We start from the raw sequence: 68,363 nt of genomic DNA, 5'->3' as shown, positions 1-68,363 counted from the left end.
TTACTGCTGGCCTCTACTCCCCCCTCCTTGGCCACACCTCCAGCCTCCCACCCCTCGTCAGCCCCCACCTCTCATTTTTCTGGCCTCTACTTCATTCAGCTTCCAACCCCTCTGCAACCTCCTACCTCTTTCCAGCCTGAATCCCCCCCCATCAGCTTCCCACCGTTTTTCAGCCTCCCACCCCCGTCCCACGCAGTGCAGGACACACTGACAGAGAGAGAAAAAGGACAGGCAACAGGAAAAAAGGTACTAAGAAACAAAGAAAGGGTCAGACGAAGAAGGGGGTGGTTAGGGTTGGAATCCCAACACAAACCAGCAAGGGGCTAGAGGACAGAGAGAGAGGAAGACAAGAACGGGCCGGGAAGCAGGACAGAGAAGGAGAGAAAGGCAAAAAGGGAGAGCCGGCTGGACAGGGATGTACACTAAGAAAAGACCAGACAGGCAGCAGGATAGAGAAAGAGAAAAACCGGGGACAGGAAGCAGGACAGAGGAACAGTGAGAGGAAACAAGGGCCAGGGAGCAGGACAGCGGTGGCAAAAGAGGCACTGGGGCAGTAGGATAGAAAAAGAAGGAAGGAAAGGTCAGAAGAAGAACGGGAAATAACAGCAAATGGAGAGAAGGACAAGGAGCAGGACAAATTGTCAGAGAAAGACAGGGACAGGGAGCGAGACAAGGTGATAATGAGAGAGAAAAAGGGGACAGGGAGGTAGGATAAAGTGAAAGACAGGCAAAAATAACAGACAGGGGAGCAGAACAGACACGCAGGGGGAAAAGCCTCGGCTGGGCAGCAAAGAAGAAGAAGGGAAAAAAAAGCACTGGGCTGAGGGACAGAGAGGGAGGAATTAAAAAACAGACACAGGGAACAGGACAGAATAACAGAGAGAGGAAAGGGACAGAGAGCAGGACAGCATTGGGGGGCGGTAAACCTCAAACGTAGAGCGGGGATAGGGGGTCCCTGTTGGGCTCCATTCGCAGTCCTGCTCTGAAAATGCGAACGTCTGCAGATAGCTGGCAGGCAGAAAGAGCTAGCCTGGAAAGCTGTTGCTCAGCCTCATCTGCCCATGGCACTGCTCGCACAGAGGCACAGAGACTGGGGCTGCTTGCTTGTCTTGCCCCCTCAAACTTCAAACGTAGTTTTGGGGGTCCGTGCAGGGGGCCTGCGGCAGCCCTGCTCTGAAAATGCGAACGTCTGCAGACAGCTCGCAGGCAGAAAAAGCTAGCCTGGAAAGCTGTTGCTCAGCCTCATCTGCCCATGGCACTGCTCGCACAGAGGCACAGAGACTGGGGCTGCTTGCTTGTCTTGCCCCCTCAAACTTCAAACGTAGCTTTGGGGGTCCGTGCAGGGGGCCTGCGGCAGCCCTGCTCTGAAAATGCGAACGTCTGCAGATAGCTGGCAGGCAGAAAGAGCTAGCCTGGAAAGCTGTTGCTCAGCCTCATCTGCCCATGGCACTGCTCGCACAGAGGCACAGAGACTGGGGCTGCTTGCTTGTCTTGCCCCCTCAAACTTCAAACGTAGCTTTGGGGGTCCGTGCAGGGGGCCTCCGGCAGCCCTGCTCTGAAAATGCGAACGTCTGCAGATAGCTGGCAGGCAGAAAGAGCTAGCCTGGAAAGCTGTTGCTCAGCCTCATCTGCCCATGGCACTGCTCGCACAGAGGCACAGAGACTGGGGCTGCTTGCTTGTCTTGCCCCCTCAAACTTCAAATGTAGCTTTGGGGGTCCGTGCAGGGGGCCTCCGGCAGCCCTGCTCTGAAAATGCGAACGTCTGCAGATAGCTGGCAGGCAGAAAGAGCTAGCCTGGAAAGCTGTTGCTCAGCCTCATCTGCCCATGGCACTGCTCGCACCGAGGCACAGAGACTGGGGCTGCTTGCTTGTCTTGCCCCCTCAAACTTCAAACGTAGCTTTGGGGGTCCGTGCAGGGGGCCTCCGGCAGCCCTGCTCTGAAAATGCGAACGTCTGCAGATAGGTGGCAGGCAGAAAGAGCTAGCCTGGAAAGCTGTTGCTCAGCCTCATCTGCCCATGGCACTGCTCGCACAGAGGCACAGAGACTGGGGCTGCTTGCTTGTCTTGCCCCCTCAAACTTCAAACGTAGCTTTGGGGGTCCGTGCAGGGGGCCTGCGGCAGCCCTGCTCTGAAAATGCGAACGTCTGCAGATAGCTGGCAGGCAGAAAGAGCTAGCCTGGAAAGCTGTTGCTCAGCCTCATCTGCCCATGGCACTGCTCGCACAGAGGCACAGAGACTGGGGCTGCTTGCTTGTCTTGCCCCCTCAAACTTCAAACGTAACTTTGGGGGTCCGTGCAGGGGGCCTGCGGCAGCCCTGCTCTGAAAATGCGAACGTCTGCAGATAGCTGGCAGGCAGAAAGAGCTAGCCTGGAAAGCTGTTGCTCAGCCTCATCTGCCCATGGCACTGCTCGCACAGAGGCACAGAGACTGGGGCTGCTTGCTTGTCTTGCCCCCTCAAACTTCAAACGTAGCTTTGGGGGTCCGTGCAGGGGGCCTGCGGCAGCCCTGCTCTGAAAATGTGAACGTCTGCAGATAGCTGGCAGGCAGAAAGAGCTAGCCTGGAAAGCTGTTGCTCAGCCTCATCTGCCCATGGCACTGCTAGCACAGAGGCACAGAGACTGGGGCTGCTTGCTTGTCTTGCCCCCTCAAACTTCAAACGTAGCTTTGGGGGTCCGTGCAGGGGGCCTCCGGCAGCCCTGCTCTGAAAATGCGAACGTCTGCAGATAGCTCGCAGGCAGAAAGAGCTAGCCTGGAAAGCTGTTGCTCAGCCTCATCTGCCCATGGCACTGCTCGCACCGAGGCACAGAGACTGGGGCTGCTTGCTTGTCTTGCCCCCTCAAACTTCAAACGTAGCTTTGGGGGTCCGTGCAGGGGGCCTCCGGCAGCCCTGCTCTGAAAATGCGAACGTCTGCAGATAGCTGGCAGGCAGAAAGAGCTAGCCTGGAAAGCTGTTGCTCAGCCTCATCTGCCCATGGCACTGCTCGCACCGAGGCACAGAGACTGGGGCTGCTTGCTTGTCTTGCCCCCTCAAACTTCAAACGTAGCTTTGGGGGTCCGTGCAGGGGGCCTCCGGCAGCCCTGCTCTGAAAATGCGAACGTCTGCAGATAGGTGGCAGGCAGAAAGAGCTAGCCTGGAAAGCTGTTGCTCAGCCTCATCTGCCCATGGCACTGCTCGCACCGAGGCACAGAGACTGGGGCTGCTTGCTTGTCTTGCCCCCTCAAACTTCAAACGTAGCTTTGGGGGTCCGTGCAGGGGGCCTGCGGCAGCCCTGCTCTGAAAATGCGAACGTCTGCAGATAGCTGGGAGGCAGAAAGAGCTAGCCTGGAAAGCTGTTGCTCAGCCTCATCTGCCCATGGCACTGCTCGCACAGAGGCACAGAGACTGGGGCTGCTTGCTTGTCTTGCCCCCTCAAACTTCAAACGTAGCTTTGGGGGTCCGTGCAGGGGGCCTCCGGCAGCCCTGCTCTGAAAATGCGAACGTCTGCAAATAGCTGGCAGGCAGAAAGAGCTAGCCTGGAAAGCTGTTGCTCAGCCTCATCTGCCCATGGCACTGCTCGCACAGAGGCACAGAGACTGGGGCTGCTTGCTTGTCTTGCCCCCTCAAACTTCAAACGTAGCTTTGGGGGTCCGTGCAGGGGGCCTGCGGCAGCCCTGCTCTGAAAATGTGAACGTCTGCAGATAGCTGGCAGGCAGAAAGAGCTAGCCTGGAAAGCTGTTGCTCAGCCTCATCTGCCCATGGCACTGCTCGCACAGAGGCACAGAGACTGGGGCTGCTTGCTTGTCTTGCCCCCTCAAACTTCAAACGTAGCTTTGGGGGTCCGTGCAGGGGGCCTCCGGCAGCCCTGCTCTGAAAATGCGAACGTCTGCAGATAGCTGGCAGGCAGAAAGAGCTAGCCTGGAAAGCTGTTGCTCAGCCTCATCTGCCCATGGCACTGCTCGCACCGAGGCACAGAGACTGGGGCTGCTTGCTTGTCTTGCCCCCTCAAACTTCAAACGTAGCTTTGGGGGTCCGTGCAGGGGGCCTGCGGCAGCCCTGCTCTGAAAATGCGAACGTCTGCAGATAGCTGGCAGGCAGAAAGAGCTAGCCTGGAAAGCTGTTGCTCAGCCTCATCTGCCCATGGCACTGCTCGCACCGAGGCACAGAGACTGGGGCTGCTTGCTTGTCTTGCCCCCTCAAACTTCAAACGTAGCTTTGGGGGTCCGTGCAGGGGGCCTCCGGCAGCCCTGCTCTGAAAATGCGAACGTCTGCAGATAGCTCGCAGGCAGAAAGAGCTAGCCTGGAAAGCTGTTGCTCAGCCTCATCTGCCCATGGCACTGCTCGCACAGAGGCACAGAGACTGGGGCTGCTTGCTTGTCTTGCCCCCTCAAACTTCAAACGTAGCTTTGGGGGTCCGTGCAGGGGGCCTGCGGCAGCCCTGCTCTGAAAATGCGAACGTCTGCAGATAGCTGGCAGGCAGAAAGAGCTAGCCTGGAAAGCTGTTGCTCAGCCTCATCTGCCCATGGCACTGCTCGCACAGAGGCACAGAGACTGGGGCTGCTTGCTTGTCTTGCCCCCTCAAACTTCAAACGTAGCTTTGGGGGTCCGTGCAGGGGGTCTCCGGCAGCCCTGCTCTGAAAATGCGAACGTCTGCAAATAGCTGGCAGGCAGAAAGAGCTAGCCTGGAAAGCTGTTGCTCAGCCTCATCTGCCCATGGCACTGCTCGCACAGAGGCACAGAGACTGGGGCTGCTTGCTTGTCTTGCCCCCTCAAACTTCAAACGTAGCTTTGGGGGTCCGTGCAGGGGGCCTGCGGCAGCCCTGCTCTGAAAATGTGAACGTCTGCAGATAGCTGGCAGGCAGAAAGAGCTAGCCTGGAAAGCTGTTGCTCAGCCTCATCTGCCCATGGCACTGCTCGCACAGAGGCACAGAGACTGGGGCTGCTTGCTTGTCTTGCCCCCTCAAACTTCAAACGTAGCTTTGGGGGTCCGTGCAGGGGGCCTCCGGCAGCCCTGCTCTGAAAATGCGAACGTCTGCAGATAGCTCGCAGGCAGAAAGAGCTAGCCTGGAAAGCTGTTGCTCAGCCTCATCTGCCCATGGCACTGCTCGCACCGAGGCACAGAGACTGGGGCTGCTTGCTTGTCTTGCCCCCTCAAACTTCAAACGTAGCTTTGGGGGTCCGTGCAGGGGGCCTGCGGCAGCCCTGCTCTGAAAATGCGAACGTCTGCAGATAGCTGGCAGGCAGAAAGAGCTAGCCTGGAAAGCTGTTGCTCAGCCTCATCTGCCCATGGCACTGCTCGCACCGAGGCACAGAGACTGGGGCTGCTTGCTTGTCTTGCCCCCTCAAACTTCAAACGTAGCTTTGGGGGTCCGTGCAGGGGGCCTCCGGCAGCCCTGCTCTGAAAATGCGAACGTCTGCAGATAGCTGGCAGGCAGAAAGAGCTAGCCTGGAAAGCTGTTGCTCAGCCTCATCTGCCCATGGCACTGCTCGCACCGAGGCACAGAGACTGGGGCTGCTTGCTTGTCTTGCCCCCTCAAACTTCAAACGTAGCTTTGGGGGTCCGTGCAGGGGGCCTCCGGCAGCCCTGCTCTGAAAATGCGAACGTCTGCAGATAGGTGGCAGGCAGAAAGAGCTAGCCTGGAAAGCTGTTGCTCAGCCTCATCTGCCAATGGCACTGCTCGCACAGAGGCACAGAGACTGGGGCTGCTTGCTTGTCTTGCCCCCTCAAACTTCAAACGTAGCTTTGGGGGTCCGTGCAGGGGGCCTGCGGCAGCCCTGCTCTGAAAATGCGAACGTCTGCAGATAGCTGGCAGGCAGAAAGAGCTAGCCTGGAAAGCTGTTGCTCAGCCTCATCTGCCCATGGCACTGCTCGCACAGAGGCACAGAGACTGGGGCTGCTTGCTTGTCTTGCCCCCTCAAACTTCAAACGTAGCTTTGGGGGTCCGTGCAGGGGGCCTCCGGCAGCCCTGCTCTGAAAATGCGAACGTCTGCAGATAGGTGGCAGGCAGAAAGAGCTAGCCTGGAAAGCTGTTGCTCAGCCTCATCTGCCCATGGCACTGCTCGCACAGAGGCACAGAGACTGGGGCTGCTTGCTTGTCTTGCCCCCTCAAACTTCAAACGTAGCTTTGAGGGTCCGTGCAGGGGGCCTGCGGCAGCCCTGCTCTGAAAATGTGAACGTCTGCAGATAGCTGGCAGGCAGAAAGAGCTAGCCTGGAAAGCTGTTGCTCAGCCTCATCTGCCCATGGCACTGCTCGCACCGAGGCACAGAGACTGGGGCTGCTTGCTTGTCTTGCCCCCTCAAACTTCAAACGTAGCTTTGGGGGTCCGTGCAGGGGGCCTGCGGCAGCCCTGCTCTGAAAATGCGAACGTCTGCAGATAGCTGGCAGGCAGAAAGAGCTAGCCTGGAAAGCTGTTGCTCAGCCTCATCTGCCCATGGCACTGCTCGCACCGAGGCACAGAGACTGGGGCTGCTTGCTTGTCTTGCCCCCTCAAACTTCAAACGTAGCTTTGGGGGTCCGTGCAGGGGGCCTGCGGCAGCCCTGCTCTGAAAATGCGAACGTCTGCAGATAGGTGGCAGGCAGAAAGAGCTAGCCTGGAAAGCTGTTGCTCAGCCTCATCTGCCCATGGCACTGCTCGCACAGAGGCACAGAGACTGGGGCTGCTTGCTTGTCTTGCCCCCTCAAACTTCAAACGTAGCTTTGGGGGTCCGTGCAGGGGGCCTGCGGCAGCCCTGCTCTGAAAATGCGAACGTCTGCAGATAGCTGGCAGGCAGAAAGAGCTATCCTGGAAAGCTGTTGCTCAGCCTCATCTGCCCATGGCACTGCTCGCACCGAGGCACAGAGACTGGGGCTGCTTGCTTGTCTTGCCCCCTCAAACTTCAAACGTAGCTTTGGGGGTCCGTGCAGGGGGCCTCCGGCAGCCCTGCTCTGAAAATGCGAACGTCTGCAGATAGGTGGCAGGCAGAAAGAGCTAGCCTGGAAAGCTGTTGCTCAGCCTCATCTGCCCATGGCACTGCTCGCACAGAGGCACAGAGACTGGGGCTGCTTGCTTGTCTTGCCCCCTCAAACTTCAAACGTAGCTTTGGGGTTCCGTGCAGGGGGCCTGCGGCAGCCCTGCTCTGAAAATGCGAACGTCTGCAGATAGCTGGCAGGCAGAAAGAGCTAGCCTGGAAAGCTGTTGCTCAGCCTCATCTGCCCATGGCACTGCTCGCACAGAGGCACAGAGACTGGGGCTGCTTGCTTGTCTTGCCCCCTCAAACTTCAAACGTAGCTTTGGGGGTCCGTGCAGGGGGCCTCCGGCAGCCCTGCTCTGAAAATGCGAACGTCTGCAAATAGCTGGCAGGCAGAAAGAGCTAGCCTGGAAAGCTGTTGCTCAGCCTCATCTGCCCATGGCACTGCTCGCACAGAGGCACAGAGACTGGGGCTGCTTGCTTGTCTTGCCCCCTCAAACTTCAAACGTAGCTTTGGGGGTCCGTGCAGGGGGCCTGCGGCAGCCCTGCTCTGAAAATGCGAACGTCTGCAGATAGCTGGCAGGCAGAAAGAGCTAGCCTGGAAAGCTGTTGCTCAGCCTCATCTGCCCATGGCACTGCTCGCACCGAGGCACAGAGACTGGGGCTGCTTGCTTGTCTTGCCCCCTCAAACTTCAAACGTAGCTTTGGGGGTCCGTGCAGGGGGCCTCCGGCAGCCCTGCTCTGAAAATGCGAACGTCTGCAGATAGCTGGCAGGCAGAAAGAGCTAGCCTGGAAAGCTGTTGCTCAGCCTCATCTGCCCATGGCACTGCTCGCACCGAGGCACAGAGACTGGGGCTGCTTGCTTGTCTTGCCCCCTCAAACTTCAAACGTAGCTTTGGGGTTCCGTGCAGGGGGCCTGCGGCAGCCCTGCTCTGAAAATGCGAACGTCTGCAGATAGGTGGCAGGCAGAAAGAGCTAGCCTGGAAAGCTGTTGCTCAGCCTCATCTGCCCATGGCACTGCTCGCACAGAGGCACAGAGACTGGGGCTGCTTGCTTGTCTTGCCCCCTCAAACTTCAAACGTAGCTTTGGGGGTCCGTGCAGGGGGCCTGCGGCAGCCCTGCTCTGAAAATGCGAACGTCTGCAGATAGCTGGCAGGCAGAAAGAGCTAGCCTGGAAAGCTGTTGCTCAGCCTCATCTGCCCATGGCACTGCTCGCACAGAGGCACAGAGACTGGGGCTGCTTGCTTGTCTTGCCCCCTCAAACTTCAAACGTAGCTTTGGGGGTCCGTGCAGGGGGCCTCCGGCAGCCCTGCTCTGAAAATGCGAACGTCTGCAAATAGCTGGCAGGCAGAAAGAGCTAGCCTGGAAAGCTGTTGCTCAGCCTCATCTGCCCATGGCACTGCTCGCACCGAGGCACAGAGACTGGGGCTGCTTGCTTGTCTTGCCCCCTCAAACTTCAAACGTAGCTTTGGGGGTCCGTGCAGGGGGCCTGCGGCAGCCCTGCTCTGAAAATGCGAACGTCTGCAGATAGCTGGCAGGCAGAAAGAGCTAGCCTGGAAAGCTGTTGCTCAGCCTCATCTGCCCATGGCACTGCTCGCACCGAGGCACAGAGACTGGGGCTGCTTGCTTGTCTTGCCCCCTCAAACTTCAAACGTAGCTTTGGGGGTCCGTGCAGGGGGCCTCCGGCAGCCCTGCTCTGAAAATGCGAACGTCTGCAGATAGCTGGCAGGCAGAAAGAGCTAGCCTGGAAAGCTGTTGCTCAGCCTCATCTGCCCATGGCACTGCTCGCACCGAGGCACAGAGACTGGGGCTGCTTGCTTGTCTTGCCCCCTCAAACTTCAAACGTAGCTTTGGGGGTCCGTGCAGGGGGCCTGCGGCAGCCCTGCTCTGAAAATGCGAACGTCTGCAGATAGCTGGCAGGCAGAAAGAGCTAGCCTGGAAAGCTGTTGCTCAGCCTCATCTGCCCATGGCACTGCTCGCACAGAGGCACAGAGACTGGGGCTGCTTGCTTGTCTTGCCCCCTCAAACTTCAAACGTAGCTTTGGGGGTCCGTGCAGGGGGCCTCCGGCAGCCCTGCTCTGAAAATGCGAACGTCTGCAGATAGCTGGCAGGCAGAAAGAGCTAGCCTGGAAAGCTGTTGCTCAGCCTCATCTGCCCATGGCACTGCTCGCACCGAGGCACAGAGACTGGGGCTGCTTGCTTGTCTTGCCCCCTCAAACTTCAAACGTAGCTTTGGGGGTCCGTGCAGGGGGCCTCGGGCAGCCCTGCTCTGAAAATGCGAACGTCTGCAAATAGCTGGCAGGCAGAAAGAGCTAGCCTGGAAAGCTGTTGCTCAGCCTCATCTGCCCATGGCACTGCTCGCACAGAGGCACAGAGACTGGGGCTGCTTGCTTGTCTTGCCCCCTCAAACTTCAAACGTAGCTTTGGGGGTCCGTGCAGGGGGCCTCCGGCAGCCCTGCTCTGAAAATGCGAACGTCTGCAGATAGCTCGCAGGTAGAAAGAGCTAGCCTGGAAAGCTGTTGCTCAGCCTCATCTGCCCATGGCCCTGCTCGCACAGAGGCACAGAGACTGAGGCTGCTTGCTTGTCTTGCCCCCTCAAACTTCAAACGTAGCTCTGGGTGTCCGTGCACGGGGCCTGCGGCAGCCCTGCTCTGAAAATGCGAACGTCTGCAGATAGCTCGCAGGCAGAAAGAGCTAGCCTGGAAAGCTGTTGCTCAGCCTCATCTGCCCATGGCACTGCTCGCACAGAGGCACAGAGACTGGGGCTGCTTGCTTGTCTTGCCCCCTCAAACTTCAAACGTAGCTTTGGGGGTCCGTGCAGGGGGCCTCCGGCAGCCCTGCTCTGAAAATGCGAACGTCTGCAAATAGCTGGCAGGCAGAAAGAGCTAGCCTGGAAAGCTGTTGCTCAGCCTCATCTGCCCATGGCACTGCTCGCACAGAGGCACAGAGACTGGGGCTGCTTGCTTGTCTTGCCCCCTCAAACTTCAAACGTAGCTTTGGGGGTCCGTGCAGGGGGCCTGCGGCAGCCCTGCTCTGAAAATGCGAACGTCTGCAGATAGCTGGCAGGCAGAAAGAGCTAGCCTGGAAAGCTGTTGCTCAGCCTCATCTGCCCATGGCACTGCTCGCACCGAGGCACAGAGACTGGGGCTGCTTGCTTGTCTTGCCCCCTCAAACTTCAAACGTAGCTTTGGGGGTCCGTGCAGGGGGCCTCCGGCAGCCCTGCTCTGAAAATGCGAACGTCTGCAGATAGCTGGCAGGCAGAAAGAGCTAGCCTGGAAAGCTGTTGCTCAGCCTCATCTGCCCATGGCACTGCTCGCACCGAGGCACAGAGACTGGGGCTGCTTGCTTGTCTTGCCCCCTCAAACTTCAAACGTAGCTTTGGGGTTCCGTGCAGGGGGCCTGCGGCAGCCCTGCTCTGAAAATGCGAACGTCTGCAGATAGGTGGCAGGCAGAAAGAGCTAGCCTGGAAAGCTGTTGCTCAGCCTCATCTGCCCATGGCACTGCTCGCACAGAGGCACAGAGACTGGGGCTGCTTGCTTGTCTTGCCCCCTCAAACTTCAAACGTAGCTTTGGGGGTCCGTGCAGGGGGCCTGCGGCAGCCCTGCTCTGAAAATGCGAACGTCTGCAGATAGCTGGCAGGCAGAAAGAGCTAGCCTGGAAAGCTGTTGCTCAGCCTCATCTGCCCATGGCACTGCTCGCACAGAGGCACAGAGACTGGGGCTGCTTGCTTGTCTTGCCCCCTCAAACTTCAAACGTAGCTTTGGGGGTCCGTGCAGGGGGCCTCCGGCAGCCCTGCTCTGAAAATGCGAACGTCTGCAAATAGCTGGCAGGCAGAAAGAGCTAGCCTGGAAAGCTGTTGCTCAGCCTCATCTGCCCATGGCACTGCTCGCACAGAGGCACAGAGACTGGGGCTGCTTGCTTGTCTTGCCCCCTCAAACTTCAAACGTAGCTTTGGGGGTCCGTGCAGGGGGCCTGCGGCAGCCCTGCTCTGAAAATGTGAACGTCTGCAGATAGCTGGCAGGCAGAAAGAGCTAGCCTGGAAAGCTGTTGCTCAGCCTCATCTGCCCATGGCACTGCTCGCACCGAGGCACAGAGACTGGGGCTGCTTGCTTGTCTTGCCCCCTCAAACTTCAAACGTAGCTTTGGGGGTCCGTGCAGGGGGCCTCCGGCAGCCCTGCTCTGAAAATGCGAACGTCTGCAGATAGCTGGCAGGCAGAAAGAGCTAGCCTGGAAAGCTGTTGCTCAGCCTCATCTGCCCATGGCACTGCTCGCACCGAGGCACAGAGACTGGGGCTGCTTGCTTGTCTTGCCCCCTCAAACTTCAAACGTAGCTTTGGGGTTCCGTGCAGGGGGCCTGCGGCAGCCCTGCTCTGAAAATGCGAACGTCTGCAGATAGGAGGCAGGCAGAAAGAGCTAGCCTGGAAAGCTGTTGCTCAGCCTCATCTGCCCATGGCACTGCTCGCACCGAGGCACAGAGACTGGGGCTGCTTGCTTGTCTTGCCCCCTCAAACTTCAAACGTAGCTTTGGGGGTCCATGCAGGGGGCCTCCGGCAGCCCTGCTCTGAAAATGCGAACGTCTGCAGATAGCTGGCAGGCAGAAAGAGCTATCCTGGAAAGCTGTTGCTCAGCCTCATCTGCCCATGGCACTGCTCGCACCGAGGCACAGAGACTGGGGCTGCTTGCTTGTCTTGCCCCCTCAAACTTCAAACGTAGCTTTGGGGTTCCGTGCAGGAGGCCTCGGGCAGCCCTGCTCTGAAAATGCGAACGTCTGCAAATAGCTGGCAGGCAGAAAGAGCTAGCCTGGAAAGCTGTTGCTCAGCCTCATCTGCCCATGGCACTGCTCGCACAGAGGCACAGAGACTGGGGCTGCTTGCTTGTCTTGCCCCCTCAAACTTCAAACGTAGCTTTGGGGGTCCGTGCAGGGGGCCTCCGGCAGCCCTGCTCTGAAAATGCGAACGTCTGCAGATAGCTCGCAGGTAGAAAGAGCTAGCCTGGAAAGCTGTTGCTCAGCCTCATCTGCCCATGGCCCTGCTCGCACAGAGGCACAGAGACTGAGGCTGCTTGCTTGTCTTGCCCCCTCAAACTTCAAACGTAGCTCTGGGTGTCCGTGCACGGGGCCTCCGGCAGCCCTGCTCTGAAAATGCGAACGTCTGCAGATAGCTGGCAGGCAGAAAGAGCTAGCCTGGAAAGCTGTTGCTCAGCCTCATCTGCCCATGGCACTGCTCGCACCGAGGCACAGAGACTGGGGCTGCTTTCTTGTCTTGCCCCCTCAAACTTCAAACGTAGCTTTGGGGGTCCGTGCAGGGGGCCTGCGGCAGCCCTGCTCTGAAAATGCGAACGTCTGCAGATAGCTGGCAGGCAGAAAGAGCTAGCCTGGAAAGCTGTTGCTCAGCCTCATCTGCCCATGGCACTGCTCGCACAGAGGCACAGAGACTGGGGCTGCTTGCTTGTCTTGCCCCCTCAAACTTCAAACGTAGCTTTGGGGGTCCGTGCAGGGGGCCTCCGGCAGCCCTGCTCTGAAAATGCGAACGTCTGCAGATATCTCACAGGCAGAAAGAGCTAGCCTGGAAAGCTGTTGCTCAGCCTCATCTGCCCATGGCACTGCTCGCACCGAGGCACAGAGACTGGGGCTGCTTGCTTGTCTTGCCCCCTCAAACTTCAAAAGTAGCTTTGGGGGTCCGTGCAGGGGGCCTCCGGCAGCCCTGCTCTGAAAATGCGAACGTCTGCAGATAGGTGGCAGGCAGAAAGAGCTAGCCTGGAAAGCTGTTGCTCAGCCTCATCTGCCCATGGCACTGCTCGCACAGAGGCACAGAGACTGGGGCTGCTTGCTTGTCTTGCCCCCTCAAACTTCAAACGTAACTTTGGGGGTCCGTGCAGGGGGCCTGCGGCAGCCCTGCTCTGAAAATGCGAACGTCTGCAGATAGCTGGCAGGCAGAAAGAGCTAGCCTGGAAAGCTGTTGCTCAGCCTCATCTGCCCATGGTACTGCTCGCACAGAGGCACAGAGACTGGGGCTGCTTGCTTGTCTTGCCCCCTCAAACTTCAAACGTAGCTTTGGGGGTCCGTGCAGGGGGCCTCCGGCAGCCCTGCTCTGAAAATGCGAACGTCTGCAGATAGCTGGCAGGCAGAAAGAGCTAGCCTGGAAAGCTGTTGCTCAGCCTCATCTGCCCATGGCACTGCTCGCACCGAGGCACAGAGACTGGGGCTGCTTGCTTGTCTTGCCCCCTCAAACTTCAAACGTAGCTTTGGGGGTCCGTGCAGGGGGCCTGCGGCAGCCCTGCTCTGAAAATGCGAACGTCTGCAGATAGGTGGCAGGCAGAAAGAGCTAGCCTGGAAAGCTGTTGCTCAGCCTCATCTGCCCATGGCACTGCTCGCACAGAGGCACAGAGACTGGGGCTGCTTGCTTGTCTTGCCCCCTCAAACTTCAAACGTAGCTTTGGGGGTCCATGCAGGGGGCCTCCGGCAGCCCTGCTCTGAAAATGCGAACGTCTGCAGATAGCTGGCAGGCAGAAAGAGCTAGCCTGGAAAGCTGTTGCTCAGCCTCATCTGCCCATGGCACTGCTCGCACCGAGGCACAGAGACTGGGGCTGCTTGCTTGTCTTGCCCCCTCAAACTTCAAACGTAGCTTTGGGGGTCCGTGCAGGGGGCCTCCGGCAGCCCTGCTCTGAAAATGCGAACGTCTGCAGATAGGTGGCAGGCAGAAAGAGCTAGCCTGGAAAGCTGTTGCTCAGCCTCATCTGCCCATGGCACTGCTCGCACAGAGGCACAGAGACTGGGGCTGCTTGCTTGTCTTGCCCCCTCAAACTTCAAACGTAGCTTTGGGGGTCCGTGCAGGGGGCCTGCGGCAGCCCTGCTCTGAAAATACGAACGTCTGCAGATAGCTGGCAGGCAGAAAGAGCTAGCCTGGAAAGCTGTTGCTCAGCCTCATCTGCCCATGGCACTGCTCGCACAGAGGCACAGAGACTGGGGCTGCTTGCTTGTCTTGCCCCCTCAAACTTCAAACGTAGCTTTGGGGGTCCGTGCAGGGGGCCTCCGGCAGCCCTGCTCTGAAAATGCGAACGTCTGCAAATAGCTGGCAGGCAGAAAGAGCTAGCCTGGAAAGCTGTTGCTCAGCCTCATCTGCCCATGGCACTGCTCGCACCGAGGCACAGAGACTGGGGCTGCTTGCTTGTCTTGCCCCCTCAAACTTCAAACGTAGCTTTGGGGCTCCGTGCAGGGGGCCTGCGGCAGCCCTGCTCTGAAAACGCGAACGTCTGCAGATAGCTGGCAGGCAGAAAGAGCTAGCCTGGAAAGCTGTTGCTCAGCCTCATCTGCCCATGGCACTGCTCGCACCGAGGCACAGAGACTGGGGCTGCTTGCTTGTCTTGCCCCCTCAAACTTCAAACGTAGCTTTGGGGGTCCGTGCAGGGGGCCTCCGGCAGCCCTGCTCTGAAAATGCGAACGTCTGCAGATAGCTGGCAGGCAGAAAGAGCTAGCCTGGAAAGCTGTTGCTCAGCCTCATCTGCCCATGGCACTGCTCGCACCGAGGCACAGAGACTGGGGCTGCTTGCTTGTCTTGCCCCCTCAAACTTCAAACGTAGCTTTGGGGGTCCGTGCAGGGGGCCTCCGGCAGCCCTGCTCTGAAAATGCGAACGTCTGCAAATAGCTGGCAGGCAGAAAGAGCTAGCCTGGAAAGCTGTTGCTCAGCCTCATCTGCCCATGGCACTGCTCGCACAGAGGCACAGAGACTGGGGCTGCTTGCTTGTCTTGCCCCCTCAAACTTCAAACGTAGCTTTGGGGGTCCGTGCAGGGGGCCTGCGGCAGCCCTGCTCTGAAAATGTGAACGTCTGCAGATAGCTGGCAGGCAGAAAGAGCTAGCCTGGAAAGCTGTTGCTCAGCCTCATCTGCCCATGGCACTGCTCGCACCGAGGCACAGAGACTGGGGCTGCTTGCTTGTCTTGCCCCCTCAAACTTCAAACGTAGCTTTGGGGGTCCGTGCAGGGGGCCTCCGGCAGCCCTGCTCTGAAAATGCGAACGTCTGCAGATAGCTGGCAGGCAGAAAGAGCTAGCCTGGAAAGCTGTTGCTCAGCCTCATCTGCCCATGGCACTGCTCGCACCGAGGCACAGAGACTGGGGCTGCTTGCTTGTCTTGCCCCCTCAAACTTCAAACGTAGCTTTGGGGTTCCGTGCAGGGGGCCTGCGGCAGCCCTGCTCTGAAAATGCGAACGTCTGCAGATAGGAGGCAGGCAGAAAGAGCTAGCCTGGAAAGCTGTTGCTCAGCCTCATCTGCCCATGGCACTGCTCGCACCGAGGCACAGAGACTGGGGCTGCTTGCTTGTCTTGCCCCCTCAAACTTCAAACGTAGCTTTGGGGGTCCATGCAGGGGGCCTCCGGCAGCCCTGCTCTGAAAATGCGAACGTCTGCAGATAGCTGGCAGGCAGAAAGAGCTATCCTGGAAAGCTGTTGCTCAGCCTCATCTGCCCATGGCACTGCTCGCACCGAGGCACAGAGACTGGGGCTGCTTGCTTGTCTTGCCCCCTCAAACTTCAAACGTAGCTTTGGGGTTCCGTGCAGGAGGCCTCGGGCAGCCCTGCTCTGAAAATGCGAACGTCTGCAAATAGCTGGCAGGCAGAAAGAGCTAGCCTGGAAAGCTGTTGCTCAGCCTCATCTGCCCATGGCACTGCTCGCACAGAGGCACAGAGACTGGGGCTGCTTGCTTGTCTTGCCCCCTCAAACTTCAAACGTAGCTTTGGGGGTCCGTGCAGGGGGCCTCCGGCAGCCCTGCTCTGAAAATGCGAACGTCTGCAGATAGCTCGCAGGTAGAAAGAGCTAGCCTGGAAAGCTGTTGCTCAGCCTCATCTGCCCATGGCCCTGCTCGCACAGAGGCACAGAGACTGAGGCTGCTTGCTTGTCTTGCCCCCTCAAACTTCAAACGTAGCTCTGGGTGTCCGTGCACGGGGCCTCCGGCAGCCCTGCTCTGAAAATGCGAACGTCTGCAGATAGCTGGCAGGCAGAAAGAGCTAGCCTGGAAAGCTGTTGCTCAGCCTCATCTGCCCATGGCACTGCTCGCACCGAGGCACAGAGACTGGGGCTGCTTTCTTGTCTTGCCCCCTCAAACTTCAAACGTAGCTTTGGGGGTCCGTGCAGGGGGCCTGCGGCAGCCCTGCTCTGAAAATGCGAACGTCTGCAGATAGCTGGCAGGCAGAAAGAGCTAGCCTGGAAAGCTGTTGCTCAGCCTCATCTGCCCATGGCACTGCTCGCACAGAGGCACAGAGACTGGGGCTGCTTGCTTGTCTTGCCCCCTCAAACTTCAAACGTAGCTTTGGGGGTCCGTGCAGGGGGCCTCCGGCAGCCCTGCTCTGAAAATGCGAACGTCTGCAGATATCTCACAGGCAGAAAGAGCTAGCCTGGAAAGCTGTTGCTCAGCCTCATCTGCCCATGGCACTGCTCGCACCGAGGCACAGAGACTGGGGCTGCTTGCTTGTCTTGCCCCCTCAAACTTCAAAAGTAGCTTTGGGGGTCCGTGCAGGGGGCCTCCGGCAGCCCTGCTCTGAAAATGCGAACGTCTGCAGATAGGTGGCAGGCAGAAAGAGCTAGCCTGGAAAGCTGTTGCTCAGCCTCATCTGCCCATGGCACTGCTCGCACAGAGGCACAGAGACTGGGGCTGCTTGCTTGTCTTGCCCCCTCAAACTTCAAAAGTAACTTTGGGGGTCCGTGCAGGGGGCCTGCGGCAGCCCTGCTCTGAAAATGCGAACGTCTGCAGATAGCTGGCAGGCAGAAAGAGCTAGCCTGGAAAGCTGTTGCTCAGCCTCATCTGCCCATGGTACTGCTCGCACAGAGGCACAGAGACTGGGGCTGCTTGCTTGTCTTGCCCCCTCAAACTTCAAACGTAGCTTTGGGGGTCCGTGCAGGGGGCCTCCGGCAGCCCTGCTCTGAAAATGCGAACGTCTGCAGATAGCTGGCAGGCAGAAAGAGCTAGCCTGGAAAGCTGTTGCTCAGCCTCATCTGCCCATGGCACTGCTCGCACCGAGGCACAGAGACTGGGGCTGCTTGCTTGTCTTGCCCCCTCAAACTTCAAACGTAGCTTTGGGGGTCCGTGCAGGGGGCCTGCGGCAGCCCTGCTCTGAAAATGCGAACGTCTGCAGATAGGTGGCAGGCAGAAAGAGCTAGCCTGGAAAGCTGTTGCTCAGCCTCATCTGCCCATGGCACTGCTCGCACAGAGGCACAGAGACTGGGGCTGCTTGCTTGTCTTGCCCCCTCAAACTTCAAACGTAGCTTTGGGGGTCCATGCAGGGGGCCTCCGGCAGCCCTGCTCTGAAAATGCGAACGTCTGCAGATAGCTGGCAGGCAGAAAGAGCTAGCCTGGAAAGCTGTTGCTCAGCCTCATCTGCCCATGGCACTGCTCGCACCGAGGCACAGAGACTGGGGCTGCTTGCTTGTCTTGCCCCCTCAAACTTCAAACGTAGCTTTGGGGGTCCGTGCAGGGGGCCTCCGGCAGCCCTGCTCTGAAAATGCGAACGTCTGCAGATAGGTGGCAGGCAGAAAGAGCTAGCCTGGAAAGCTGTTGCTCAGCCTCATCTGCCCATGGCACTGCTCGCACAGAGGCACAGAGACTGGGGCTGCTTGCTTGTCTTGCCCCCTCAAACTTCAAACGTAGCTTTGGGGGTCCGTGCAGGGGGCCTGCGGCAGCCCTGCTCTGAAAATACGAACGTCTGCAGATAGCTGGCAGGCAGAAAGAGCTAGCCTGGAAAGCTGTTGCTCAGCCTCATCTGCCCATGGCACTGCTCGCACAGAGGCACAGAGACTGGGGCTGCTTGCTTGTCTTGCCCCCTCAAACTTCAAACGTAGCTTTGGGGGTCCGTGCAGGGGGCCTCCGGCAGCCCTGCTCTGAAAATGCGAACGTCTGCAAATAGCTGGCAGGCAGAAAGAGCTAGCCTGGAAAGCTGTTGCTCAGCCTCATCTGCCCATGGCACTGCTCGCACCGAGGCACAGAGACTGGGGCTGCTTGCTTGTCTTGCCCCCTCAAACTTCAAACGTAGCTTTGGGGCTCCGTGCAGGGGGCCTGCGGCAGCCCTGCTCTGAAAACGCGAACGTCTGCAGATAGCTGGCAGGCAGAAAGAGCTAGCCTGGAAAGCTGTTGCTCAGCCTCATCTGCCCATGGCACTGCTCGCACCGAGGCACAGAGACTGGGGCTGCTTGCTTGTCTTGCCCCCTCAAACTTCAAACGTAGCTTTGGGGGTCCGTGCAGGGGGCCTCCGGCAGCCCTGCTCTGAAAATGCGAACGTCTGCAGATAGCTGGCAGGCAGAAAGAGCTAGCCTGGAAAGCTGTTGCTCAGCCTCATCTGCCCATGGCACTGCTCGCACCGAGGCACAGAGACTGGGGCTGCTTGCTTGTCTTGCCCCCTCAAACTTCAAACGTAGCTTTGGGGGTCCGTGCAGGGGGCCTGCGGCAGCCCTGCTCTGAAAATGCGAACGTCTGCAGATAGCTGGCAGGCAGAAAGAGCTAGCCTGGAAAGCTGTTGCTCAGCCTCATCTGCCCATGGCACTGCTCGCACAGAGGCACAGAGACTGGGGCTGCTTGCTTGTCTTGCCCCCTCAAACTTCAAACGTAGCTTTGGGGTTCCGTGCAGGGGGCCTCGGGCAGCCCTGCTCTGAAAATGCGAACGTCTGCAAATAGCTGGCAGGCAGAAAGAGCTAGCCTGGAAAGCTGTTGCTCAGCCTCATCTGCCCATGGCACTGCTCGCACAGAGGCACAGAGACTGGGGCTGCTTGCTTGTCTTGCCCCCTCAAACTTCAAACGTAGCTTTGGGGGTCCGTGCAGGGGGCCTCCGGCAGCCCTGCTCTGAAAATGCGAACGTCTGCAGATAGCTGGCAGGTAGAAAGAGCTAGCCTGGAAAGCTGTTGCTCAGCCTCATCTGCCCATGGCCCTGCTCGCACAGAGGCACAGAGACTGAGGCTGCTTGCTTGTCTTGCCCCCTCAAACTTCAAACGTAGCTCTGGGTGTCCGTGCAGGGGGCCTGCGGCAGCCCTGCTCTGAAAATGCGAACGTCTGCAGATAGCTCGCAGCCAGAAAGAGCTAGCCTGGAAAGCTGTTGCTCAGCCTCATCTGCCCATGGCACTGCTTGCACCGAGGCACAGAGACTGGGGCTGCTTGCTTGTCTTGCCCCCTCAAACTTCAAACGTAGCTTTGGGGGTCCGTGCAGGGGGCCTGCGGCAGCCCTGCTCTGAAAATGCGAACGTCTGCAGATAGCTGGCAGGCAGAAAGAGCTAGCCTGGAAAGCTGTTGCTCAGCCTCATCTGCCCATGGCACTGCTCGCACAGAGGCACAGAGACTGGGGCTGCTTGCTTGTCTTGCCCCCTCAAACTTCAAACGTAGCTTTGAGGGTTCCGTGCAGGGGGCCTCCGGCAGCCCTGCTCTGAAAATGCGAACGTCTGCAGATATCTCACAGGCAGAAAGAGCTAGCCTGGAAAGCTGTTGCTCAGCCTCATCTGCCCATGGCACTGCTCGCACCGAGGCACAGAGACTGGGGCTGCTTGCTTGTCTTGCCCCCTCAAACTTCAAACGTAGCTTTGGGGGTCCGTGCAGGGGGCCTGCGGCAGCCCTGCTCTGAAAATGTGAACGTCTGCAGATAGCTGGCAGGCAGAAAGAGCTAGCCTGGAAAGCTGTTGCTCAGCCTCATCTGCCCATGGCACTGCTCGCACAGAGGCACAGAGACTGGGGCTGCTTGCTTGTCTTGCCCCCTCAAACTTCAAACGTAGCTTTGGGGGTCCGTGCAGGGGGCCTGCGGCAGCCCTGCTCTGAAAATGCGAACGTCTGCAGATAGCTGGCAGGCAGAAAGAGCTAGCCTGGAAAGCTGTTGCTCAGCCTCATCTGCCCATGGTACTGCTCGCACAGAGGCACAGAGACTGGGGCTGCTTGCTTGTCTTGCCCCCTCAAACTTCAAACGTAGCTTTGGGGGTGCGTGCCGGGCTCCTCCGGCAGCCCTGCTCTGAAAATGCGAACGTCTGCAGATAGCTGGCAGGCAGAAAGAGCTAGCCTGGAAAGCTGTTGCTCAGCCTCATCTGCCCATGGCACTGCTCGCACAGAGGCACAGAAACTGGGGCTGCTTGCTTGTCCTGCCCCCTCAAACTTCAAACGTAGCTTTGGGGGTCCGTGCAGGGGGCCTGCGGCAGCCCTGCTCTGAAAATGCGAACGTCTGCAGATAGCTGGCAGGCAGAAAGAGCTAGCCTGGAAAGGTGTTGCTCAGCCTCATCTGCCCATGGTACTGCTCGCACAGAGGCACAGAGACTGGGGCTGCTTGCTTGTCTTGCCCCCTCAAACTTCAAACGTAGCTTTGGGGTTCCGTGCAGGGGGCCTCCGGCAGCCCTGCTCTGAAAATGCGAACGTCTGCAGATAGCTGGCAGGCAGAAAGAGCTAGCCTGGAAAGCTGTTGCTCAGCCTCATCTGCCCATGGTACTGCTCGCACAGAGGCACAGAGACTGGGGCTGCTTGCTTGTCTTGCCCCCTCAAACTTCAAACGTAGTTTTGGGGGTCCGTGCAGGGGGCCTCCGGCAGCCCTGCTCTGAAAATGCGAACGTCTGCAGATAGCTGGCAGGCAGAAAGAGCTAGCCTGGAAAGCTGTTGCTCAGCCTCATCTGCCCATGGCACTGCTCGCACCGAGGCACAGAGACTGGGGCTGCTTGCTTGTCTTGCCCCCTCAAACTTCAAACGTAGCTTTGGGGGTCCGTGCAGGGGGCCTGCGGCAGCCCTGCTCTGAAAATGCGAACGTCTGCAAATAGCTGACAGGCAGAAAGAGCTAGCCTGGAAAGCTGTTGCTCAGCCTCATCTGCCCATGGCACTGCTCGCACCGAGGCACAGAGACTGGGGCTGCTTGCTTGTCTTGCCCCCTCAAACTTCAAACGTAGCTTTGGGGGTCCGTGCAGGGGGCCTCCGGCAGCCCTGCTCTGAAAATGCGAACGTCTGCAGATAGGTGGCAGGCAGAAAGAGCTAGCCTGGAAAGCTGTTGCTCAGCCTCATCTGCCCATGGCCCTGCTCGCACAGAGGCACAGAGACTGGGGCTGCTTGCTTGTCTTGCCTCCTCAAACTTCAAACGTAGCTTTGGGGGTCCGTGCAGGGGGCCTCCAGCAGCCCTGCTCTGAAAATGCGAACGTCTGCAGATAGCTGGCAGGCAGAAAGAGCTAGCCTGGAAAGCTGTTGCTCAGCCTCATCTGCCCATGGCACTGCTCGCACAGAGGCACAGAGACTGGGGCTGCTTGCTTGTCTTGCCCCCTCAAACTTCAAACGTAGCTTTGGGGGTCCGTGCAGGGGGCCTGCGGCAGCCCTGCTCTGAAAATGTGAACGTCTGCAGATAGCTGGCAGGCAGAAAGAGCTAGCCTGGAAAGCTGTTGCTCAGCCTCATCTGCCCATGGCACTGCTCGCACCGAGGCACAGAGACTGGGGCTGCTTGCTTGTCTTGCCCCCTCAAACTTCAAACGTAGCTTTGGGGGTCCGTGCAGGGGGCCTCCGGCAGCCCTGCTCTGAAAATGCGAACGTCTGCAGATAGCTGGCAGGCAGAAAGAGCTAGCCTGGAAAGCTGTTGCTCAGCCTCATCTGCCCATGGCACTGCTCGCACCGAGGCACAGAGACTGGGGCTGCTTGCTTGTCTTGCCCCCTCAAACTTCAAACGTAGCTTTGGGGGTCCGTGCAGGGGGCCTGCGGCAGCCCTGCTCTGAAAATGCGAACGTCTGCAGATAGCTGGCAGGCAGAAAGAGCTAGCCTGGAAAGCTGTTGCTCAGCCTCATCTGCCCATGGTACTGCTCGCACAGAGGCACAGAGACTGGGGCTGCTTGCTTGTCTTGCCCCCTCAAACTTCAAACGTAGCTTTGGGGGTCCGTGCAGGGGGCCTGCGGCAGCCCTGCTCTGAAAATACGAACGTCTGCAGATAGCTGGCAGGCAGAAAGAGCTAGCCTGGAAAGCTGTTGCTCAGCCTCATCTGCCCATGGCACTGCTCGCACAGAGGCACAGAGACTGGGGCTGCTTGCTTGTCTTGCCCCCTCAAACTTCAAACGTAGCTTTGGGGGTCCGTGCAGGGGGCCTCCGGCAGCCCTGCTCTGAAAATGCGAACGTCTGCAAATAGCTGGCAGGCAGAAAGAGCTAGCCTGGAAAGCTGTTGCTCAGCCTCATCTGCCCATGGCACTGCTCGCACAGAGGCACAGAGACTGGGGCTGCTTGCTTGTCTTGCCCCCTCAAACTTCAAACGTAGCTTTGGGGCTCCGTGCAGGGGGCCTGCGGCAGCCCTGCTCTGAAAACGCGAACGTCTGCAGATAGCTGGCAGGCAGAAAGAGCTAGCCTGGAAAGCTGTTGCTCAGCCTCATCTGCCCATGGCACTGCTCGCACCGAGGCACAGAGACTGGGGCTGCTTGCTTGTCTTGCCCCCTCAAACTTCAAACGTAGCTTTGGGGGTCCGTGCAGGGGGCCTCCGGCAGCCCTGCTCTGAAAATGCGAACGTCTGCAGATAGCTGGCAGGCAGAAAGAGCTAGCCTGGAAAGCTGTTGCTCAGCCTCATCTGCCCATGGCACTGCTCGCACCGAGGCACAGAGACTGGGGCTGCTTGCTTGTCTTGCCCCCTCAAACTTCAAACGTAGCTTTGGGGGTCCGTGCAGGGGGCCTGCGGCAGCCCTGCTCTGAAAATGCGAACGTCTGCAGATAGCTGGCAGGCAGAAAGAGCTAGCCTGGAAAGCTGTTGCTCAGCCTCATCTGCCCATGGCACTGCTCGCACAGAGGCACAGAGACTGGGGCTGCTTGCTTGTCTTGCCCCCTCAAACTTCAAACGTAGCTTTGGGGTTCCGTGCAGGGGGCCTGCGGCAGCCCTGCTCTGAAAATGCGAACGTCTGCAAATAGCTGGCAGGCAGAAAGAGCTAGCCTGGAAAGCTGTTGCTCAGCCTCATCTGCCCATGGCACTGCTCGCACAGAGGCACAGAGACTGGGGCTGCTTGCTTGTCTTGCCCCCTCAAACTTCAAACGTAGCTTTGGGGGTCCGTGCAGGGGGCCTCCGGCAGCCCTGCTCTGAAAATGCGAACGTCTGCAGATAGCTCGCAGGTAGAAAGAGCTAGCCTGGAAAGCTGTTGCTCAGCCTCATCTGCCCATGGCCCTGCTCGCACAGAGGCACAGAGACTGAGGCTGCTTGCTTGTCTTGCCCCCTCAAACTTCAAACGTAGCTCTGGGTGTCCGTGCAGGGGGCCTGCGGCAGCCCTGCTCTGAAAATGCGAACGTCTGCAGATAGCTCGCAGCCAGAAAGAGCTAGCCTGGAAAGCTGTTGCTCAGCCTCATCTGCCCATGGCACTGCTTGCACCGAGGCACAGAGACTGGGGCTGCTTGCTTGTCTTGCCCCCTCAAACTTCAAACGTAGCTTTGGGGGTCCGTGCAGGGGGCCTGCGGCAGCCCTGCTCTGAAAATGCGAACGTCTGCAGATAGCTGGCAGGCAGAAAGAGCTAGCCTGGAAAGCTGTTGCTCAGCCTCATCTGCCCATGGCACTGCTCGCACAGAGGCACAGAGACTGGGGCTGCTTGCTTGTCTTGCCCCCTCAAACTTCAAACGTAGCTTTGAGGGTTCCGTGCAGGGGGCCTCCGGCAGCCCTGCTCTGAAAATGCGAACGTCTGCAGATATCTCACAGGCAGAAAGAGCTAGCCTGGAAAGCTGTTGCTCAGCCTCATCTGCCCATGGCACTGCTCGCACCGAGGCACAGAGACTATGGCTGCTTGCTTGTCTTGCCCCCTCAAACTTCAAACGTAGCTTTGGGGGTCCGTGCAGGGGGCCTCCGGCAGCCCTGCTCTGAAAATGTGAACGTCTGCAGATAGGTGGCAGGCAGAAAGAGCTAGCCTGGAAAGCTGTTGCTCAGCCTCATCTGCCCATGGCACTGCTCACACAGAGGCACAGAGACTGGGGCTGCTTGCTTGTCTTGCCCCCTCAAACTTCAAACGTAGCTTTGGGGGTCCGTGCAGGGGGCCTGCGGCAGCCCTGCTCTGAAAATGCGAACGTCTGCAGATAGCTGGCAGGCAGAAAGAGCTAGCCTGGAAAGCTGTTGCTCAGCCTCATCTGCCCATGGTACTGCTCGCACAGAGGCACAGAGACTGGGGCTGCTTGCTTGTCTTGCCCCCTCAAACTTCAAACGTAGCTTTGGGGGTGCGTGCCGGGCTCCTCCGGCAGCCCTGCTCTGAAAATGCGAACGTCTGCAGATAGCTGGCAGGCAGAAAGAGCTAGCCTGGAAAGCTGTTGCTCAGCCTCATCTGCCCATGGCACTGCTCGCACAGAGGCACAGAAACTGGGGCTGCTTGCTTGTCCTGCCCCCTCAAACTTCAAACGTAGCTTTGGGGGTCCGTGCAGGGGGCCTGCGGCAGCCCTGCTCTGAAAATGCGAACGTCTGCAGATAGCTGGCAGGCAGAAAGAGCTAGCCTGGAAAGGTGTTGCTCAGCCTCATCTGCCCATGGTACTGCTCGCACAGAGGCACAGAGACTGGGGCTGCTTGCTTGTCTTGCCCCCTCAAACTTCAAACGTAGCTTTGGGGTTCCGTGCAGGGGGCCTCCGGCAGCCCTGCTCTGAAAATGCGAACGTCTGCAGATAGCTGGCAGGCAGAAAGAGCTAGCCTGGAAAGCTGTTGCTCAGCCTCATCTGCCCATGGTACTGCTCGCACAGAGGCACAGAGACTGGGGCTGCTTGCTTGTCTTGCCCCCTCAAACTTCAAACGTAGTTTTGGGGGTCCGTGCAGGGGGCCTCCGGCAGCCCTGCTCTGAAAATGCGAACGTCTGCAGATAGGTGGCAGGCAGAAAGAGCTAGCCTGGAAAGCTGTTGCTCAGCCTCATCTGCCCATGGCACTGCTCGCACCGAGGCACAGAGACTGGGGCTGCTTGCTTGTCTTGCCCCCTCAAACTTCAAACGTAGCTTTGGGGGTCCGTGCAGGGGGCCTGCGGCAGCCCTGCTCTGAAAATGCGAACGTCTGCAAATAGCTGACAGGCAGAAAGAGCTAGCCTGGAAAGCTGTTGCTCAGCCTCATCTGCCCATGGCACTGCTCGCACCGAGGCACAGAGACTGGGGCTGCTTGCTTGTCTTGCCCCCTCAAACTTCAAACGTAGCTTTGGGGGTCCGTGCAGGGGGCCTCCGGCAGCCCTGCTCTGAAAATGCGAACGTCTGCAGATAGGTGGCAGGCAGAAAGAGCTAGCCTGGAAAGCTGTTGCTCAGCCTCATCTGCCCATGGCCCTGCTCGCACAGAGGCACAGAGACTGGGGCTGCTTGCTTGTCTTGCCTCCTCAAACTTCAAACGTAGCTTTGGGGGTCCGTGCAGGGGGCCTCCAGCAGCCCTGCTCTGAAAATGCGAACGTCTGCAGATAGCTGGCAGGCAGAAAGAGCTAGCCTGGAAAGCTGTTGCTCAGCCTCATCTGCCCATGGCACTGCTCGCACAGAGGCACAGAGACTGGGGCTGCTTGCTTGTCTTGCCCCCTCAAACTTCAAACGTAGCTTTGGGGGTCCGTGCAGGGGGCCTGCGGCAGCCCTGCTCTGAAAATGTGAACGTCTGCAGATAGCTGGCAGGCAGAAAGAGCTAGCCTGGAAAGCTGTTGCTCAGCCTCATCTGCCCATGGCACTGCTCGCACAGAGGCACAGAGACTGGGGCTGCTTGCTTGTCTTGCCCCCTCAAACTTCAAACGTAGCTTTGGGGGTCCGTGCAGGGGGCCTGCGGCAGCCCTGCTCTGAAAATGTGAACGTCTGCAGATAGGTGGCAGGCAGAAAGAGCTAGCCTGGAAAGCTGTTGCTCAGCCTCATCTGCCCATGGCACTGCTCGCACCGAGGCACAGAGACTGGGGCTGCTTGCTTGTCTTGCCCCCTCAAACTTCAAACGTAGCTTTGGGGGTCCGTGCAGGGGGCCTCCGGCAGCCCTGCTCTGAAAATGCGAACGTCTGCAGATAGCTGGCAGGCAGAAAGAGCTAGCCTGGAAAGCTGTTGCTCAGCCTCATCTGCCCATGGCACTGCTCGCACCGAGGCACAGAGACTGGGGCTGCTTGCTTGTCTTGCCCCCTCAAACTTCAAACGTAGCTTTGGGGGTCCGTGCAGGGGGCCTGCGGCAGCCCTGCTCTGAAAATGCGAACGTCTGCAGATAGCTGGCAGGCAGAAAGAGCTAGCCTGGAAAGCTGTTGCTCAGCCTCATCTGCCCATGGCACTGCTCGCACCGAGGCACAGAGACTGGGGCTGCTTGCTTGTCTTGCCCCCTCAAACTTCAAACGTAGCTTTGGGGGTCCGTGCAGGGGGCCTGCGGCAGCCCTGCTCTGAAAATGCGAACGTCTGCAGATAGCTCGCAGGCAGAAAGAGCTAGCCTGGAAAGCTGTTGCTCAGCCTCATCTGCCCATGGCACTGCTCGCACCGAGGCACAGAGACTGGGGCTGCTTGCTTGTCTTGCCCCCTCAAACTTCAAACGTAGCTTTGGGGGTCCGTGCAGGGGGCCTGCGGCAGCCCTGCTCTGAAAATGCGAACGTCTGCAGATAGGTGGCAGGCAGAAAGAGCTAGCCTGGAAAGCTGTTGCTCAGCCTCATCTGCCCATGGCACTGCTCGCACAGAGGCACAGAGACTGGGGCTGCTTGCTTGTCTTTCCCCCTCAAACTTCAAACGTAGCTTTGGGGGTCCGTGCAGGGGGCCTGCGGCAGCCCTGCTCTGAAAATGCGAACGTCTGCAGATAGCTGGCAGGCAGAAAGAGCTAGCCTGGAAAGCTGTTGCTCAGCCTCATCTGCCCATGGCACTGCTCGCACAGAGGCACAGAGACTGGGGCTGCTTGCTTGTCTTGCCCCCTCAAACTTCAAACGTAGCTTTGGGGGTCCGTGCAGGGGGCCTCCGGCAGCCCTGCTCTGAAAATGCGAACGTCTGCAAATAGCTGGCAGGCAGAAAGAGCTAGCCTGGAAAGCTGTTGCTCAGCCTCATCTGCCCATGGCACTGCTCGCACCGAGGCACAGAGACTGGGGCTGCTTGCTTGTCTTGCCCCCTCAAACTTCAAACGTAGCTTTGGGGCTCCGTGCAGGGGGCCTGCGGCAGCCCTGCTCTGAAAACGCGAACGTCTGCAGATAGCTGGCAGGCAGAAAGAGCTAGCCTGGAAAGCTGTTGCTCAGCCTCATCTGCCCATGGCACTGCTCGCACAGAGGCACAGAGACTGGGGCTGCTTGCTTGTCTTGCCCCCTCAAACTTCAAACGTAGCTTTGGGGGTCCGTGCAGGGGGCCTCCGGCAGCCCTGCTCTGAAAATGCGAACGTCTGCAGATAGCTGGCAGGCAGAAAGAGCTAGCCTGGAAAGCTGTTGCTCAGCCTCATCTGCCCATGGCACTGCTCGCACCGAGGCACAGAGACTGGGGCTGCTTGCTTGTCTTGCCCCCTCAAACTTCAAACGTAGCTTTGGGGGTCCGTGCAGGGGGCCTGCGGCAGCCCTGCTCTGAAAATGCGAACGTCTGCAGATAGCTCGCAGGCAGAAAGAGCTAGCCTGGAAAGCTGTTGCTCAGCCTCATCTGCCCATGGCACTGCTCGCACAGAGGCACAGAAACTGGGGCTGCTTGCTTGTCCTGCCCCCTCAAACTTCAAACGTAGCTTTGGGGGTCCGTGCAGGGGGCCTGCGGCAGCCCTGCTCTGAAAATGCGAACGTCTGCAGATAGCTGGCAGGCAGAAAGAGCTAGCCTGGAAAGGTGTTGCTCAGCCTCATCTGCCCATGGTACTGCTCACACAGAGGCACAGAGACTGGGGCTGCTTGCTTGTCTTGCCCCCTCAAACTTCAAACGTAGCTTTGGGGTTCCGTGCAGGGGGCCTCCGGCAGCCCTGCTCTGAAAATGCGAACGTCTGCAGATAGCTGGCAGGCAGAAAGAGCTAGCCTGGAAAGCTGTTGCTCAGCCTCATCTGCCCATGGTACTGCTCGCACAGAGGCACAGAGACTGGGGCTGCTTGCTTGTCTTGCCCCCTCAAACTTCAAACGTAGTTTTGGGGGTCCGTGCAGGGGGCCTCCGGCAGCCCTGCTCTGAAAATGCGAACGTCTGCAGATAGCTCGCAGGCAGAAAGAGCTAGCCTGGAAAGCTGTTGCTCAGCCTCATCTGCCCATGGCACTGCTCGCACCGAGGCACAGAGACTGGGGCTGCTTGCTTGTCTTGCCCCCTCAAACTTCCAACGTAGCTTTGGGGGTCCGTGCAGGGGGCCTGCGGCAGCCCTGCTCTGAAAATGCGAACGTCTGCAAATAGCTGACAGGCAGAAAGAGCTAGCCTGGAAAGCTGTTGCTCAGCCTCATCTGCCCATGGCACTGCTCGCACAGAGGCACAGAGACTGGGGCTGCTTGCTTGTCTTGCCCCCTCAAACTTCAAACGTAGCTTTGGGGGTCCGTGCAGGGGGCCTCCGGCAGCCCTGCCCTGAAAATGCGAACGTCTGCAGATAGCTGGCAGGCAGAAAGAGCTAGCCTGGAAAGCTGTTGCTCAGCCTCATCTGCCCATGGCACTGCTCGCACAGAGGCACAGAGACTGGGGCTGCTTGCTTGTCTTGCCCCCTCAAACTTCAAACGTAGCTTTGGGGGTCCGTGCAGGGGGCCTCCGGCAGCCCTGCTCTGAAAATGCGAACGTCTGCAGATAGGTGGCAGGCAGAAAGAGCTAGCCTGGAAAGCTGTTGCTCAGCCTCATCTGCCCATGGCCCTGCTCGCACAGAGGCACAGAGACTGGGGCTGCTTGCTTGTCTTGCCTCCTCAAACTTCAAACGTAGCTTTGGGGGTCCGTGCAGGGGGCCTCCAGCAGCCCTGCTCTGAAAATGCGAACGTCTGCAGATAGCTGGCAGGCAGAAAGAGCTAGCCTGGAAAGCTGTTGCTCAGCCTCATCTGCCCATGGCACTGCTCGCACAGAGGCACAGAGACTGGGGCTGCTTGCTTGTCTTGCCCCCTCAAACTTCAAACGTAGCTTTGGGGGTCCGTGCAGGGGGCCTGCGGCAGCCCTGCTCTGAAAATGTGAACGTCTGCAGATAGTTGGCAGGCAGAAAGAGCTAGCCTGGAAAGCTGTTGCTCAGCCTCATCTGCCCATGGCACTGCTCGCACAGAGGCACAGAGACTGGGGCTGCTTGCTTGTCTTGCCCCCTCAAACTTCAAACGTAGCTTTGGGGGTCCGTGCAGGGGGCCTGCGGCAGCCCTGCTCTGAAAATGTGAACGTCTGCAGATAGCTGGCAGGCAGAAAGAGCTAGCCTGGAAAGCTGTTGCTCAGCCTCATCTGCCCATGGCACTGCTCGAACCGAGGCACAGAGACTGGGGCTGCTTGCTTGTCTTGCCCCCTCAAACTTCAAACGTAGCTTTGGGGGTCCGTGCAGGGGGCCTCCGGCAGCCCTGCTCTGAAAATGCGAACGTCTGCAGATAGCTGGCAGGCAGAAAGAGCTAGCCTGGAAAGCTGTTGCTCAGCCTCATCTGCCCATGGCACTGCTCGCACCGAGGCACAGAGACTGGGGCTGCTTGCTTGTCTTGCCCCCTCAAACTTCAAACGTAGCTTTGGGGGTCCGTGCAGGGGGCCTGCGGCAGCCCTGCTCTGAAAATGCGAACGTCTGCAGATAGCTGGCAGGCAGAAAGAGCTAGCCTGGAAAGCTGTTGCTCAGCCTCATCTGCCCATGGCACTGCTCGCACCGAGGCACAGAGACTGGGGCTGCTTGCTTGTCTTGCCCCCTCAAACTTCAAACGTAGCTTTGGGGGTCCGTGCAGGGGGCCTCCGGCAGCCCTGCTCTGAAAATGCGAACGTCTGCAGATAGCTCGCAGGCAGAAAGAGCTAGCCTGGAAAGCTGTTGCTCAGCCTCATCTGCCCATGGCACTGCTCGCACCGAGGCACAGAGACTGGGGCTGCTTGCTTGTCTTGCCCCCTCAAACTTCAAACGTAGCTTTGGGGGTCCGTGCAGGGGGCCTCCGGCAGCCCTGCTCTGAAAATGCGAACGTCTGCAGATAGGTGGCAGGCAGAAAGAGCTAGCCTGGAAAGCTGTTGCTCAGCCTCATCTGCCCATGGCACTGCTCGCACAGAGGCACAGAGACTGGGGCTGCTTGCTTGTCTTTCCCCCTCAAACTTCAAACGTAGCTTTGGGGGTCCGTGCAGGGGGCCTGCGGCAGCCCTGCTCTGAAAATGCGAACGTCTGCAGATAGCTGGCAGGCAGAAAGAGCTAGCCTGGAAAGCTGTTGCTCAGCCTCATCTGCCCATGGCACTGCTCGCACAGAGGCACAGAGACTGGGGCTGCTTGCTTGTCTTGCCCCCTCAAACTTCAAACGTAGCTTTGGGGGTCCGTGCAGGGGGCCTCCGGCAGCCCTGCTCTGAAAACGCGAACGTCTGCAAATAGCTGGCAGGCAGAAAGAGCTAGCCTGGAAAGCTGTTGCTCAGCCTCATCTGCCCATGGCACTGCTCGCACAGAGGCACAGAGACTGGGGCTGCTTGCTTGTCTTGCCCCCTCAAACTTCAAACGTAGCTTTGGGGCTCCGTGCAGGGGGCCTGCGGCAGCCCTGCTCTGAAAACGCGAACGTCTGCAGATAGCTGGCAGGCAGAAAGAGCTAGCCTGGAAAGCTGTTGCTCAGCCTCATCTGCCCATGGCACTGCTCGCACAGAGGCACAGAGACTGGGGCTGCTTGCTTGTCTTGCCCCCTCAAACTTCAAACGTAGCTTTGGGGGTCCGTGCAGGGGGCCTGCGGCAGCCCTGCTCTGAAAATGCGAACGTCTGCAGATAGCTGGCAGGCAGAAAGAGCTAGCCTGGAAAGCTGTTGCTCAGCCTCATCTGCCCATGGCACTGCTCGCACAGAGGCACAGAGACTGGGGCTGCTTGCTTGTCTTGCCCCCTCAAACTTCAAACGTAGCTTTGGGGGTCCGTGCAGGGGGCCTGCGGCAGCCCTGCTCTGAAAATGTGAACGTCTGCAGATAGCTGGCAGGCAGAAAGAGCTAGCCTGGAAAGCTGTTGCTCAGCCTCATCTGCCCATGGCACTGCTCGCACCGAGGCACAGAGACTGGGGCTGCTTGCTTGTCTTGCCCCCTCAAACTTCAAACGTAGCTTTGGGGGTCCGTGCAGGGGGCCTCCGGCAGCCCTGCTCTGAAAATGCGAACGTCTGCAGATAGCTGGCAGGCAGAAAGAGCTAGCCTGGAAAGCTGTTGCTCAGCCTCATCTGCCCATGGCACTGCTCGCACCGAGGCACAGAGACTGGGGCTGCTTGCTTGTCTTGCCCCCTCAAACTTCAAACGTAGCTTTGGGGGTCCGTGCAGGGGGCCTGCGGCAGCCCTGCTCTGAAAATGCGAACGTCTGCAGATAGCTGGCAGGCAGAAAGAGCTAGCCTGGAAAGCTGTTGCTCAGCCTCATCTGCCCATGGCACTGCTCGCACCGAGGCACAGAGACTGGGGCTGCTTGCTTGTCTTGCCCCCTCAAACTTCAAACGTAGCTTTGGGGGTCCGTGCAGGGGGCCTGCGGCAGCCCTGCTCTGAAAATGCGAACGTCTGCAGATAGCTCGCAGGCAGAAAGAGCTAGCCTGGAAAGCTGTTGCTCAGCCTCATCTGCCCATGGCACTGCTCGCACCGAGGCACAGAGACTGGGGCTGCTTGCTTGTCTTGCCCCCTCAAACTTCAAACGTAGCTTTGGGGGTCCGTGCAGGGGGCCTCCGGCAGCCCTGCTCTGAAAATGCGAACGTCTGCAGATAGGTGGCAGGCAGAAAGAGCTAGCCTGGAAAGCTGTTGCTCAGCCTCATCTGCCCATGGCACTGCTCGCACAGAGGCACAGAGACTGGGGCTGCTTGCTTGTCTTTCCCCCTCAAACTTCAAACGTAGCTTTGGGGGTCCGTGCAGGGGGCCTGCGGCAGCCCTGCTCTGAAAATGCGAACGTCTGCAGATAGCTGGCAGGCAGAAAGAGCTAGCCTGGAAAGCTGTTGCTCAGCCTCATCTGCCCATGGCACTGCTCGCACAGAGGCACAGAGACTGGGGCTGCTTGCTTGTCTTGCCCCCTCAAACTTCAAACGTAGCTTTGGGGGTCCGTGCAGGGGGCCTCCGGCAGCCCTGCTCTGAAAATGCGAACGTCTGCAAATAGCTGGCAGGCAGAAAGAGCTAGCCTGGAAAGCTGTTGCTCAGCCTCATCTGCCCATGGCACTGCTCGCACAGAGGCACAGAGACTGGGGCTGCTTGCTTGTCTTGCCCCCTCAAACTTCAAACGTAGCTTTGGGGCTCCGTGCAGGGGGCCTGCGGCAGCCCTGCTCTGAAAACGCGAACGTCTGCAGATAGCTGGCAGGCAGAAAGAGCTAGCCTGGAAAGCTGTTGCTCAGCCTCATCTGCCCATGGCACTGCTCGCACAGAGGCACAGAGACTGGGGCTGCTTGCTTGTCTTGCCCCCTCAAACTTCAAACGTAGCTTTGGGGGTCCGTGCAGGGGGCCTCCGGCAGCCCTGCTCTGAAAATGCGAACGTCTGCAGATAGCTGGCAGGCAGAAAGAGCTAGCCTGGAAAGCTGTTGCTCAGCCTCATCTGCCCATGGCACTGCTCGCACCGAGGCACAGAGACTGGGGCTGCTTGCTTGTCTTGCCCCCTCAAACTTCAAACGTAGCTTTGGGGGTCCGTGCAGGGGGCCTGCGGCAGCCCTGCTCTGAAAATGCGAACGTCTGCAGATAGCTGGCAGGCAGAAAGAGCTAGCCTGGAAAGCTGTTGCTCAGCCTCATCTGCCCATGGCACTGCTCGCACAGAGGCACAGAAACTGGGGCTGCTTGCTTGTCCTGCCCCCTCAAACTTCAAACGTAGCTTTGGGGGTCCGTGCAGGGGGCCTGCGGCAGCCCTGCTCTGAAAATGCGAACGTCTGCAGATAGCTGGCAGGCAGAAAGAGCTAGCCTGGAAAGGTGTTGCTCAGCCTCATCTGCCCATGGTACTGCTCGCACAGAGGCACAGAGACTGGGGCTGCTTGCTTGTCTTGCCCCCTCAAACTTCAAACGTAGCTTTGGGGTTCCGTGCAGGGGGCCTCCGGCAGCCCTGCTCTGAAAATGCGAACGTCTGCAGATAGCTGGCAGGCAGAAAGAGCTAGCCTGGAAAGCTGTTGCTCAGCCTCATCTGCCCATGGTACTGCTCGCACAGAGGCACAGAGACTGGGGCTGCTTGCTTGTCTTGCCCCCTCAAACTTCAAACGTAGTTTTGGGGGTCCGTGCAGGGGGCCTCCGGCAGCCCTGCTCTGAAAATGCGAACGTCTGCAGATAGCTCGCAGGCAGAAAGAGCTAGCCTGGAAAGCTGTTGCTCAGCCTCATCTGCCCATGGCACTGCTCGCACCGAGGCACAGAGACTGGGGCTGCTTGCTTGTCTTGCCCCCTCAAACTTCAAACGTAGCTTTGGGGGTCCGTGCAGGGGGCCTGCGGCAGCCCTGCTCTGAAAATGCGAACGTCTGCAAATAGCTGACAGGCAGAAAGAGCTAGCCTGGAAAGCTGTTGCTCAGCCTCATCTGCCCATGGCACTGCTCGCACAGAGGCACAGAGACTGGGGCTGCTTGCTTGTCTTGCCCCCTCAAACTTCAAACGTAGCTTTGGGGGTCCGTGCAGGGGGCCTCCGGCAGCCCTGCCCTGAAAATGCGAACGTCTGCAGATAGCTGGCAGGCAGAAAGAGCTAGCCTGGAAAGCTGTTGCTCAGCCTCATCTGCCCATGGCACTGCTCGCACAGAGGCACAGAGACTGGGGCTGCTTGCTTGTCTTGCCCCCTCAAACTTCAAACGTAGCTTTGGGGGTCCGTGCAGGGGGCCTCCGGCAGCCCTGCTCTGAAAATGCGAACGTCTGCAGATAGGTGGCAGGCAGAAAGAGCTAGCCTGGAAAGCTGTTGCTCAGCCTCATCTGCCCATGGCCCTGCTCGCACAGAGGCACAGAGACTGGGGCTGCTTGCTTGTCTTGCCTCCTCAAACTTCAAACGTAGCTTTGGGGGTCCGTGCAGGGGGCCTCCAGCAGCCCTGCTCTGAAAATGCGAACGTCTGCAGATAGCTGGCAGGCAGAAAGAGCTAGCCTGGAAAGCTGTTGCTCAGCCTCATCTGCCCATGGCACTGCTCGCACAGAGGCACAGAGACTGGGGCTGCTTGCTTGTCTTGCCCCCTCAAACTTCAAACGTAGCTTTGGGGGTCCGTGCAGGGGGCCTGCGGCAGCCCTGCTCTGAAAATGTGAACGTCTGCAGATAGTTGGCAGGCAGAAAGAGCTAGCCTGGAAAGCTGTTGCTCAGCCTCATCTGCCCATGGCACTGCTCGCACAGAGGCACAGAGACTGGGGCTGCTTGCTTGTCTTGCCCCCTCAAACTTCAAACGTAGCTTTGGGGGTCCGTGCAGGGGGCCTGCGGCAGCCCTGCTCTGAAAATGTGAACGTCTGCAGATAGCTGGCAGGCAGAAAGAGCTAGCCTGGAAAGCTGTTGCTCAGCCTCATCTGCCCATGGCACTGCTCGCACCGAGGCACAGAGACTGGGGCTGCTTGCTTGTCTTGCCCCCTCAAACTTCAAACGTAGCTTTGGGGGTCCGTGCAGGGGGCCTCCGGCAGCCCTGCTCTGAAAATGCGAACGTCTGCAGATAGCTGGCAGGCAGAAAGAGCTAGCCTGGAAAGCTGTTGCTCAGCCTCATCTGCCCATGGCACTGCTCGCACCGAGGCACAGAGACTGGGGCTGCTTGCTTGTCTTGCCCCCTCAAACTTCAAACGTAGCTTTGGGGGTCCGTGCAGGGGGCCTGCGGCAGCCCTGCTCTGAAAATGCGAACGTCTGCAGATAGCTGGCAGGCAGAAAGAGCTAGCCTGGAAAGCTGTTGCTCAGCCTCATCTGCCCATGGCACTGCTCGCACCGAGGCACAGAGACTGGGGCTGCTTGCTTGTCTTGCCCCCTCAAACTTCAAACGTAGCTTTGGGGGTCCGTGCAGGGGGCCTCCGGCAGCCCTGCTCTGAAAATGCGAACGTCTGCAGATAGCTCGCAGGCAGAAAGAGCTAGCCTGGAAAGCTGTTGCTCAGCCTCATCTGCCCATGGCACTGCTCGCACCGAGGCACAGAGACTGGGGCTGCTTGCTTGTCTTGCCCCCTCAAACTTCAAACGTAGCTTTGGGGGTCCGTGCAGGGGGCCTCCGGCAGCCCTGCTCTGAAAATGCGAACGTCTGCAGATAGGTGGCAGGCAGAAAGAGCTAGCCTGGAAAGCTGTTGCTCAGCCTCATCTGCCCATGGCACTGCTCGCACAGAGGCACAGAGACTGGGGCTGCTTGCTTGTCTTGCCCCCTCAAACTTCAAACGTAGCTTTGGGGGTCAGTGCAGGGGGCCTCCGGCAGCCCTGCTCTGAAAATGCGAACGTCTGCAGATAGCTGGCAGGCAGAAAGAGCTAGCCTGGAAAGCTGTTGCTCAGCCTCATCTGCCCATGGCACTGCTCGCACCGAGGCACAGAGACTGGGGCTGCTTGCTTGTCTTGCCCCCTCAAACTTCAAACGTAGCTTTGGGGGTCCGTGCAGGGGGCCTGCGGCAGCCCTGCTCTGAAAATGCGAACGTCTGCAGATAGCTGGCAGGCAGAAAGAGCTAGCCTGGAAAGCTGTTGCTCAGCCTCATCTGCCCATGGCACTGCTCGCACCGAGGCACAGAGACTGGGGCTGCTTGCTTGTCTTGCCCCCTCAAACTTCAAACGTAGCTTTGGGGGTCCGTGCAGGGGGCCTCCGGCAGCCCTGCTCTGAAAATGCGAACGTCTGCAGATAGCTCGCAGGCAGAAAGAGCTAGCCTGGAAAGCTGTTGCTCAGCCTCATCTGCCCATGGCACTGCTCGCACCGAGGCACAGAGACTGGGGCTGCTTGCTTGTCTTGCCCCCTCAAACTTCAAACGTAGCTTTGGGGGTCCGTGCAGGGGGCCTCCGGCAGCCCTGCTCTGAAAATGCGAACGTCTGCAGATAGGTGGCAGGCAGAAAGAGCTAGCCTGGAAAGCTGTTGCTCAGCCTCATCTGCCCATGGCACTGCTCGCACAGAGGCACAGAGACTGGGGCTGCTTGCTTGTCTTGCCCCCTCAAACTTCAAACGTAGCTTTGGGGGTCCGTGCAGGGGGCCTGCGGCAGCCCTGCTCTGAAAATGCGAACGTCTGCAGATAGCTGGCAGGCAGAAAGAGCTAGCCTGGAAAGCTGTTGCTCAGCCTCATCTGCCCATGGCACTGCTCGCACAGAGGCACAGAGACTGGGGCTGCTTGCTTGTCTTGCCCCCTCAAACTTCAAACGTAGCTTTGGGGGTCCGTGCAGGGGGCCTCCGGCAGCCCTGCTCTGAAAACGCGAACGTCTGCAAATAGCTGGCAGGCAGAAAGAGCTAGCCTGGAAAGCTGTTGCTCAGCCTCATCTGCCCATGGCACTGCTCGCACAGAGGCACAGAGACTGGGGCTGCTTGCTTGTCTTGCCCCCTCAAACTTCAAACGTAGCTTTGGGGCTCCGTGCAGGGGGCCTGCGGCAGCCCTGCTCTGAAAACGCGAACGTCTGCAGATAGCTGGCAGGCAGAAAGAGCTAGCCTGGAAAGCTGTTGCTCAGCCTCATCTGCCCATGGCACTGCTCGCACAGAGGCACAGAGACTGGGGCTGCTTGCTTGTCTTGCCCCCTCAAACTTCAAACGTAGCTTTGGGGGTCCGTGCAGGGGGCCTGCGGCAGCCCTGCTCTGAAAATGCGAACGTCTGCAGATAGCTGGCAGGCAGAAAGAGCTAGCCTGGAAAGCTGTTGCTCAGCCTCATCTGCCCATGGCACTGCTCGCACCGAGGCACAGAGACTGGGGCTGCTTGCTTGTCTTGCCCCCTCAAACTTCAAACGTAGCTTTGGGGGTCCGTGCAGGGGGCCTGCGGCAGCCCTGCTCTGAAAATGCGAACGTCTGCAGATAGCTGGCAGGCAGAAAGAGCTAGCCTGGAAAGCTGTTGCTCAGCCTCATCTGCCCATGGCACTGCTCGCACAGAGGCACAGAGACTGGGGCTGCTTGCTTGTCTTGCCCCCTCAAACTTCAAACGTAGCTTTGGGGGTCCATGCAGGGGGCCTCCGGCAGCCCTGCTCTGAAAATGCGAACGTCTGCAGATAGCTGGCAGGCAGAAAGAGCTATCCTGGAAAGCTGTTGCTCAGCCTCATCTGCCCATGGCACTGCTCGCACAGAGGCACAGAGACTGGGGCTGCTTGCTTGTCTTGCCCCCTCAAACTTCAAACGTAGCTTTGGGGGTCCGTGCAGGGGGCCTGCGGCAGCCCTGCTCTGAAAATGTGAACGTCTGCAGATAGCTGGCAGGCAGAAAGAGCTAGCCTGGAAAGCTGTTGCTCAGCCTCATCTGCCCATGGCACTGCTCGCACAGAGGCACAGAGACTGGGGCTGCTTGCTTGTCTTGCCCCCTCAAACTTCAAACGTAGCTTTGGGGGTCCGTGCAGGGGGCCTCCGGCAGCCCTGCTCTGAAAATGCGAACGTCTGCAGATAGCTGGCAGGCAGAAAGAGCTAGCCTGGAAAGCTGTTGCTCAGGCTCATCTGCCCATGGCACTGCTCGCACCGAGGCACAGAGACTGGGGCTGCTTGCTTGTCTTGCCCCCTCAAACTTCAAACGTAGCTTTGGGGGTCCGTGCAGGGGGCCTGCGGCAGCCCTGCTCTGAAAATGCGAACGTCTGCAGATAGCTGGCAGGCAGAAAGAGCTAGCCTGGAAAGCTCTTGCTCAGCCTCATCTGCCCATGGCACTGCTCGCACCGAGGCACAGAGACTGGGGCTGCTTGCTTGTCTTGCCCCCTCAAACTTCAAACGTAGCTTTGGGGGTCCGTGCAGGGGGCCTGCGGCAGCCCTGCTCTGAAAATGCGAACGTCTGCAGATAGCTGGCAGGCAGAAAGAGCTAGCCTGGAAAGCTGTTGCTCAGCCTCATCTGCCCATGGCACTGCTCGCACAGAGGCACAGAGACTGGGGCTGCTTGCTTGTCTTGCCCCCTCAAACTTCAAACGTAGCTTTGGGGGTCCGTGCAGGGGGCCTGCGGCAGCCCTGCTCTGAAAATGCGAACGTCTGCAGATAGCTGGCAGGCAGAAAGAGCTATCCTGGAAAGCTGTTGCTCAGCCTCATCTGCCCATGGCACTGCTCGCACAGAGGCACAGAGACTGGGGCTGCTTGCTTGTCTTGCCCCCTCAAACTTCAAACGTAGCTTTGGGGGTCCGTGCAGGGGGCCTGCGGCAGCCCTGCTCTGAAAATGTGAACGTCTGCAGATAGCTGGCAGGCAGAAAGAGCTAGCCTGGAAAGCTGTTGCTCAGCCTCATCTGCCCATGGCACTGCTCGCACAGAGGCACAGAGACTGGGGCTGCTTGCTTGTCTTGCCCCCTCAAACTTCAAACGTAGCTTTGGGGGTCCGTGCAGGGGGCCTGCGGCAGCCCTGCTCTGAAAATGTGAACGTCTGCAGATAGCTGGCAGGCAGAAAGAGCTAGCCTGGAAAGCTGTTGCTCAGCCTCATCTGCCCATGGCACTGCTCGCACAGAGGCACAGAGACTGGGGCTGCTTGCTTGTCTTGCCCCCTCAAACTTCAAACGTAGATTTGGGGGTCCGTGCAGGGGGCCTCCGGCAGCCCTGCTCTGAAAATGCGAACGTCTGCAGATAGCTGGCAGGCAGAAAGAGCTAGCCTGGAAAGCTGTTGCTCAGCCTCATCTGCCCATGGCACTGCTCGCACCGAGGCACAGAGACTGGGGCTGCTTGCTTGTCTTGCCCCCTCAAACTTCAAACGTAGCTTTGGGGGTCCGTGCAGGGGGCCTGCGGCAGCCCTGCTCTGAAAATGCGAACGTCTGCAGATAGCTGGCAGGCAGAAAGAGCTAGCCTGGAAAGCTGTTGCTCAGCCTCATCTGCCCATGGCACTGCTCGCACCGAGGCACAGAGACTGGGGCTGCTTGCTTGTCTTGCCCCCTCAAACTTCAAACGTAGCTTTGGGGGTCCGTGCAGGGGGCCTCCGGCAGCCCTGCTCTGAAAATGCGAACGTCTGCAGATAGCTGGCAGGCAGAAAGAGCTAGCCTGGAAAGCTGTTGCTCAGCCTCATCTGCCCATGGCACTGCTCGCACCGAGGCACAGAGACTGGGGCTGCTTGCTTGTCTTGCCCCCTCAAACTTCAAACGTAGCTTTGGGGGTCCGTGCAGGGGGCCTCCGGCAGCCCTGCTCTGAAAATGCGAACGTCTGCAGATAGCTGGCAGGCAGAAAGAGCTAGCCTGGAAAGCTGTTGCTCAGCCTCATCTGCCCATGGCACTGCTCGCACAGAGGCACAGAGACTGGGGCTGCTTGCTTGTCTTTCCCCCTCAAACTTCAAACGTAGCTTTGGGGGTCCGTGCAGGGGGCCTGCGGCAGCCCTGCTCTGAAAATGCGAACGTCTGCAGATAGCTGGCAGGCAGAAAGAGCTAGCCTGGAAAGCTGTTGCTCAGCCTCATCTGCCCATGGCACTGCTCGCACAGAGGCACAGAGACTGGGGCTGCTTGCTTGTCTTGCCCCCTCAAACTTCAAACGTAGCTTTGGGGGTCCGTGCAGGGGGCCTCCGGCAGCCCTGCTCTGAAAATGCGAACGTCTGCAGACAGCTCGCAGGCAGAAAAAGCTAGCCTGGAAAGCTGTTGCTCAGCCTCATCTGCCCATGGCACTGCTCGCACAGAGGCACAGAGACTGGGGCTGCTTGCTTGTCTTGCCCCCTCAAACTTCAAACGTAGCTTTGGGGCTCCGTGCAGGGGGCCTGCGGCAGCCCTGCTCTGAAAACGCGAACGTCTGCAGATAGCTGGCAGGCAGAAAGAGCTAGCCTGGAAAGCTGTTGCTCAGCCTCATCTGCCCATGGCACTGCTCGCACCGAGGCACAGAGACTGGGGCTGCTTGCTTGTCTTGCCCCCTCAAACTTCAAACGTAGCTTTGGGGGTCCGTGCAGGGGGCCTCCGGCAGCCCTGCTCTGAAAATGCGAACGTCTGCAGATAGCTGGCAGGCAGAAAGAGCTAGCCTGGAAAGCTGTTGCTCAGCCTCATCTGCCCATGGTACTGCTCGCACCGAGGCACAGAGACTGGGGCTGCTTGCTTGTCTTGCCCCCTCAAACTTCAAACGTAGCTTTGGGGGTCCGTGCAGGGGGCCTGCGGCAGCCCTGCTCTGAAAATGCGAACGTCTGCAGATAGCTCGCAGGCAGAAAGAGCTAGCCTGGAAAGCTGTTGCTCAGCCTCATCTGCCCATGGCACTGCTCGCACAGAGGCACAGAGACTGGGGCTGCTTGCTTGTCTTGCCCCCTCAAACTTCAAACGTAGCTTTGGGGGTCCATGCAGGGGGCCTCCGGCAGCCCTGCTCTGAAAATGCGAACGTCTGCAGATAGCTGGCAGGCAGAAAGAGCTATCCTGGAAAGCTGTTGCTCAGCCTCATCTGCCCATGGCACTGCTCGCACAGAGGCACAGAGACTGGGGCTGCTTGCTTGTCTTGCCCCCTCAAACTTCAAACGTAGCTTTGGGGTTCCGTGCAGGGGGCCTCTGGCAGCCCTGCTCTGAAAATGCGAACGTCTGCAAATAGCTGGCAGGCAGAAAGAGCTAGCCTGGAAAGCTGTTGCTCAGCCTCATCTGCCCATGGCACTGCTCGCACAGAGGCACAGAGACTGGGGCTGCTTGCTTGTCTTGCCCCCTCAAACTTCAAACGTAGCTTTGGGGGTCCGTGCAGGGGGCCTCCGGCAGCCCTGCTCTGAAAATGCGAACGTCTGCAGATAGCTCGCAGGTAGAAAGAGCTAGCCTGGAAAGCTGTTGCTCAGCCTCATCTGCCCATGGCCCTGCTCGCACAGAGGCACAGAGACTGAGGCTGCTTGCTTGTCTTGCCCCCTCAAACTTCAAACGTAGCTCTGGGTGTCCGTGCAGGGGGCCTCCGGCAGCCCTGCTCTGAAAATGCGAACGTCTGCAGATAGCTGGCAGGCAGAAAGAGCTAGCCTGGAAAGCTGTTGCTCAGCCTCATCTGCCCATGGCACTGCTCGCACCGAGGCACAGAGACTGGGGCTGCTTTCTTGTCTTGCCCCCTCAAACTTCAAACGTAGCTTTGGGGGTCCGTGCAGGGGGCCTCCGGCAGCCCTGCTCTGAAAATGCGAACGTCTGCAGATAGCTGGCAGGCAGAAAGAGCTAGCCTGGAAAGCTGTTGCTCAGCCTCATCTGCCCATGGCACTGCTCGCACAGAGGCACAGAGACTGGGGCTGCTTGCTTGTCTTGCCCCCTCAAACTTCAAACGTAGCTTTGGGGGTCCGTGCAGGGGGCCTGCGGCAGCCCTGCTCTGAAAATGCGAACGTCTGCAGATATCTCACAGGCAGAAAGAGCTAGCCTGGAAAGCTGTTGCTCAGCCTCATCTGCCCATGGCACTGCTCGCACCGAGGCACAGAGACTGGGGCTGCTTGCTTGTCTTGCCCCCTCAAACTTCAAACGTAGCTTTGGGGGTCCGTGCAGGGGGCCTGCGGCAGCCCTGCTCTGAAAATGCGAACGTCTGCAGATAGCTGGCAGGCAGAAAGAGCTAGCCTGGAAAGCTGTTGCTCAGCCTCATCTGCCCATGGCACTGCTCGCACAGAGGCACAGAGACTGGGGCTGCTTGCTTGTCTTGCCCCCTCAAACTTCAAACGTAGCTTTGGGGGTCCGTGCAGGGGGCCTGCGGCAGCCCTGCTCTGAAAATGCGAACGTCTGCAGATAGCTGGCAGGCAGAAAGAGCTAGCCTGGAAAGCTGTTGCTCAGCCTCATCTGCCCATGGTACTGCTCGCACAGAGGCACAGAGACTGGGGCTGCTTGCTTGTCTTGCCCCCTCAAACTTCAAACGTAGCTTTGGGGGTCCGTGCAGGGGGCCTTCGGCAGCCCTGCTCTGAAAATGCGAACGTCTGCAGATAGCTGGCAGGCAGAAAGAGCTAGCCTGGAAAGCTGTTGCTCAGCCTCATCTGCCCAGGGCACTGCTCGCACAGAGGCACAGAGACTGGGGCTGCTTGCTTGTCCTGCCCCCTCAAACTTCAAACGTAGCTTTGGGGGTCCGTGCAGGGGGCCTGCGGCAGCCCTGCTCTGAAAATGCGAACGTCTGCAGATAGCTGGCAGGCAGAAAGAGCTAGCCTGGAAAGCTGTTGCTCAGCCTCATCTGCCCATGGTACTGCTCGCACAGAGGCACAGAGACTGGGGCTGCTTGCTTGTCTTGCCCCCTCAAACTTCAAACGTAGCTTTGGGGGTGCGTGCCGGGCTCCTCCGGCAGCCCTGCTCTGAAAATGCGAACGTCTGCAGATAGCTCGCAGGCAGAAAGAGCTAGCCTGGAAAGCTGTTGCTCAGCCTCATCTGCCCATGGCACTGCTCGCACAGAGGCACAGAGACTGGGGCTGCTTGCTTGTCTTGCCCCCTCAAACTTCAAACGTAGCTTTGGGGGTCCGTGCAGGGGGCCTCCGGCAGCCCTGCTCTGAAAATGCGAACGTCTGCAGATAGCTGGCAGGCAGAAAGAGCTAGCCTGGAAAGCTGTTGCTCAGCCTCATCTGCCCATGGCACTGCTCGCACAGAGGCACAGAGACTGGGGCTGCTTGCTTGTCTTGCCCCCTCAAACTTCAAACGTAGCTTTGGGGGTCCGTGCAGGGGGCCTGCGGCAGCCCTGCTCTGAAAATGCGAACGTCTGCAGATATCTCACAGGCAGAAAGAGCTAGCCTGGAAAGCTGTTGCTCAGCCTCATCTGCCCATGGCACTGCTCGCACCGAGGCACAGAGACTGGGGCTGCTTTCTTGTCTTGCCCCCTCAAACTTCAAACGTAGCTTTGGGGGTCCGTGCAGGGGGCCTCCGGCAGCCCTGCTCTGAAAATGCGAACGTCTGCAGATAGCTGGCAGGCAGAAAGAGCTAGCCTGGAAAGCTGTTGCTCAGCCTCATCTGCCCATGGCACTGCTCGCACCGAGGCACAGAGACTGGGGCTGCTTTCTTGTCTTGCCCCCTCAAACTTCAAACGTAGCTTTGGGGGTCCGTGCAGGGGGCCTCCGGCAGCCCTGCTCTGAAAATGCGAACGTCTGCAGATAGCTGGCAGGCAGAAAGAGCTAGCCTGGAAAGCTGTTGCTCAGCCTCATCTGCCCATGGCACTGCTCGCACAGAGGCACAGAGACTGGGGCTGCTTGCTTGTCTTGCCCCCTCAAACTTCAAACGTAGCTTTGGGGGTCCGTGCAGGGGGCCTGCGGCAGCCCTGCTCTGAAAATGCGAACGTCTGCAGATATCTCACAGGCAGAAAGAGCTAGCCTGGAAAGCTGTTGCTCAGCCTCATCTGCCCATGGCACTGCTCGCACCGAGGCACAGAGACTGGGGCTGCTTGCTTGTCTTGCCCCCTCAAACTTCAAACGTAGCTTTGGGGGTCCGTGCAGGGGGCCTCCGGCAGCCCTGCTCTGAAAATGCGAACGTCTGCAGATAGCTGGCAGGCAGAAAGAGCTAGCCTGGAAAGCTGTTGCTCAGCCTCATCTGCCCATGGCACTGCTCGCACAGAGGCACAGAGACTGGGGCTGCTTGCTTGTCTTGCCCCCTCAAACTTCAAACGTAGCTTTGGGGGTCCGTGCAGGGGGCCTGCGGCAGCCCTGCTCTGAAAATGCGAACGTCTGCAGATAGCTGGCAGGCAGAAAGAGCTAGCCTGGAAAGCTGTTGCTCAGCCTCATCTGCCCATGGTACTGCTCGCACAGAGGCACAGAGACTGGGGCTGCTTGCTTGTCTTGCCCCCTCAAACTTCAAACGTAGCTTTGGGGGTCCGTGCAGGGGGCCTTCGGCAGCCCTGCTCTGAAAATGCGAACGTCTGCAGATAGCTGGCAGGCAGAAAGAGCTAGCCTGGAAAGCTGTTGCTCAGCCTCATCTGCCCAGGGCACTGCTCGCACAGAGGCACAGAGACTGGGGCTGCTTGCTTGTCCTGCCCCCTCAAACTTCAAACGTAGCTTTGGGGGTCCGTGCAGGGGGCCTGCGGCAGCCCTGCTCTGAAAATGCGAACGTCTGCAGATAGCTGGCAGGCAGAAAGAGCTAGCCTGGAAAGCTGTTGCTCAGCCTCATCTGCCCATGGTACTGCTCGCACAGAGGCACAGAGACTGGGGCTGCTTGCTTGTCTTGCCCCCTCAAACTTCAAACGTAGCTTTGGGGGTGCGTGCCGGGCTCCTCCGGCAGCCCTGCTCTGAAAATGCGAACGTCTGCAGATAGCTGGCAGGCAGAAAGAGCTAGCCTGGAAAGCTGTTGCTCAGCCTCATCTGCCCATGGCACTGCTCGCACAGAGGCACAGAGACTGGGGCTGCTTGCTTGTCTTGCCCCCTCAAACTTCAAACGTAGCTTTGGGGGTCCGTGCAGCGGGCCTGCGGCAGCCCTGCTCTGAAAATGCGAACGTCTGCAGATAGCTGGCAGGCAGAAAGAGCTAGCCTGGAAAGCTGTTGCTCAGCCTCATCTGCCCATGGCACTGCTCGCACAGAGGCACAGAGACTGGGGCTGCTTGCTTGTCTTGCCCCCTCAAACTTCAAACGTAGCTTTGGGGGTGCGTGCCGGGCTCCTCCGGCAGCCCTGCTCTGAAAATGCGAACGTCTGCAGATAGCTCGCAGGCAGAAAGAGCTAGCCTGGAAAGCTGTTGCTCAGCCTCATCTGCCCATGGCACTGCTCGCACAGAGGCACAGAGACTGGGGCTGCTTGCTTGTCCTGCCCCCTCAAACTTCAAACGTAGCTTTGGGGTTCCGTGCAGGGGGCCTGCGGCAGCCCTGCTCTGAAAATGCGAACGTCTGCAGATAGCTGGCAGGCAGAAAGAGCTAGCCTGGAAAGCTGTTGCTCAGCCTCATCTGCCCATGGCACTGCTCGCACAGAGGCACAGAGACTGGGGCTGCTTGCTTGTCTTGCCCCCTCAAACTTCAAACGTAGCTTTGGGGGTCCGTGCAGGGGGCCTCCGGCAGCCCTGCTCTGAAAATGCGAACGTCTGCAGATAGCTGGCAGGCAGAAAGAGCTAGCCTGGAAAGCTGTTGCTCAGCCTCATCTGCCCATGGCACTGCTCGCACCGAGGCACAGAGACTGGGGCTGCTTGCTTGTCTTGCCCCCTCAAACTTCAAACGTAGCTTTGGGGGTCCGTGCAGGGGGCCTCCGGCAGCCCTGCTCTGAAAATGCGAACGTCTGCAGATAGCTGGCAGGCAGAAAGAGCTAGCCTGGAAAGCTGTTGCTCAGCCTCATCTGCCCATGGCACTGCTCGCACAGAGGCACAGAGACTGGGGCTGCTTGCTTGTCTTGCCTCCTCAAACTTCAAACGTAGCTTTGGGGGTCCGTGCAGGGGGCCTCCAGCAGCCCTGCTCTGAAAATGCGAACGTCTGCAGATAGCTGGCGGGCAGAAAGAGCTAGCCTGGAAAGCTGTTGCTCAGCCTCATCTGCCCATGGCACTGCTCGCACAGAGGCACAGAGACTGGGGCTGCTTGCTTGTCTTGCCCCCTCAAACTTCAAACGTAGCTTTGTGGGTCAGTGCAGGGGGCCTCCGGCAGCCCTGCTCTGAAAATGCGAACGTCTGCAAATAGCTGGCAGGCAGAAAGAGCTAGCCTGGAAAGCTGTTGCTCAGCCTCATCTGCCCATGGCACTGCTCGCACCGAGGCACAGAGACTGGGGCTGCTTTCTTGTCTTGCCCCCTCAAACTTCAAACGTAGCTTTGGGGGTCCGTGCAGGGGGCCTGCGGCAGCCCTGCTCTGAAAATGCGAACGTCTGCAGATAGCTGGCAGGCAGAAAGAGCTAGCCTGGAAAGCTGTTGCTCAGCCTCATCTGCCCATGGCACTGCTCGCACCGAGGCACAGAGACTGGGGCTGCTTGCTTGTCTTGCCCCCTCAAACTTCAAACGTAGCTTTGGGGGTCCGTGCAGGGGGCCTCCGGCAGCCCTGCTCTGAAAATGCGAACGTCTGCAGATAGCTGGCAGGCAGAAAGAGCTAGCTTGGAAAGCTGTTGCTCAGCCTCATCTGCCCATGGCACTGCTCGCACAGAGGCACAGAGACTGGGGCTGCTTGCTTGTCTTGCCCCCTCAAACTTCAAACGTAGCTTTGGGGGTCCGTGCAGGGGGCCTGCGGCAGCCCTGCTCTGAAAATGCGAACGTCTGCAGATAGCTGGCAGGCAGAAAGAGCTAGCCTGGAAAGCTGTTGCTCAGCCTCATCTGCCCATGGCACTGCTCGCACCGAGGCACAGAGACTGGGGCTGCTTGCTTGTCTTGCCCCCTCAAACTTCAAACGTAGCTTTGGGGGTCCGTGCAGGGGGCCTGCGGCAGCCCTGCTCTGAAAATGCGAACGTCTGCAGATAGCTGGCAGGCAGAAAGAGCTAGCCTGGAAAGCTGTTGCTCAGCCTCATCTGCCCATGGCACTGCTCACACAGAGGCACAGAGACTGGGGCTGCTTGCTTGTCTTGCCCCCTCAAACTTCAAACGTAGCTTTGGGGTTCCGTGCAGGGGGCCTGCGGCAGCCCTGCTCTGAAAATGCGAACGTCTGCAGATAGCTGGCAGGCAGAAAGAGCTAGCCTGGAAAGCTGTTGCTCAGCCTCATCTGCCCATGGCACTGCTCGCACAGAGGCACAGAGACTGGGGCTGCTTGCTTGTCTTGCCCCCTCAAACTTCAAACGTAGCTTTGGGGGTCCATGCAGGGGGCCTCCGACAGCCCTGCTCTGAAAATGCGAACGTCTGCAGATAGCTGGCAGGCAGAAAGAGCTATCCTGGAAAGCTGTTGCTCAGCCTCATCTGCCCATGGCACTGCTCGCACAGAGGCACAGAGACTGGGGCTGCTTGCTTGTCTTGCCCCCTCAAACTTCAAACGCAGCTTTGGGGTTCCGTGCAGGGGGCCTCGGGCAGCCCTGCTCTGAAAATGCGAACGTCTGCAAATAGCTGGCAGGCAGAAAGAGCTAGCCTGGAAAGCTGTTGCTCAGCCTCATCTGCCCATGGCACTGCTCGCACAGAGGCACAGAGACTGGGGCTGCTTGCTTGTCTTGCCCCCTCAAACTTCAAACGTAGCTTTGGGGGTCCGTGCAGGGGGCCTCCGGCAGCCCTGCTCTGAAAATGCGAACGTCTGCAGATAGCTCGCAGGTAGAAAGAGCTAGCCTGGAAAGCTGTTGCTCAGCCTCATCTGCCCATGGCCCTGCTCGCACCGAGGCACAGAGACTGGGGCTGCTTGCTTGTCTTGCCCCCTCAAACTTCAAACGTAGCTTTGGGGGTCCGTGCAGGGGGCCTGCGGCAGCCCTGCTCTGAAAATGCGAACGTCTGCAGATAGCTGGCAGGCAGAAAGAGCTAGCCTGGAAAGCTGTTGCTCAGCCTCATCTGCCCATGGTACTGCTCGCACAGAGGCACAGAGACTGGGGCTGCTTGCTTGTCTTGCCCCCTCAATCTTCAAACGTAGTTTTGGGGGTCCGTGCAGGGGGCCTCCGGCAGCCCTGCTCTGAAAATGCGAACGTCTGCAGATAGCTGGCAGGCAGAAAGAGCTAGCCTGGAAAGCTGTTGCTCAGCCTCATCTGCCCATGGCACTGCTCGCACAGAGGCACAGAGACTGGGGCTGCTTGCTTGTCTTTCCCCCTCAAATTCAAACGTAGCTTTGGGGGTCCGTGCAGGGGGCCTGCGGCAGCCCTGCTCTGAAAATGCGAACGTCTGCAGATAGCTGGCAGGCAGAAAGAGCTAGCCTGGAAAGCTGTTGCTCAGCCTCATCTGCCCATGGCACTGCTCGCACAGAGGCACAGAGACTGGGGCTGCTTGCTTGTCCTGTCCCCTCAAACTTCAAACGTGGCTTTGGGGGTCCGTGCAGGGGGCCTGCGGCAGCCCTGCTCTGAAAATGCGAACGTCTGCAGATAGGTGGCAGGCAGAAAGAGCTAGCCTGGAAAGCTGTTGCTCAGCCTCATCTGCCCATGGCACTGCTCGCACAGAGGCACAGAGACTGGGGCTGCTTGCTTGTCTTGCCCCCTCAAATTCAAACGTAGCTTTGGGGGTCCGTGCAGGGGGCCTCCGGCAGCCCTGCTCTGAAAATGCGAACGTCTGCAGATAGCTGGCAGGCAGAAAGAGCTAGCCTGGAAAGCTGTTGCTCAGCCTCATCTGCCCATGGCACTGCTCGCACAGAGGCACAGAGACTGGGGCTGCTTGCTTGTCCTGTCCCCTCAAACTTCAAACGTAGCTTTGGGGGTCCGTGCAGGGGGCCTGCGGCAGCCCTGCTCTGAAAATGCGAACGTCTGCAGATAGCTGGCAGGCAGAAAGAGCTAGCCTGGAAAGCTGTTGCTCAGCCTCATCTGCCCATGGCACTGCTCGCACAGAGGCACAGAGACTGGGGCTGCTTGCTTGTCTTGCCCCCTCAAACTTCAAACGTAGCTTTGGGGGCCCGTGCAGGGGGCCTGCGGCAGCCCTGCTCTGAAAATGCGAACGTCTGCAGATAGCTGGCAGGCAGAAAGAGCTAGCCTGGAAAGCTGTTGCTCAGCCTCATCTGCCCATGGCACTGCTCGCACAGAGGCACAGAGACTGGGGCTGCTTGCTTGTCCTGCCCCCTGAAACTTCAAACGTAGCTTTGGGGGTCCGTGCAGGGGGCCTCCGGCAGCCCTGCTCTGAAAATGCGAACGTCTGCAGATAGCTCACAGGCAGAAACAGCTAGCCTGGAAAGCTGTTGCTCAGCCTCATCTGCCCATGGCACTGCTCGCACAGAGGCACAGAGACTGGGGCTGCTTGCTTGTCTTGCCCCCTCAAACTTAAAACGTAGCTTTGGGGGTCCGTGCAGGGGGCCTCCGGCAGCCCTGCTCTGAAAATGCGAACGTCTGCAGATAGCTGGCAGGCAGAAAGAGCTAGCCTGGAAAGCTGTTGCTCAGCCTCATCTGCCCATGGCACTGCTCGCACAGAGGCACAGAGACTGGGGCTGCTTGCTTGTCTTGCCCCCTCAAACTTCAAACGTAGCTTTGGGGGTCCGTGCAGGGGGCCTCCGGCAGCCCTGCTCTGAAAATGCGAACGTCTGCAGATAGCTCGCAGGCAGAAAGAGCTAGCCTGGAAAGCTGTTGCTCAGCCTCATCTGCCCATGGCACTGCTCGCACCGAGGCACAGAGACTGGGGCTGCTTGCTTGTCTTGCCCCCTCAAACTTCAAACGTAGCTTTGGGGGCCCGTGCAGGGGGCCTCCGGCAGCCCTGCTCTGAAAATGCGAACGTCTGCAAATAGCTGGCAGGCAGAAAGAGCTAGCCTGGAAAGCTGTTGCTCAGCCTCATCTGCCCATGGCCCTGCTCGCACAGAGGCACAGAGACTGGGGCTGCTTGCTTGTCTTGCCCCCTCAAACTTCAAACGTAGCTTTGGGGGTCCGTGCAGGGGGCCTCCGGCAGCCCTGCTCTGAAAATGCGAACGTCTGCAGATAGCTGGCAGGCAGAAAGAGCTAGCCTGGAAAGCTGTTGCTCAGCCTCATCTGCCCATGGTACTGCTCGCACAGAGGCACAGAGACTGGGGCTGCTTGCTTGTCTTGCCCCCTCAAACTTCAAACGTAGCTTTGGGGTTCCGTGCAGGGGGCCTGCGGCAGCCCTGCTCTGAAAATGCGAACGTCTGCAGATAGCTGGCAGGCAGAAAGAGCTAGCCTGGAAAGCTGTTGCTCAGCCTCATCTGCCCATGGCACTGCTCGCACAGAGGCACAGAGACTGGGGCTGCTTGCTTGTCCTGCCCCCTGAAACTTCAAACGTAGCTTTGGGGGTCCGTGCAGGGGGCCTCCGGCAGCCCTGCTCTGAAAATGAGAACGTCTGCAGATAGCTGTCAGCCAGAAAGAGCTAGCCTGGAAAGCTGTTGCTCAGCCTCATCTGCCCATGGCACTGCTCGCACCGAGGCACAGAGACTGGGGCTGCTTGCTTGTCTTGCCCCCTCAAACTTCAAACGTAGCTTTGGGGGTCCGTGCAGGGGGCCTGCGGCAGCCCTGCTCTGAAAATGCGAACGTCTGCAGATAGCTGGCAGGCAGAAAGAGCTAGCCTGGAAAGCTGTTGCTCAGCCTCATCTGCCCATGGTACTGCTCGCACAGAGGCACAGAGACTGGGGCTGCTTGCTTGTCTTGCCCCCTCAAACTTGAAACGTAGCTTTGGGGTTCCGTGCAGGGGGCCTCCGGCAGCCCTGCTCTGAAAATGCGAACGTCTGCAGATAGCTCGCAGGCAGAAAGAGCTAGCCTGGAAAGCTGTTGCTCAGCCTCATCTGCCCATGGCACTGCTCGCACAGAGGCACAGAGACTGGGGCTGCTTGCTTGTCTTGCCCCCTCAAACTTCAAACGTAGTTTTGGGGGTCCGTGCAGGGGGCCTCCGGCAGCCCTGCTCTGAAAATGCGAACGTCTGCAGATAGCTGGCAGGCAGAAAGAGCTAGCCTGGAAAGCTGTTGCTCAGCCTCATCTGCCCATGGCCCTGCTCGCACAGAGGCACAGAGACTGGGGCTGCTTGCTTGTCTTGCCCCCTCAAACTTCAAACGTAGCTTTGGGGGTCCGTGCAGGGGGCCTCCGGCAGCCCTGCTCTGAAAATGCGAACGTCTGCAGATAGCTGGCAGGCAGAAAGAGCTAGCCTGGAAAGCTGTTGCTCAGCCTCATCTGCCCATGGCACTGCTCGCACAGAGGCACAGAGACTGGGGCTGCTTGCTTGTCTTGCCCCCTCAAACTTCAAACGTAGCTTTGGGGGTCCGTGCAGGGGGCCTGCGGCAGCCCTGCTCTGAAAATGCGAACGTCTGGAGATAGCTGGCAGGCAGAAAGAGCTAGCCTGGAAAGCTGTTGCTCAGCCTCATCTGCCCATGGCACTGCTCGCACAGAGGCACAGAGACTGGGGCTGCTTGCTTGTCTTGCCCCCTCAAACTTCAAACGTAGCTTTGGGGGCCCGTGCAGGGGGCCTCCGGCAGCCCTGCTCTGAAAATGCGAACGTCTGCAGATAGCTGGCAGGCAGAAAGAGCTAGCCTGGAAAGCTGTTGCTCAGCCTCATCTGCCCATGGTACTGCTCGCACAGAGGCACAGAGACTGGGGCTGCTTGCTTGTCTTGCCCCCTCAAACTTCAAACGTAGCTTTGGGGGTCCGTGCAGGGGGCCTCCGGCAGCCCTGCTCTGAAAATGCGAACGTCTGCAGATAGCTGGCAGGCAGAAAGAGCTAGCCTGGAAAGCTGTTGCTCAGCCTCATCTGCCCATGGCACTGCTCGCACAGAGGCACAGAGACTGGGGCTGCTTGCTTGTCCTGCCCCCTCAAACTTCAAACGTAGCTTTGGGGGTCCGTGCAGGGGGCCTCCGGCAGCCCTGCTCTGAAAATGCGAACGTCTGCAGATAGCTGGCAGGCAGAAAGAGCTAGCCTGGAAAGCTGTTGCTCAGCCTCATCTGCCCATGGCACTGCTCGCACAGAGGCACAGAGACTGGGGCTGCTTGCTTGTCTTGCCCCCTCAAACTTCAAACGTAGCTTTGGGGGTCCGTGCAGGGGGCCTCCGGCAGCCCTGCTCTGAAAATGCGAACGTCTGCAGATAGATGGAAGGCAGAAAGAGCTAGCCTGGAAAGCTGTTGCTCAGCCTCATCTGCCCATGGCACTGCTCGCACCGAGGCACAGAGACTGGGGCTGCTTGCTTGTCTTGCCCCCTCAAACTTCAAACGTAGCTTTGGGGGTCCGTGCAGGGGGCCTGCGGCAGCCCTGCTCTGAAAATGCGAACGTCTGCAGATAGCTCGCAGGCAGAAAGAGCTAGCCTGGAAAGCTGTTGCTCAGCCTCATCTGCCCATGGCACTGCTCGCACAGAGGCACAGAGACTGGGGCTGCTTGCTTGTCTTGCCCCCTCAAACTTCAAACGTAGCTTTGGGGGTCCGTGCAGGGGGCCTCCGGCAGCCCTGCTCTGAAAATGCGAACGTCTGCAGATAGCTGGCAGGCAGAAAGTGCTAGCCTGGAAAGCTGTTGCTCAGCCTCATCTGCCCATGGCACTGCTCGCACAGAGGCACAGAGACTGGGGCTGCTTGCTTGTCTTGCCCCCTCAAACTTCAAACGTAGCTTTGGGGGTCCGTGCAGGGGGCCTCCGGCAGCTCTGCTCTGAAAATGCGAACGTCTGCAAATAGCTGGCAGGCAGAAAGAGCTAGCCTGGAAAGCTGTTGCTCAGCCTCATCTGCCCATGGCACTGCTCGCACAGAGGCACAGAGACTGGGGCTGCTTGCTTGTCTTGCCCCCTCAAACTTCAAACGTAGCTTTGGGGGTCCGTGCAGGGGGCCTGCGGCAGCCCTGCTCTGAAAATGTGAACGTCTGCAGATAGCTGGCAGGCAGAAAGAGCTAGCCTGGAAAGGTGTTGCTCAGCCTCATCTGCCCATGGTACTGCTCGCACAGAGGCACAGAGACTGGGGCTGCTTGCTTGTCCTGCCCCCTCAAACTTCAAACGTAGCTTTGGGGGTCCGTGCAGGGGGCCTCCGGCAGCCCTGCTCTGAAAATGCGAACGTCTGCAGATAGCTGGCAGGCAGAAAGAGCTAGCCTGGAAAGCTGTTGCTCAGCCTCATCTGCCCATGGCACTGCTCGCACAGAGGCACAGAGACTGGGGCTGCTTGCTTGTCTTGCCCCCTCAAACTTCAAACGTAGCTTTGGGGGCCCGTGCAGGGGGCCTGCGGCAGCCCTGCTCTGAAAATGCGAACGTCTGCAGATAGCTGGCAGGCAGAAAGAGCTAGCCTGGAAAGCTGTTGCTCAGCCTCATCTGCCCATGGCACTGCTCGCACAGAGGCACAGAGACTGGGGCTGCTTGCTTGTCCTGCCCCCTCAAACTTCAAACGTAGCTTTGGGGGTCCGTGCAGGGGGCCTCCGGCAGCCCTGCTCTGAAAATGCGAACATCTGCAAATAGCTGGCAGGCAGAAAGAGCTAGCCTGGAAAGCTGTTGCTCAGCCTCATCTGCCCATGGCACTGCTCGCACAGAGGCACAGAGACTGGGGCTGCTTGCTTGTCTTGCCCCCTCAAACTTCAAACGTAGCTTTGGGGGTCCGTGCAGGGGGCCTGCGGCAGCCCTGCTCTGAAAATGCGAACGTCTGCAGATAGCTCGCAGGTAGAAAGAGCTAGCCTGGAAAGGTGTTGCTCAGCCTCATCTGCCCATGGCACTGCTCGCACAGAGGCACAGAGACTGGGGCTGCTTGCTTGTCTTGCCCCCTCAAACTTCAAACGTAGTTTTGGGGGTCCGTGCAGGGGGCCTCCGGCAGCCCTGCTCTGAAAATGCGAACGTCTGCAGATAGATGGAAGGCAGAAAGAGCTAGCCTGGAAAGCTGTTGCTCAGCCTCATCTGCCCATGGCACTGCTCGCACCGAGGCACAGAGACTGGGGCTGCTTGCTTGTCCTGCCCCCTCAAACTTCAAACGTAGCTTTGGGGGTCCGTGCAGGGGGCCTGCAGCAGCCCTGCTCTGAAAATGTGAACGTCTGCAGATAGCTGGCAGGCAGAAAGAGCTAGCCTGGAAAGCTGTTGCTCAGCCTCATCTGCCCATGGCACTGCTCGCACAGAGGCACAGAGACTGGGGCTGCTTGATTGTCTTGCCCCCTCAAACTTCAAACGTAGCTTTGGGGGTCCGTGCAGGGGGCCTCCGGCAGCCCTGCTCTGAAAATGCGAACGTCTGCAAATAGCTGGCAGGCAGAAAGAGCTAGCCTGGAAAGCTGATGCTCAGCCTCATCTGCCCATGGCACTGCTCGCACAGAGGCACAGAGACTGGGGCTGCTTGCTTGTCTTGCCCCCTCAAACTTCAAACGTAGCTTTGGGGGTCCGTGCAGGGGGCCTGCGGCAGCCCTGCTCTGAAAATGTGAACGTCTGCAGATAGCTGGCAGGCAGAAAGAGCTAGCCTGGAAAGCTGTTGCTCAGCCTCATCTGCCCATGGTACTGCTCGCACAGAGGCACAGAGACTGGGGCTGCTTGCTTGTCTTGCCCCCTCAAACTTCAAACGTAGCTTTGGGGTTCCGTGCAGGGGGCCTCCGGCAGCCCTGCTCTGAAAATGCGAACGTCTGCAGATAGCTGGCAGGCAGAAAGAGCTAGCCTGGAAAGCTGTTGCTCACCCTCATCTGCCCATGGTACTGCTCGCACAGAGGCACAGAGACTGGGGCTGCTTGCTTGTCTTGCCCCCTCAAACTTCAAACGTAGCTTTGGGGGCCCGTGCAGGGGGCCTGCGGCAGCCCTGCTCTGAAAATGCGAACGTCTGCAGATAGCTGGCAGGCAGAAAGAGCTAGCCTGGAAAGCTGTTGCTCAGCCTCATCTGCCCATGGTACTGCTCGCACAGAGGCACAGAGACTGGGGCTGCTTGCTTGTCTTGCCCCCTCAAACTTCAAACGTAGTTTTGGGGGTCCGTGCAGGGGGCCTCCGGCAGCCCTGCTCTGAAAATGCGAACGTCTGCAGATAGCTGGCAGGCAGAAAGAGCTAGCCTGGAAAGCTGTTGCTCAGCCTCATCTGCCCATGGCACTGCTCGCACCGAGGCACAGAGACTGGGGCTGCTTGCTTGTCTTGCCCCCTCAAACTTCAAACGTAGCTTTGGGGGTCCGTGCAGGGGGCCTCCGGCAGCCCTGCTCTGAAAATGCGAACGTCTGCAGATAGCTGGCAGGCAGAAAGAGCTAGCCTGGAAAGCTGTTGCTCAGCCTCATCTGCCCATGGCCCTGCTCGCACAGAGGCACAGAGACTGGGGCTGCTTGCTTGTCTTGCCCCCTCAAACTTCAAACGTAGCTTTGGGGGTCCGTGCAGGGGGCCTCCGGCAGCCCTGCTCTGAAAATGCGAACGTCTGCAGATAGCTCGCAGGCAGAAAGAGCTAGCCTGGAAAGCTGTTGCTCAGCCTCATCTGCCCATGGCACTGCTCGCACAGAGGCACAGAGACTGGGGCTGCTTGCTTGTCTTGCCCCCTCAAACTTCAAACGTAGTTTTGGGGGTCCGTGCAGGGGGCCTCCGGCAGCCCTGCTCTGAAAATGCGAACGTCTGCAGATAGCTGGCAGGCAGAAAGAGCTAGCCTGGAAAGCTGTTGCTCAGCCTCATCTGCCCATGGCCCTGCTCGCACAGAGGCACAGAGACTGGGGCTGCTTGCTTGTCTTGCCCCCTTAAAACTTCAAACGTAGCTTTGGGGGTCCGTGCAGGGGGCCTCCGGCAGCCCTGCTCTGAAAATGCGAACGTCTGCAGATAGCTGGCAGGCAGAAAGAGCTAGCCTGGAAAGCTGTTGCTCAGCCTCATCTGCCCATGGCACTGCTCGCACAGAGGCACAGAGACTGGGGCTGCTTGCTTGTCTTGCCCCCTCAAACTTCAAACGTAGCTTTGGGGGTCCGTGCAGGGGGCCTCCGGCAGCCCTGCTCTGAAAATGCGAACGTCTGCAGATAGCTGGCAGGCAGAAAGAGCTAGCCTGGAAAGCTGTTGCTCAGCCTCATCTGCCCATGGCACTGCTCGCACAGAGGCACAGAGACTGGGGCTGCTTGCTTGTCTTGCCCCCTCAAACTTCAAACGTAGCTTTGGGGGCCCGTGCAGGGGGCCTCCGGCAGCCCTGCTCTGAAAATGCGAACGTCTGCAGATAGCTGGCAGGCAGAAAGAGCTAGCCTGGAAAGCTGTTGCTCAGCCTCATCTGCCCATGGTACTGCTCGCACAGAGGCACAGAGACTGGGGCTGCTTGCTTGTCTTGCCCCCTCAAACTTCAAACGTAGCTTTGGGGGTCCGTGCAGGGGGCCTCCGGCAGCCCTGCTCTGAAAATGCGAACGTCTGCAGATAGCTGGCAGGCAGAAAGAGCTAGCCTGGAAAGCTGTTGCTCAGCCTCATCTGCCCATGGCACTGCTCGCACAGAGGCACAGAGACTGGGGCTGCTTGCTTGTCCTGCCCCCTCAAACTTCAAACGTAGCTTTGGGGGTCCGTGCAGGGGGCCTCCGGCAGCCCTGCTCTGAAAATGCGAACGTCTGCAGATAGCTGGCAGGCAGAAAGAGCTAGCCTGGAAAGCTGTTGCTCAGCCTCATCTGCCCATGGCACTGCTCGCACCGAGGCACAGAGACTGGGGCTGCTTGCTTGTCTTGCCCCCTCAAACTTCAAACGTAGCTTTGGGGGTCCGTGCAGGGGACCTTTGGCAGCCCTGCTCTGAAAATGCGAACGTCTGCAGATAGGTGGCAGGCAGAAAGAGCTAGCCTGGAAAGCTGTTGCTCAGCCTCATCTGCCCATGGCACTGCTCGCACAGAGGCACAGAGACTGGGGCTGCTTGCTTGTCTTGCCCCCTCAAACTTCAAACGTAGCTTTGGGGGCCCGTGCAGGGGGCCTCCGGCAGCCCTGCTCTGAAAATGCGAACGTCTGCAAATAGCTGGCAGGCAGAAAGAGCTAGCCTGGAAAGCTGTTGCTCAGCCTCATCTGCCCATGGCACTGCTCGCACAGAGGCACAGAGACTGGGGCTGCTTGCTTGTCTTGCCCCCTCAAACTTCAAACGTAGCTTTGGGGGTCCGTGCAGGGGGCCTGCGGCAGCCCTGCTCTGAAAATGTGAACGTCTGCAGATAGCTGGCAGGCAGAAAGAGCTAGCCTGGAAAGGTGTTGCTCAGCCTCATCTGCCCATGGTACTGCTCGCACAGAGGCACAGAGACTGGGGCTGCTTGCTTGTCCTGCCCCCTCAAACTTCAAATGTAGCTTTGGGGGTCCGTGCAGGGGGCCTCCGGCAGCCCTGCTCTGAAAATGCGAACGTCTGCAGATAGCTGGCAGGCAGAAAGAGCTAGCCTGGAAAGCTGTTGCTCAGCCTCATCTGCCCATGGCACTGCTCGCACAGAGGCACAGAGACTGGGGCTGCTTGCTTGTCTTGCCCCCTCAAACTTCAAACGTAGCTTTGGGGGCCCGTGCAGGGGGCCTGCGGCAGCCCTGCTCTGAAAATGCGAACGTCTGCAGATAGCTGGCAGGCAGAAAGAGCTAGCCTGGAAAGCTGTTGCTCAGCCTCATCTGCCCATGGCACTGCTCGCACAGAGGCACAGAGACTGGGGCTGCTTGCTTGTCCTGCCCCCTCAAACTTCAAACGTAGCTTTGGAGGTCCGTGCAGGGGGCCTCCGGCAGCCCTGCTCTGAAAATGCGAACGTCTGCAAATAGCTGGCAGGCAGAAAGAGCTAGCCTGGAAAGCTGTTGCTCAGCCTCATCTGCCCATGGCACTGCTCGCACAGAGGCACAGAGACTGGGGCTGCTTGCTTGTCTTGCCCCCTCAAACTTCAAACGTAGCTTTGGGGGTCCGTGCAGGGGGCCTCCGGCAGCCCTGCTCTGAAAATGCGAACGTCTGCAGATAGCTCGCAGGTAGAAAGAGCTAGCCTGGAAAGGTGTTGCTCAGCCTCATCTGCCCATGGCACTGCTCGCACAGAGGCACAGAGACTGGGGCTGCTTGCTTGTCTTGCCCCCTCAAACTTCAAACGTAGTTTTGGGGGTCCGTGCAAGGGGCCTCCGGCAGCCCTGCTCTGAAAATGCGAACGTCTGCAGATAGATGGAAGGCAGAAAGAGCTAGCCTGGAAAGCTGTTGCTCAGCCTCATCTGCCCATGGCACTGCTCGCACCGAGGCACAGAGACTGGGGCTGCTTGCTTGTCCTGCCCCCTCAAACTTCAAACGTAGCTTTGGGGGTCCGTGCAGGGGGCCTGCAGCAGCCCTGCTCTGAAAATGTGAACGTCTGCAGATAGGTGGCAGGCAGAAAGAGCTAGCCTGGAAAGCTGTTGCTCAGCCTCATCTGCCCATGGCACTGCTCGCACAGAGGCACAGAGACTGGGGCTGCTTGATTGTCTTGCCCCCTCAAACTTCAAACGTAGCTTTGGGGGTCCGTGCAGGGGGCCTCCGGCAGCCCTGCTCTGAAAATGCGAACGTCTGCAAATAGCTGGCAGGCAGAAAGAGCTAGCCTGGAAAGCTGATGCTCAGCCTCATCTGCCCATGGCACTGCTCGCACAGAGGCACAGAGACTGGGGCTGCTTGCTTGTCTTGCCCCCTCAAACTTCAAACGTAGCTTTGGGGGTCCGTGCAGGGGGCCTGCGGCAGCCCTGCTCTGAAAATGTGAACGTCTGCAGATAGCTGGCAGGCAGAAAGAGCTAGCCTGGAAAGCTGTTGCTCAGCCTCATCTGCCCATGGCACTGCTCGCACAGAGGCACAGAGACTGGGGCTGCTTGCTTGTCTTGCCCCCTCAAACTTCAAACGTAGCTTTGGGGGTCCGTGCAGGGGGCCTCCGGCAGCCCTGCTCTGAAAATGCGAACGTCTGCAGATAGCTGGCAGGCAGAAAGAGCTAGCCTGGAAAGCTGTTGCTCAGCCTCATCTGCCCATGGCACTGCTCGCACCGAGGCACAGAGACTGGGGCTGCTTGCTTGTCTTGCCCCCTCAAACTTCAAACGTAGCTTTGGGGGTCCGTGCAGGGGGCCTCCGGCAGCCCTGCTCTGAAAATGCGAACGTCTGCAGATAGCTGGCAGGCAGAAAGAGCTAGCCTGGAAAGCTGTTGCTCAGCCTCATCTGCCCATGGCACTGCTCGCACAGAGGCACAGAGACTGGGGCTGCTTGCTTGTCTTGCCCCCTCAAACTTCAAACGTAATTTTGGGGGTCCGTGCAGGGGGCCTGCGGCAGCCCTGCTCTGAAAATGCGAACGTCTGCAGATAGCTGGCAGGCAGAAAGAGCTAGCCTGGAAAGCTGTTGCTCAGCCTCATCTGCCCATGGCACTGCTCGCACAGAGGCACAGAGACTGGGGCTGCTTGCTTGTCTTGTCCCCTCAAACTTCAAACGTAGCTTTGGGAGTCCGTGCAGGGGGCCTGCGGCAGCCCTGCTCTGAAAATGCGAACGTCTGCAGATAGCTCGCAGGCAGAAAGAGCTAGCCTGGAAAGCTGTTGCTCAGCCTCATCTGCCCATGGCACTGCTCGCACCGAGGCACAGAGACTGGGGCTGCTTGCTTGTCTTGCCCCCTCAAACTTCAAACGTAGCTTTGGGGGTCCGTGCAGGGGGCCTGCGGCAGCCCTGCTCTGAAAATGCGAACGTCTGCAGATAGCTGGCAGGCAGAAAGAGCTAGCCTGGAAAGCTGTTGCTCAGCCTCATCTGCCCATGGTACTGCTCGCACAGAGGCACAGAGACTGGGGCTGCTTGCTTGTCTTGCCCCCTCAAACTTCAAACGTAGTTTTGGGGGTCCGTGCAGGGGGCCTCCGGCAGCCCTGCTCTAAAAATGCGAACGTCTGCAGATAGATGGAAGGCAGAAAGAGCTAGCCTGGAAAGCTGTTGCTCAGCCTCATCTGCCCATGGCACTGCTCGCACAGAGGCACAGAGACTGGGGCTGCTTGCTTGTCCTGCCCCCTCAAACTTCAAACGTAGCTTTGGGGGTCCGTGCAGGGGGCCTGCGGCAGCCCTGCTCTGAAAATGCGAACGTCTGCAGATAGCTCACAGGCAGAAAGAGCTAGCCTGGAAAGCTGTTGCTCAGCCTCATCTGCCCATGGCACTGCTCGCACAGAGGCACAGAGACTGGGGCTGCTTGCTTGTCTTGCCCCCTCAAACTTCAAACGTAGCTTTGGGAGTCTGTGCAGGGGGCCTCCGGCAGCCCTGCTCTGAAAATGCGAACGTCTGCAGATAGCTGGCAGGCAGAAAGAGCTAGCCTGGAAAGCTGTTGCTCAGCCTCATCTGCCCATGGTACTGCTCGCACAGAGGCACAGAGACTGGGGCTGCTTGCTTGTCTTGCCCCCTCAAACTTCAAACGTAGCTTTGGGGGTCTGTGCAGGGGGCCTCCGGCAGCCCTGCTCTGAAAATGCGAACGTCTGCAGATAGCTGGCAGGCAGAAAGAGCTAGCCTGGAAAGCTGTTGCTCAGCCTCATCTGCCCATGGCACTGCTCGCACAGAGGCACAGAGACTGGGGCTGCTTGCTTGTCCTGCCCCCTCAAACTTCAAACGTAGCTTTGGGGGTCCGTGCAGGGGGCCTCCGGCAGCCCTGCTCTGAAAATGCGAACGTCTGCAGATAGCTGGCAGGCAGAAAGAGCTAGCCTGGAAAGCTGTTGCTCAGCCTCATCTGCCCATGGCACTGCTCGCACAGAGGCACAGAGACTGGGGCTGCTTGCTTGTCTTGCCCCCTCAAACTTCAAACGTAGCTTTGGGGGTCCGTGCAGGGGGCCTGCGGCAGCCCTGCTCTGAAAATGCGAACGTCTGCAGATAGCTCACAGGCAGAAAGAGCTAGCCTGGAAAGCTGTTGCTCAGCCTCATCTGCCCATGGCACTGCTCGCACAGAGGCACAGAGACTGGGGCTGCTTGCTTGTCTTGCCCCCTCAAACTTCAAACGTAGCTTTGGGGGCCCGTGCAGGGGGCCTCCGGCAGCTCTGCTCTGAAAATGCGAACGTCTGCAAATAGCTGGCAGGCAGAAAGAGCTAGCCTGGAAAGCTGTTGCTCAGCCTCATCTGCCCATGGCACTGCTCGCACAGAGGCACAGAGACTGGGGCTGCTTGCTTGTCTTGCCCCCTCAAACTTCAAACGTAGCTTTGGGGGTCCGTGCAGGGGGCCTGCGGCAGCCCTGCTCTGAAAATGTGAACGTCTGCAGATAGCTGGCAGGCAGAAAGAGCTAGCCTGGAAAGGTGTTGCTCAGCCTCATCTGCCCATGGTACTGCTCGCACAGAGGCACAGAGACTGGGGCTGCTTGCTTGTCCTGCCCCCTCAAACTTCAAACGTAGCTTTGGGGGTCCGTGCAGGGGGCCTCCGGCAGCCCTGCTCTGAAAATGCGAACGTCTGCAGATAGCTGGCAGGCAGAAAGAGCTAGCCTGGAAAGCTGTTGCTCAGCCTCATCTGCCCATGGCACTGCTCGCACCGAGGCACAGAGACTGGGGCTGCTTGCTTGTCTTGCCCCCTCAAACTTCAAACGTAGCTTTGGGGGTCCGTGCAGGGGGCCTGCGGCAGCCCTGCTCTGAAAATGCGAACGTCTGCAGATAGCTGGCAGGCAGAAAGAGCTAGCCTGGAAAGCTGTTGCTCAGCCTCATCTGCCCATGGTACTGCTCGCACAGAGGCACAGAGACTGGGGCTGCTTGCTTGTCTTGCCCCCTCAAACTTCAAACGTAGCTTTGGGGGTCCGTGCAGGGGGCCTCCGGCAGCCCTGCTCTGAAAATGCGAACGTCTGCAGATAGCTGGCAGGCAGAAAGAGCTAGCCTGGAAAGCTGTTGCTCAGCCTCATCTGCCCATGGCACTGCTCGCACAGAGGCACAGAGACTGGGGCTGCTTGCTTGTCTTGCCCCCTCAAACTTCAAACGTAGCTTTGGGGGTCCGTGCAGGGGGCCTGCGGCAGCCCTGCTCTGAAAATGTGAACGTCTGCAGATAGCTGGCAGGCAGAAAGAGCTAGCCTGGAAAGCTGTTGCTCAGCCTCATCTGCCCATGGCACTGCTCGCACAGAGGCACAGAGACTGGGGCTGCTTGCTTGTCTTGCCCCCTCAAACTTCAAACGTAGCTTTGGGGGTCCGTGCAGGGGGCCTGCGGCAGCCCTGCTCTGAAAATGTGAACGTCTGCAGATAGCTGGCAGGCAGAAAGAGCTAGCCTGGAAAGCTGTTGCTCAGCCTCATCTGCCCATGGCACTGCTCGCACAGAGGCACAGAGACTGGGGCTGCTTGCTTGTCCTGCCCCCTCAAACTTCAAACGTAGCTTTGGGGGTCCGTGCAGGGGGCCTGCGGCAGCCCTGCTCTGAAAATGCGAACGTCTGCAGATAGCTGGCAGGCAGAAAGAGCTAGCCTGGAAAGCTGTTGCTCAGCCTCATCTGCCCATGGCACTGCTCGCACAGAGGCACAGAGACTGGGGCTGCTTGCTTGTCTTGTCCCCTCAAACTTCAAACGTAGCTTTGGGGGTCCGTGCAGGGGGCCTGCGGCAGCCCTGCTCTGAAAATGCGAACGTCTGCAGATAGCTCACAGGCAGAAAGAGCTAGCCTGGAAAGCTGTTGCTCAGCCTCATCTGCCCATGGCACTGCTCGCACCGAGGCACAGAGACTGGGGCTGCTTGCTTGTCTTGCCCCCTCAAACTTCAAACGTAGCTTTGGGGGTCCGTGCAGGGGGCCTGCGGCAGCCCTGCTCTGAAAATGCGAACGTCTGCAGATAGCTGGCAGGCAGAAAGATCTAGCCTGGAAAGCTGTTGCTCAGCCTCATCTGCCCATGGCACTGCTCGCACAGAGGCACAGAGACTGGGGCTGCTTGCTTGTCTTGCCCCCTCAAACTTCAAACGTAGCTTTGGGGGTCCGTGCAGGGGGCCTGCGGCAGCCCTGCTCTGAAAATGCGAACGTCTGCAGATAGCTCACAGGCAGAAAGAGCTAGCCTGGAAAGCTGTTGCTCAGCCTCATCTGCCCATGGCACTGCTCGCACAGAGGCACAGAGACTGGGGCTGCTTGCTTGTCTTGCCCCCTCAAACTTCAAACGTAGCTTTGGGAGTCTGTGCAGGGGGCCTCCGGCAGCCCTGCTCTGAAAATGCGAACGTCTGCAGATAGCTGGCAGGCAGAAAGAGCTAGCCTGGAAAGCTGTTGCTCAGCCTCATCTGCCCATGGTACTGCTCGCACAGAGGCACAGAGACTGGGGCTGCTTGCTTGTCTTGCCCCCTCAAACTTCAAACGTAGCTTTGGGGGTCTGTGCAGGGGGCCTCCGGCAGCCCTGCTCTGAAAATGCGAACGTCTGCAGATAGCTGGCAGGCAGAAAGAGCTAGCCTGGAAAGCTGTTGCTCAGCCTCATCTGCCCATGGCACTGCTCGCACAGAGGCACAGAGACTGGGGCTGCTTGCTTGTCCTGCCCCCTCAAACTTCAAACGTAGCTTTGGGGGTCCGTGCAGGGGGCCTCCGGCAGCCCTGCTCTGAAAATGCGAACGTCTGCAGATAGCTGGCAGGCAGAAAGAGCTAGCCTGGAAAGCTGTTGCTCAGCCTCATCTGCCCATGGCACTGCTCGCACCGAGGCACAGAGACTGGGGCTGCTTGCTTGTCTTGCCCCCTCAAACTTCAAACGTAGCTTTGGGGGTCCGTGCAGGGGGCCTCCGGCAGCCCTGCTCTGAAAATGCGAACGTCTGCAGATAGATGGAAGGCAGAAAGAGCTAGCCTGGAAAGCTGTTGCTCAGCCTCATCTGCCCATGGCACTGCTCGCACCGAGGCACAGAGACTGGGGCTGCTTGCTTGTCTTGCCCCCTCAAACTTCAAACGTAGCTTTGGGGGTCCGTGCAGGGGGCCTGCGGCAGCCCTGCTCTGAAAATGCGAACGTCTGCAGATAGCTGGCAGGCAGAAAGAGCTAGCCTGGAAAGCTGTTGCTCAGCCTCATCTGCCCATGGCACTGCTCGCACAGAGGCACAGAGACTGGGGCTGCTTGCTTGTCTTGCCCCCTCAAACTTCAAACGTAGCTTTGGGGGTCCGTGCAGGGGGCCTGCGGCAGCCCTGCTCTGAAAATGCGAACGTCTGCAGATAGCTCACAGGCAGAAAGAGCTAGCCTGGAAAGCTGTTGCTCAGCCTCATCTGCCCATGGCACTGCTCGCACAGAGGCACAGAGACTGGGGCTGCTTGCTTGTCCTGCCCCCTCAAACTTCAAACGTAGCTTTGGGGGTCCGTGCAGGGGGCCTCCGGCAGCCCTGCTCTGAAAATGCGAACGTCTGCAGATAGCTGGCAGGCAGAAAGAGCTAGCCTGGAAAGCTGTTGCTCAGCCTCATCTGCCCATGGCACTGCTCGCACCGAGGCACAGAGACTGGGGCTGCTTGCTTGTCTTGCCCCCTCAAACTTCAAACGTAGCTTTGGGGGTCCGTGCAGGGGGCCTGCGGCAGCCCTGCTCTGAAAATGCGAACGTCTGCAGATAGCTGGCAGGCAGAAAGAGCTAGCCTGGAAAGCTGTTGCTCAGCCTCATCTGCCCATGGTACTGCTCGCACAGAGGCACAGAGACTGGGGCTGCTTGCTTGTCTTGCCCCCTCAAACTTCAAACGTAATTTTGGGGGTCCGTGCAGGGGGCCTCCGGCAGCCCTGCTCTGAAAATGCGAACGTCTGCAGATAGCTGGCAGGCAGAAAGAGCTAGCCTGGAAAGCTGTTGCTCAGCCTCATCTGCCCATGGCACTGCTCGCACAGAGGCACAGAGACTGGGGCTGCTTGCTTGTCCTGCCCCCTCAAACTTCAAACGTAGCTTTGGGGGTCCGTGCAGGGGGCCTGCGGCAGCCCTGCTCTGAAAATGCGAACGTCTGCAGATAGCTCACAGGCAGAAAGAGCTAGCCTGGAAAGCTGTTGCTCAGCCTCATCTGCCCATGGCACTGCTCGCACAGAGGCACAGAGACTGGGGCTGCTTGCTTGTCTTGCCCCCTCAAACTTCAAACGTAGCTTTGGGGGTCCGTGCAGGGGGCCTCCGGCAGCCCTGCTCTGAAAATGCGAACGTCTGCAGATAGCTGGCAGGCAGAAAGAGCTAGCCTGGAAAGCTGTTGCTCAGCCTCATCTGCCCATGGCACTGCTCGCACAGAGGCACAGAGACTGGGGCTGCTTGCTTGTCTTGCCCCCTCAAACTTCAAACGTAGCTTTGGGGGTCCGTGCAGGGGGCCTGCGGCAGCCCTGCTCTGAAAATGCGAACGTCTGCAGATAGCTGGCAGGCAGAAAGAGCTAGCCTGGAAAGCTGTTGCTCAGCCTCATCTGCCCATGGTACTGCTCGCACAGAGGCACAGAGACTGGGGCTGCTTGCTTGTCTTGCCCCCTCAAACTTCAAACGTAATTTTGGGGGTCCGTGCAGGGGGCCTCCGGCAGCCCTGCTCTGAAAATGCGAACGTCTGCAGATAGCTGGCAGGCAGAAAGAGCTAGCCTGGAAAGCTGTTGCTCAGCCTCATCTGCCCATGGCACTGCTCGCACAGAGGCACAGAGACTGGGGCTGCTTGCTTGTCCTGCCCCCTCAAACTTCAAACGTAGCTTTGGGGGTCCGTGCAGGGGGCCTGCGGCAGCCCTGCTCTGAAAATGCGAACGTCTGCAGATAGCTCACAGGCAGAAAGAGCTAGCCTGGAAAGCTGTTGCTCAGCCTCATCTGCCCATGGCACTGCTCGCACAGAGGCACAGAGACTGGGGCTGCTTGCTTGTCTTGCCCCCTCAAACTTCAAACGTAGCTTTGGGGGTCCGTGCAGGGGGCCTCCGGCAGCCCTGCTCTGAAAATGCGAACGTCTGCAGATAGCTCGCAGGCAGAAAGAGCTAGCCTGGAAAGCTGTTGCTCAGCCTCATCTGCCCATGGCACTGCTCGCACAGAGGCACAGAGACTGGGGCTGCTTGCTTGTCTTGCCCCCTCAAACTTCAAACGTAGCTTTGGGGGTCCGTGCAGGGGGCCTCCGGCAGCCCTGCTCTGAAAATGCAAAAGTCTGCAGATAGCTGGCAGGCAGAAAGAGCTAGCCTGGAAAGCTGTTGCTCAGCCTCATCTGCCCATGGCACTGCTCGCACAGAGGCACAGAGACTGGGGCTGCTTGCTTGTCTTGCCCCGTCAAACTTCAAACGTAGCTTTGGAGGTCCGTGCAGGGGGCCTCCGGCAGCCCTGCTCTGAAAATGCGAACGTCTGCAGATAGCTCGCAGGCAGAAAGAGCTAGCCTGGAAAGCTGTTGCTCAGCCTCATCTGCCCATGGTACTGCTCGCACAGAGGCACAGAGACTGGGGCTGCTTGCTTGTCTTGCCCCCTCAAACTTCAAACGTAGCTTTGGGGGTCCGTGCAGGGGGCCTCCGGCAGCCCTGCTCTGAAAATGCGAACGTCTGCAGATAGCTGGCAGGCAGAAAGAGCTAGCCTGGAAAGCTGTTGCTCAGCCTCATCTGCCCATGGCACTGCTCGCACAGAGGCACAGAGACTGGGGCTGCTTGCTTGTCCTGCCCCCTCAAACTTCAAACGTAGCTTTGGGGGTCCGTGCAGGGGGCCTCCGGCAGCCCTGCTCTGAAAATGCGAACGTCTGCAGATAGCTGGCAGGCAGAAAGAGCTAGCCTGGAAAGCTGTTGCTCAGCCTCATCTGCCCATGGTACTGCTCGCACAGAGGCACAGAGACTGGGGCTGCTTGCTTGTCTTGCCCCCTCAAACTTCAAACGTAGCTTTGGGGGTCCGTGCAGGGGGCCTCCGGCAGCCCTGCTCTGAAAATGCGAACGTCTGCAGATAGCTGGCAGGCAGAAAGAGCTAGCCTGGAAAGCTGTTGCTCAGCCTCATCTGCCCATGGCACTGCTCGCACCGAGGCACAGAGACTGGGGCTGCTTGCTTGTCTTGCCCCCTCAAACTTCAAACGTAGCTTTGGGGGTCCGTGCAGGGGGCCTGCGGCAGCCCTGCTCTGAAAATGTGAACGTCTGCAGATAGCTGGCAGGCAGAAAGATCTAGCCTGGAAAGGTGTTGCTCAGCCTCATCTGCCCATGGTACTGCTCGCACAGAGGCACAGAGACTGGGGCTGCTTGCTTGTCTTGCCCCCTCAAACTTCAAACGTAGCTTTGGGAGTCCGTGCAGGGGGCCTGCGGCAGCCCTGCTCTGAAAATGCGAACGTCTGCAGATAGCTGGCAGGCAGAAAGAGCTAGCCTGGAAAGCTGTTGCTCAGCCTCATCTGCCCATGGCACTGCTCGCACAGAGGCACAGAGACTGGGGCTGCTTGCTTGTCCTGCCCCCTCAAACTTCAAACGTAGCTTTGGGGGTCCGTGCAGGGGGCCTGCGGCAGCCCTGCTCTGAAAATGCGAACGTCTGCAGATAGCTGGCAGGCAGAAAGAGCTAGCCTGGAAAGCTGTTGCTCAGCCTCATCTGCCCATGGCACTGCTCGCACAGAGGCACAGAGACTGGGGCTGCTTGCTTGTCTTGCCCCCTCAAACTTCAAACGTAGCTTTGGGGGTCCGTGCAGGGGGCCTCCGGCAGCCCTGCTCTGAAAATGCGAACGTCTGCAGATAGCTGGCAGGCAGAAAGAGCTAGCCTGGAAAGCTGTTGCTCAGCCTCATCTGCCCATGGCACTGCTCGCACAGAGGCACAGAGACTGGGGCTGCTTGCTTGTCTTGCCCCCTCAAACTTCAAACGTAGCTTTGGGGGTCCGTGCAGGGGGCCTCCGGCAGCCCTGCTCTGAAAATGCAAAAGTCTGCAGATAGCTGGCAGGCAGAAAGAGCTAGCCTGGAAAGCTGTTGCTCAGCCTCATCTGCCCATGGCACTGCTCGCACAGAGGCACAGAGACTGGGGCTGCTTGCTTGTCTTGCCCCGTCAAACTTCAAACGTAGCTTTGGAGGTCCGTGCAGGGGGCCTCCGGCAGCCCTGCTCTGAAAATGTGAACGTCTGCAGATAGCTGGCAGGCAGAAAGAGCTAGCCTGGAAAGCTGTTGCTCAGCCTCATCTGCCCATGGCACTGCTCGCACCGAGGCACAGAGACTGGGGCTGCTTGCTTGTCTTGCCCCCTCAAACTTCAAACGTAGCTTTGGGGGTCCGTGCAGGGGGCCTGCGGCAGCCCTGCTCTGAAAATGTGAACGTCTGCAGATAGCTGGCAGGCAGAAAGATCTAGCCTGGAAAGGTGTTGCTCAGCCTCATCTGCCCATGGTACTGCTCGCACAGAGGCACAGAGACTGGGGCTGCTTGCTTGTCTTGCCCCCTCAAACTTCAAACGTAGCTTTGGGGGTCCGTGCAGGGGGCCTCCGGCAGCCCTGCTCTGAAAATGCGAACGTCTGCAGATAGCTGGCAGGCAGAAAGAGCTAGCCTGGAAAGCTGTTGCTCAGCCTCATCTGCCCATGGCACTGCTCGCACAGAGGCACAGAGACTGGGGCTGCTTGCTTGTCTTGCCCCCTCAAACTTCAAACGTAGCTTTGGGGGTCCGTGCAGGGGGCCTGCGGCAGCCCTGCTCTGAAAATGCGAACGTCTGCAGATAGCTCACAGGCAGAAAGAGCTAGCCTGGAAAGCTGTTGCTCAGCCTCATCTGCCCATGGCACTGCTCGCACAGAGGCACAGAGACTGGGGCTGCTTGCTTGTCTTGCCCCCTCAAACTTCAAACGTAGCTTTGGGGGTCCGTGCAGGGGGCCTCCGGCAGCCCTGCTCTGAAAATGCGAACGTCTGCAGATAGCTCGCAGGCAGAAAGAGCTAGCCTGGAAAGCTGTTGCTCAGCCTCATCTGCCCATGGCACTGCTCGCACAGAGGCACAGAGACTGGGGCTGCTTGCTTGTCTTGCCCCCTCAAACTTCAAACGTAGCTTTGGGGGTCCGTGCAGGGGGCCTCCAGCAGCCCTGCTCTGAAAATGCAAAAGTCTGCAGATAGCTGGCAGGCAGAAAGAGCTAGCCTGGAAAGCTGTTGCTCAGCCTCATCTGCCCATGGCACTGCTCGCACAGAGGCACAGAGACTGGGGCTGCTTGCTTGTCTTGCCCCGTCAAACTTCAAACGTAGCTTTGGAGGTCCGTGCAGGGGGCCTCCGGCAGCCCTGCTCTGAAAATGCGAACGTCTGCAGATAGCTCGCAGGCAGAAAGAGCTAGCCTGGAAAGCTGTTGCTCAGCCTCATCTGCCCATGGTACTGCTCGCACAGAGGCACAGAGACTGGGGCTGCTTGCTTGTCTTGCCCCCTCAAACTTCAAACGTAGCTTTGGGGGTCCGTGCAGGGGGCCTCCGGCAGCCCTGCTCTGAAAATGCGAACGTCTGCAGATAGCTGGCAGGCAGAAAGAGCTAGCCTGGAAAGCTGTTGCTCAGCCTCATCTGCCCATGGCACTGCTCGCACAGAGGCACAGAGACTGGGGCTGCTTGCTTGTCCTGCCCCCTCAAACTTCAAAC

The sequence above is a fragment of the Opisthocomus hoazin genome, chromosome 31 (assembly GCF_030867145.1).
Source record: "Opisthocomus hoazin isolate bOpiHoa1 chromosome 31, bOpiHoa1.hap1, whole genome shotgun sequence".
Taxonomy (NCBI): Eukaryota; Metazoa; Chordata; class Aves; order Opisthocomiformes; family Opisthocomidae; genus Opisthocomus; species Opisthocomus hoazin.
This window is presented reverse-complemented; position numbering follows the sequence as displayed.